The sequence below is a fragment of the Oncorhynchus clarkii genome, chromosome 2, assembly GCF_045791955.1.
Source record: "Oncorhynchus clarkii lewisi isolate Uvic-CL-2024 chromosome 2, UVic_Ocla_1.0, whole genome shotgun sequence".
In the NCBI taxonomy this organism is placed as follows: Eukaryota; Metazoa; Chordata; class Actinopteri; order Salmoniformes; family Salmonidae; genus Oncorhynchus; species Oncorhynchus clarkii.
In genome coordinates this window covers 3,765,489-3,837,577 of record NC_092148.1, presented here as the reverse complement: position 1 = coordinate 3,837,577, position 72,089 = coordinate 3,765,489, and the positions used below count along the sequence as shown (strand labels likewise).

The 72,089-nt window shown below is 47.8% G+C and overlaps 2 protein-coding genes across 2 annotated transcripts; both read right to left on the bottom strand.

Moving 5' to 3' along the window:
- Positions 1-22,686: 22,686 nt before the first annotated feature.
- LOC139418987 (single-strand DNA endonuclease ASTE1-like) lies at positions 22,687-67,296 on the bottom strand. Its single transcript, XM_071168789.1, has 6 exons — positions 66,540-67,296; positions 62,891-63,411; positions 23,777-23,996; positions 23,483-23,654; positions 23,218-23,348; positions 22,687-22,832 (listed from the first exon to the last, which is right to left on the bottom strand). Exons 1-6 carry the CDS (start codon positions 67,288-67,290, stop codon positions 22,687-22,689), a joined length of 1,941 nt encoding a protein of 646 aa, XP_071024890.1. The 5' UTR covers positions 67,291-67,296.
- Positions 24,598-28,292, bottom strand: LOC139418773 (single-strand DNA endonuclease ASTE1-like). Its single transcript, XM_071168466.1, has 2 exons — positions 27,508-28,292; positions 24,598-25,136 (listed from the first exon to the last, which is right to left on the bottom strand). Exons 1-2 carry the CDS (start codon positions 28,280-28,282, stop codon positions 24,598-24,600), a joined length of 1,314 nt encoding a protein of 437 aa, XP_071024567.1. The 5' UTR covers positions 28,283-28,292.
- Positions 67,297-72,089: the final 4,793 nt, after the last annotated feature.

Here is a 72,089-nt window from a genome sequence, read left to right as displayed (position 1 = left end):
TGTGTGTGTCTATCTTTAAATGAGCGTTGTTAGGTTCCCTTCTCATTGGTTTGATCGATGTCTTCATTTTATACTGGAATTCCTCTACATAATGGATAGCTTGTTTACATACCTCTCTCATTCTGTAGTAGGAGTGCTGGTCTAGGATCAGTTTATCCCTCTCTCACTCTGTAGTAGGAGTGCTGGTCTAGGATCAGTTTATCCCTCTCTCACTCTCCAGGGCCTGTAGTGGGAGTGCTGATCTAGGATCAGTTAATCCCTCTCTCACTCTCCAGGGCCTGTAGTGGGAGTGCTGATCTAGGATCAGTTAATCCCTCTCTCACTCTCCAGGGCCTGTAGTAGGAGTGCTGATCTAGGATCAGTTTATCCCTCTCTCACTCTCCAGTGCCTGTAGTGGGAGTGCTGATCTAGGATCAGTTAATCCCTCTCTCACTCTCCAGGGCCTGTAGTAGTAGGAGTGCTGATCAAGGATCAGTTTATCCCTCTCTCACTCTCCAGGGCCTGTAGTAGGAGTGCTGATCTAGGATCAGTTTATCCCTCTCTCACTCTGTAGTAGGAGTGCTGATCTAGGATCAGTTTATCCCTCTCTCACTCTCCAGGGCCTGTAGTGGGAGTGCTGATCTAGGATCAGTTTATCCCGCTCTCACTCTCCAGGGCCTGTAGTAGGAGTGCTGGTCTAGGATCAGTTTATCCCTCTCTCACTCTCCAGGGCCTGTAGTAGGACTGCTGGTATACAGTATTTATATCTCTCTTGAATAATATAAACTTGTAAATGCCTTATGAGTTTAGTTCAACTGTTGTTTCCCATTAGAACAAAACAAATACAAGCTTTTTGTTACGCCAATGTTTGTAAAAAATGTAAATGTTGTTGTTTTGTTTTTAAAACACTGTATAGTGTCAAAACATGGTTAAAACTGTCATGTTGATATGATGGATGGTCAGTCCTGGTCATCCAACGCTCTCTGTCTATGAATTTGAGAGTGGTTGCAACTGTCATGTTGATATGATGGATGGTCAGTCCTGGTCATCCAACGCTCTCTGTCTATGAATTTGAGAGTGGTTGCAACTGTCATGTTGATATGATGGATGGTCAGTCCTGGTCATCCAACGCTCTCTGTCTATGAATTTGAGAGTGGTTAAAACTGTCATGTTGATATGATGGATGGTCAGTCCTGGTCATCCAACGCTCTCTGTCTATGAATTTGAGAGTGGTTGCAACTGTCATGTTGATATGATGGATGGTCAGTCCTGGTCATCCAACGCTCTCTGTCTATGAATGTAGACAACAGTAGAGTAGAGTACAACAAGGAACACAGCCACAACAGTAGAGTAGAGTACAACAAGGAACACAGCCACAACAGTAGAGTACAACAAGGAACACAGCCACAACAGTAGAGTACAACAAGGAACACAGCCACAACAGTACAGTACAACAAGGAACACAGCCACAACAGTAGAGTACAACAAGGAACACAGCCACAACAGTAGAGTACAACAAGGAACACAGCCACAACAATAGAGTATAGTACAACAAGGAACACAGCCACAACAGTAGAGTACAACAAGGAACACAGCCACAACAGTAGAGTACAACAAGGAACACAGCCACAACAGTACAGTACAACAAGGAATACAGCCACAACAGTAGAGTAGAGTACAACAAGGAACACAGCCACAACAGTAGAGTACAACAAGGAATACAGCCACAACAGTAGAGTATAGTACAACAAGGAACACAGCCACAACAGTACAGTACAACAAGGAATACAGCCACAACAGTACAGTAGAGTACAACAAGGAACACAGCCACAACCCTGCCTATAAGGACATGTAAAGTGAAATGTCTTGAGTATCTTATATGATTCAAGTTACACAATGTGGTAAGTTGAGCAATCATCCCCATCTCAGTGTGTGTGTGTGTGTGTGTGAATCACCGTTTTCCTTGCCTGCTTAATGGCATTTGCTTCTCGGTAAAACACAGACAACAGGCCTCCTGTCCTATCCTGTTATGTGACAGGGCCTTATTAGCTCAGAGACAACAACAGGTAGACACAACTGCCCTGGGGCTGCAAACAATGTGAACATCAACATGGACATGCTGACGCAGATATGGACACACACACACACACACACACACACAAATAGTATAACTGCCTTAATTTTGCTGGACACCAGGAAGAGTAGCTGCTGTCTTGACAGGAACTAATGGGGATCCATAATAAACCCCAGGAAGTGTAGCTGCTGCCTTGGCAGGAACTAATGGGGATCCATAATAAACCCCAGGAAGAGTAGCTGCTGTCTTGGCAGGAACTAATGGGGATCCATAATAAACCCCAGGAAGAGTAGCTGCTGTCTTGGCAGGAACTAATGGGGATCCATAATAAACCCCAGGAAGAGTAGCTGCTGCCTTGACAGGAACTAATGGGGATCCTTAATAAACCCCAGGAAGAGTAGCTGGCAGCCTTGACAGGAACTAATGGGGATCCATAATAAACCCCAGGAAGAGTAGCTGGCAGCCTTGACAGGAACTAGTGGGGATCCATAATAAACCCCAGGAAGAGTAGCTGCTGCCTTGGCAGGAACAAATGGGGATCCATAATAAACGCCAGGAAGAGTAGCTGTTGCCTTGACAGGAACTAATGGGGATCCATAATGAACCCCAGGAAGAGTAGCTGCTGCCTTGGCAGGAACAAATGGGGATCCATAATAAACGCCAGGAAGAGTAGCTGCTGCCTTGGCAGGAACTAATGGGGATCCATAATAAACTCCAGGAAGTGTAGCTGCTGCTGGGGGATGATACTGTACACTTGTTTAATACTGTATATCAAGATGATGAGTCTTCTCCCTCGGAGTGAGAGAGAGAGGAGTTAGAGAGAGAGAGGGAGAGAGACAGTCAAAGAAATTGCGAGAGAGAGAGAGACAGACAGAGTGAGAGAGAGAGAGAGAGAGAGAGAGAGAGATTGAAACATGGTATTTATGGTATAAAGGAGATGGAGGAGACGGACACACTGGTTTCCCTCTAGGTTACAGAGAGCTGGTAGTCCCCTCCACCAAATTACCAGGTGTGAAACAGGGAATGGACTCAGAGGGTATGCTAATTTGGTGTAGAGCAGACCTAACTCACTCTATGAAATTATTCAAAACCGGAACATTTTACACCTGGATAGATATTCAAAATAAAAAATATTGCTACCTAGATCCCCCCCAGTAGATCCCCCATACTATAACGATGACAGCTTTTCCATCTTGGAGAGGGAAATCTATAATTTCCAGGTCCATAGAAATGTACCAGCCTGTGGTGACCTAAATGCCAGTACTGGACAAGAACCTGACACCCTCAGCACACAGGGGGACAAACACCTACCTGGAGGTGACAGCATCCCCCCCCACCCCCCCAACCCCAGATGATATACTGAACAAAATGATCAAATATAACAAACAAATTCAAATGGGTTATTCTTAAACTCTTCAACATTATTCTCAGCTCTGACATCTTCCCTAATATTTTGGAATCCAAGGCCTGATCATCCCAATCCACAAAAATGGAGACAAATTTGACCCCAAAAAAATATGCGTCAGCAGCCATCTCTGAAAGGTCCTCTGTCATCAACAGCTTCCTCAGTTTCCTCAGTGAAAACAAAATGACCTGAGCAAATGTCAAATTGCCTTCTTATCAAAATATCGTACGACAGACCACATATTCACCCTGCGCACCCTTATTGACAAACAAACACAAAACATCGCACGACAGACCACATATTCACCCTGCGCACCCTTATTGACAAACAAACACAAAACATCGCACGACAGACCACATATTCACCCTGCGCACCCTTATTGACAAACAAACACAAAAAACAAAAACAAAAGCAAAGTCTTGTTATGCTTTGTTGATTTAAACATTGGGATGAGGGTCTGCTATGCAAATTGATGGAAAGCAGTGTTGGGGTGGGGGGGGGGGGGGAGCATATGATTTTATAAAATCAATGTACACTAACAACAAGTGTGCAGTTAAATTTGCTTTAAACAGACAGATGCATTTCTTCAGGGCCGTGGGATGAAACAGGGATGCAGCTTGAGGACCACCCTCTTCAACATATACACTACATGATCAAAAGTATGCTCTTCAAACATCTCAATACAAAATCATGGTCATTAATATGGAGTTGGTCCCCCTTTTATGCTATAACAGCCTCCACTCTTCTAGGAAGGCTTTCCACTAGATGTTGGAACATTGCTGTGAGGACTTGCTTCCATTTAGCCACAAGAGCATTAGTGAGGTCGGGCACTGATGTTGGGCGATTAGGACTGGCTCGCAGTCGGCGTTCCAATTCATCCCAAAGGTGTTTGATGGGGTTGAGGTCAGAGCTCTGTACAGGCCAGTCAAGTTCTTCCACATCCATCTCGACAAACCATTTCTGTATGGACCTCGATTTGTGCACGGGGCATTGTCAGGATGAAACAGAAAAGGTCCTTCCCCAAATGACGTTCTCCTGGCGTCCGTCAAACCCAGATTCGTCCATCTGACTGCCAGATGGTGAAGTGTGATTCATCACTCCAGAGAACGCGTTTCCACTACTCCAGAGTCCAATGGCGGCGAGCTTTACACCACTCCAGCTGACACTTGGCATTGCGGATGGTGATGTTAGGCTTGTGTGCGGCTGCTCTGCCATGGAAACCCATTTCATGAAGCTCCCAACGAACAGTTCTTGAGCTGACGTGGCTTCCAGAGGCAGTTTGGAACTCGGTAGTGAGTGTTGCAACGAAGACAGACGATTTTTACGCACTACACGCATCAGCACTCGGCAGTCCCATTCTGTGAGCTTGTGTGGCCTACCACTTCACGTCTGAGCCGTTGTTGCTCCTAGACATTTCCACTTCAGAATAACAGCACTTACAGTTGACTGAGGGCAGCTCTAGCAGGGCAGAAATTTGACAAACTGACTTGTTGGAAAGGTGGCATCCTATGACGGTACCACGTTGAAAGTCACTGAGCTCTTCAGTAAGGCCATTCTACTGCCAATGTTTGTCTATGGAGATTGCGTGGCTCGATTTTATAAACCTGTCAGCAATGGGTGTGGCTGAAATACCCAAATCCACTCATTTGAAGGGCTGTCCACATACTTTTGTATATATAGTGTACATATATCAATGAATTGGCGAGGGCACTAGAACAGCACCCGGTCTCCCCCTACACGGCTCAGAAATCAAATGTCTACTGCTGCTTCTGTCCCCAGCTTAGGAGGGCCTACAGCAGCACCTAGATCTTCTGCACAGATTCTGCCAGACTTCGGCTCTAACGGTGAATCTCAGTAAGACCAGAATAATGGTGTTCCAAATAAGGTCCAGCCACAAAGACAACAAAAACAAATTCTATGGAGACACTGTTGCCCTGGAGACACTGTTGCCCTGGAGACACCGTTGCCCTGGAGACACCGTTGCCCTGGAGACGCTGTTGCCCTGGAGACGCCGTTGCCCTGGAGACGCCGTTGCCCTGGAGCGCACAAAGAAATACACCTACCTCGGCCTTAACATCAACACCACAGGTACAGTGCCTTGCGAAAGTATTCGGCCCCCTTGAACTTTGCGACCTTTTGCCACATTTCAGGCTTCAAACATAAAGATATAAAACTGTATTTTTTTGTGAAGAATCAACAACAAGTGGGACACAATCATGAAGTGGAACGACATTTATTGGATATTTCAAACTTTTTTAACAAATCAAAAACTGAAAAATTGGGCGTGCAAAATTATTCAGCCCCTTTACTTTCAGTGCAGCAAACTCTCTCCAGAAGTTCAGTGAGGATCTCTGAATGATCCAATGTTGACCTAAATGACTAGTGATGATAAATACAATCCACCTGTGTGTAATCAAGTCTCCGTATAAATGCACCTGCACTGTGATAGTCTCAGAGGTCCGTTAAAAGCGCAGAGAGCATCATGAAGAACAAGGAACACACCAGGCAGGTCCGAGATACTGTTGTGAAGAAGTTTAAAGCCGGATTTGGATACAAAAAGATTTCCCAAGCTTTAAACATCCCAAGGAGCACTGTGCAAGCGATAATATTGAAATGGAAGGAGAATCAGACCACTGCAAATCTACCAAGACCTGGCCGTCCCTCTAAACTTTCAGCTCATACAAGGAGAAGACTGATCAGAGATGCAGCCAAGAGGCCCATGATCACTCTGGATGAACTGCAGAGATCTACAGCTGAGGTGGGAGACTCTGTCCATAGGACAACAATCAGTCGTATATTGCACAAATCTGGCCTTTATGGAAGAGTGGCAAGAAGAAAGCCATTTCTTAAAGATATCCATAAAAAGTGTCGTTTAAAGTTTGCCACAAGCCACCTGGGAGACACACCAAACATGTGGAAGAAGGTGCTCTGGTCAGATGAAACCAAAATTGAACTTTTTGGCAACAATGCAAAACGTTATGTTTGGCGTAAAAGCAACACAGCTGAACACACCATCCCCACTGTCAAACATGGTGGTGGCAGCATCATGGTTTGGGCCTGCTTTTCTTCAGCAGGGACAGGGAAGATGGTTAAAATTGATGGGGAGATGGATGGAGCCAAATACAGGACCATTCTGGAAGAAAACCTGATGGAGTCTGCAAAAGACCTGAGACTGGGACGGAGATTTGTCTTCCAACAAGACAATGATCCAAAACATAAAGCAAAATCTACAATGGAATGGTTCAAAAATAAACATATCCAGGTGTTACAATGGCCAAGTCAAAGTCCAGACCTGAATCCAATGGAGAATCTGTGGAAAGAACTGAAAACTGCTGTTCACAAATGCTCTCCATCCAACCTCACTGAGCTCGAGCTGTTTTGCAAGGAGGAATGGGAAAAAATGTCAGTCTCTCGATGTGCAAAACTGATAGAGACATACCCCAAGCGACTTACAGCTGTAATCGCAGCAAAAGGTGGCGCTACAAAGTATTAACTTAAGGGGGCTGAATAATTTTGCACGCCCAATTTTTAAGTTTTTGATTTGTTAAAAAAGTTTGAAATATCCAATAAATGTCGTTCCACTTCATGATTGTGTCCCACTTGTTGTTGATTCGTCACAAAAAAATACAGTTTTATATCTTTATGTTTGAAGCCTGAAATGTGGCAAAAGGTCGCAAAGTTCAAGGGGGCCGAATACTTTCGCAAGGCACTGTAAATTCTATGTAGACACTCGGTCTAAACATCAACACCACAGGTAAATTCCACAATGTTGTGAACGAGCTGAGAGACAAGGCAAGAAGGGCCTTCTACGCCATCAGAAGGAACATAAAACTCAACATCCCAATTAGGATCTGGCTAAAAATTACTTCAATCAGTTATCAAACCTACTACCACCCCCGATTCACAAAATGGGACGAACACCCAATTGAAATGCAAAACACCAAGCAATGCATGCAGAGAAGAATTGGAACTAGAGCCACTAGTTATCAAAATCCAGAAAAGAGCTGTTGAATTCTACAACCACCTAAAAAGAAGCAAAGCCCACACATTCCACCACAAAGCCATCACCTACAGAGAGATGAACCTGGAGAAGAGTCCCCTAAGCAAGCTGGTCCTGGGACTCTGTTCACAAACACAAACACTCCCCACAGAGCTCCAGGACAACAACACATTTAGACACAACCAAATCATGAGAAAATTGAAAAGATAACTACATTGAACAAAAAATATAAACCCAACATGTGAAGTGTTGGTCCCATGTTTCAAGAGCAGGACAAAAGAAGATCCCAGAAATGTTCCATACGCACACAACATTTATTTATCTCAAATTTTGTGCACAAATTTGTTTACAACCCTGTTAGTGAGCATTTCTCCTTTGCCTGATCATTACACAGGTGCACCTTGTGCTGGGGGGGGGGGGGGGGCAATAAAAGGACACTCTAAAAATGTGCAGTTGTGTCTCAAAACACTATGCCACAGAGCGTGTAATTGTCATGACGACTGCAGGAAAGTCCACCAGAGCTGTAGCCAGAGTATTCAATGTTCATTTGTCTACCATTTGTATTTCCATTTAAAAAGGATCCCAGTTAGTTCCTGCCAGAAATGACTCTTCCTGGAGTCCAGCAACATTAAAGCAGTTAAATACAGTTTAAAATATTACATGACATTACATTACATAATACTTTACCCAATACATGTAGTGTGTTCCCTCAGGCCACTACTCCACTATCACGTATTTACAATGCAACATCTATGTGTGTGTAGAGTGTGTGTAGAGTGTGTGTCTTATCATGTGTATGTGTGTGTGTAGAGTGTGTGTCTTATCATGTGTATGTGTGTGAAGAGTGTGTGTCTTATCATGTGTATGTGTGTGTGTAGAGTGTGTGTCTTATCATGTGTATGTGTGTGAAGAGTGTGTGTCTTATCATGTGTATGTGTGTGTGTAGAGTGTGTGTCTTATCATGTGTATGTGTGTGAAGAGTGTGTGTCTTATCATGTGTATGTGTGTGTGTAGAGTGTGTGTCTTATCATGTGTATGTGTGTGAAGAGTGTGTGTCTTATCATGTGTATGTGTGTGTAGAGTGTGTGTCTTATCATGTGTATGTGTGTGTAGAGTGTGTGTCTTATCATGTGTATGTGTGTGTAGAGTGTGTGTCTTATCATGTGTATGTGTGTGTAGAGTGTGTGTCTTATCATGTGTATGTGTGTGTAGAGTGTGTGTCTTATCATGTGTATGTGTGTGTAGAGTGTGTGTCTTATCATGTGTATGTGTGTGAAGAGTGTGTGTCTTATCATGTGTATGTGTGTGTAGAGTGTGTGTCTTATCATGTGTATGTGTGTGTAGAGTGTGTGTCTTATCATGTGTATGTGTGTGTAGAGTGTGTGTCTTATCATGTGTATGTGTGTTTCTGTGTCTGTGTGTGTGTCTCTTCACAGTCTCCCGCTGTTCCATAAGGTGTATTTTTATCTGTTTTCTAAATCTGCTTCTACTGCTGCATCAGTTACCTGATGTGGAATAGAGTTCCATGTAGTCATGGCTCTATGTAGTACTGTGGAATAGAGTTCCATGTAGTCATGGCTCTATGTAGTACTGTGGAATAGAGTTCCATGTAGTCATGGCTCTATGTAGTACTGTGGAATAGAGTTCCATGTAGTCATGGCTCTATGTGGTACTGTGGAATAGAGTTCCATGTAGTCATGGCTCTATGTAGTACTGTGGAATAGAGTTCCATGTAGTCATGGCTCTATGTAGTACTGTGGAATAGAGTTCCATGTAGTCATGGCTCTATGCGGTACTGTGGAATAGAGTTCCATGTAGTCATGGCTCTATGTAGTACTGTGGAATAGAGTTCCATGTAGTCATGGCTCTATGTAGTACTGTGGAATAGAGTTCCATGTAGTCATGGCTCTATGTAGTACTGTGGAATAGAGTTCCATGTAGTCATGGCTCTATGCGGTACTGTGGAATAGAGTTCCATGTAGTCATGGCTCTATGTAGTACTGTGGAATAGAGTTCCATGTAGTCATGGCTCTATGTAGTACTGTGGAATAGAGTTCCATGTAGTCATGGCTCTATGTAGTACTGTGGAATAGAGTTCCATGTAGTCATGGCTCTATGTGGTACTGTGGAATAGAGTTCCATGTAGTCATGGCTCTATGTGGTACTGTGGAATAGAGTTCCATGTAGTCATGGCTCTATGTAGTACTGTGGAATAGAGTTCCATGTAGTCATGTCTCTATGTAGTACTGTGGAATAGAGTTCCATGTAGTCATGGCTCTATGTGGTACTGTGGAATAGAGTTCCATGTAGTCATGGCTCTATGTATTACTGTGGAATAGAGTTCCATGTAGTCATGGCTCTATGTAGTACTGTGGAATAGAGTTCCATGTAGTCATGGCTCTATGCGGTACTGTGGAATAGAGTTCCATGTAGTCATGGCTCTATGTGGTACTGTGGAATAGAGTTCCATGTAGTCATGGCTCTATGTAGTACTGTGGAATAGAGTTCCATGTAGTCATGTCTCTATGTAGTACTGTGGAATAGAGTTCCATGTAGTCATGGCTCTATGTGGTACTGTGGAATAGAGTTCCATGTAGTCATGGCTCTATGTAGTACTGTGGAATAGAGTTCCATGTAGTCATGGCTCTATGTAGTACTGTGGAATAGAGTTCCATGTAGTCATGGCTCTATGTAGTACTGTGAAATAGAGTTCCATGTAGTCATGGCTCTATGTAGTACTGTGGAATAGAGTTCCATGTAGTCATGGCTCTATGTAGTACTGTGGAATAGAGTTCCATGTAGTCATGGCTCTATGTGGTACTGTGGAATAGAGTTCCATGTAGTCATGGCTCTATGTAGTACTGTGGAATAGAGTTCCATGTAGTCATGGCTCTATGTAGTACTGTGGAATAGAGTTCCATGTAGTCATGGCTCTATGTGGTACTGTGGAATAGAGTTCTATGTAGTCATGGCTCTATGTAGTACTGTGGAATAGAGTTCCATGTAGTCATGGCTCTATGTAGTACTGTGGAATAGAGTTCCATGTAGTCATGGCTCTATGTAGTACTGTGGAATAGAGTTCCATGTAGTCATGGCTCTATGTAGTACTGTGGAATAGAGTTCCATGTAGTCATGGCTCTATGTAGTACTGTAGAATAGAGTTCCATGTAGTCATGGCTCTATGTAGTACTGTGGAATAGAGTTCCATGTAGTCATGGCTATATGTGGTACTGTGGAATAGAGTTCCATGTAGTCATGGCTCTATGTAGTACTGTGGAATAGAGTTCCATGTAGTCATGTCTCTATGTAGTACTGTGGAATAGAGTTCCATGTAGTCATGGCTCTATGTGGTACTGTGGAATAGAGTACCATGTAGTCATGGCTCTATGTAGTACTGTGGAATAGAGTTCCATGTAGTCATGGCTCTATGTGGTACTGTGGAATAGAGTTCCATGTAGTTAGTCATGGCTCTATGTGGTACTGTGGAATAGAGTTCCATGTAGTCATGGCTCTATGTGGTACTGTGGAATAGAGTTCCATGTAGTCATGTCTCTATGTAGTACTGTGGAATAGAGTTCCATGTAGTCATGGCTCTATGTAGTACTGTGGAATAGAGTTCCATGTAGTCATGGCTCTATGTGGTACTGTGGAATAGAGTTCCATGTAGTTAGTCATGGCTCTATGTGGTACTGTGGAATAGAGTTCCATTTAGTCATGGCTCTATGTAGTACTGTGGAATAGAGTTCCATGTAGTCATGGCTCTATGTAGTACTGTGGAATAGAGTTCCATGTAGTCATGGCTCTATGTAGTACTGTGGAATAGAGTTCCATGTAGTCATGGCTCTATGTGGTACTGTGGAATAGGGGGTGATGGGGGGTTGAGGAGTATTTCTGTCAGTAATAAAGCCCTTTAGTGGGGAATAGCTCATTCTGATTGGCTGGGCCTGGCTTCCAAGTGGGTGGGCCTATGCACTCCCAGGCCCACCCATGGCTGCACCCCTGTCCAGTCATGTGAAATCCATAGATTAGACTAATTTAAATTAAACTAATTTATTTCAATTGACTTATTTCCTTTTATGAACTGTAACTCAGTAAAAATCTTAAAAAATTGTTGCATGTTGCGTTTATATGTTTGTATTTGACACACTGGAAAGAATCAACCAGAGATAAACAGAGAGAACATAGTGGCAGAACATTTTACCACTGTGACCATAAATTAAGGAAATCCTTGACTATGTACAGACTCAGTGATTATAGCCTTGCTATTGAGAAAGGCCGCCGTAGGCAGACATGGCTCTCAAGAGAAGACAGGCTATGTGCTCGCTGCCCACAAAATGAGGTGGAAACTTAGCTGCACTTCCTAACCTCCTGCCAAATGTCTGCCCAGATTAGAGACACATATTTCCCACAGATTACACTCTGACCCACAAATAATTTAAAACTAAATCAAACAGTGATAAACTCCCACATCTGTTGTGACATCACAGCAGCACGATTTGTGGCCCGTTGCCATGAGAACGGGGCATCCAGTGGAACACAAACAACCTTGTAAATACATCCCATATTCATCTGTTAATTCATCTTCCCTTTCATACTTCAACTTCTTGCACATTGTTACAACACTGTACAGAGGCAATAATATAACATTTAAAATGTCTATATTCCTTTCATACTTCAACTTCTTGCACATTGTTACAACACTGTACAGAGGCAATAATATAACATTTAAAATGTCTATATTCCTTTCATACTTCAACTTCTTGCACATTGTTACAACACTGTACAGAGGCAATAATATGTTTAAAATGTCTTTATTCTTTTAAATATTTAGTGAATGCAACATTTACTAATGTTTCCATTTGCTTTGGCAATGTAAACATATGTTTCCCATGCCAATAAAGCCCTTTAAAATGAATTGAATTGAATTTACAGAGAGAGGGGGGGGGGGCAGAATGAGAACAAGAGTCTTGAGAGAGAGAGAGACCACTAGAGAGAGAGAGGGGGAGAGATAGAGAGACCACTAGAGAGAGAGAGAGAGAGAGAGAGGGAAAGAGAGACACAGAGACCACTAGAGAGAGAGAGACACAGAGACCACTAGAGAGAGTACTTCCGTTTGATTTCAGTGGGTACTAGTATATTCTTTCATGAATAATTATTCAGGTCACACTTAAATCATTACTTATGATATCCAGACGGATATCAATGTCTTATCCAATTGAACTAATAAGTGTAAATCTGGCAATTTATTTTTCAAACAGATCTTTTTTTTTTCCAAATTGATGAGTTTTCTAAATAAGAACTTTTTCCAAACTAAACTAGATGAAGCAACTTCTCAGGTTAATTAAAGTTTAATTCCCAAATAGCCTATACAGGTCTGATTTATCATTAAATTGATCAATAAGTAAATTTGTTTTTTGCAAAACCCATTCAGTAATCCAGTAGACAGAAGCCCCGCCCCAGCGGGAATCTCATGTGGCTTCGGCCCAAGTGGCTTCGGAGAAGTGTACCATAGTAGTGAATGTTCCCAACATTTGATCTACTGTTTACACTTATCTCCAATCAATGGAGATTGCATGGATTATCATCTCATTCAATAAGTTAAATTGTTGAACATACCTTAATGTTCTTCCAATCAAATGAGACACTTTTAAACTTCTCATATTAACCTGGATGAAGCAACCTCTTAGGTTAATTAAAGTTTGATACCCAAATAGCCTACCCAGGTATGATAATCATTGGCATTGATTAATTAATTAAATTTGCTTTGCAAATTCATTCACGCCCAACTTCCACATTACTGGTACGGTACTGATGGTTTGTCAACATCCATAAATAGATTAAACTTGTCTTTGCAGCTTCCAATGAATTCCAAACCCAAACTTTGAAAAAAAAAAATGTGGAAAATGTTTCCACTCAATTTTTCTAATAATGTGCAAGCTATCAAAGGAGGTCACTACTCCTCCGCTAATTAGTGAACCTCCACCCATAAAAGGATCTCTGACCTCAGCAGCGATACCAACCCTAACTATGACATTAGTGAAAAAACTGCCGAAATTGCAAACGCTCTCCAAAATCAACCATCAAACACAGGCTTTGTGACGGTTCTCTCCACTTTAGCACTTATGTATCGCCATCAAAGGTTGGCATCGGTCCAATACCACAGTGCACAGCTGAAGCACGTGCAAGACATGCCTAACATGAGAGGACAGGTGGAGATAACTGAGCAACTATTGACAAAAGCAGGAAATGAAAACATTCTGCTAGTCGAGGAACTGTGTTTGAAATCTGAACAATTAAAAGTAATTGCAAATACCTATGACAATGAATGAGCACAAACTCTTCGACAAAATCGTTGTCTCCAGGAACAACTCCTACCATGTAGTCCAGTCCAAACTAGATAAATTTGTAACGTTATCTACAAACAGGAGCGCGCAATTTGATAAGATGTTTTGTTGAACGTTACTCAAAGTAACACGGTTCTACTCAAAACGCTGCAGACCAAAGACGATCAGTTAATGAACACAATGACAAGGTTGGATGACAAATCAGCAGAACTCATTGAAGTCACTGACCAAATGAATGATGAGATTGAGGTGATGATGAGGTGATGATGAGACTCAGGTGATGAAGATGGAAATATTGATTTCTAAGCAAGCAGAGGAAATCTCATCACTGAATCTCTCGCTCCGTACTCAAGACCTCTATCTGCAAACCATGACAGATACGTTTGAGACCGAAAGGAGCAAATGTGACACTCACATGTTCAAAATCGGTACTCTATGTGCTCAAGTGGACTCTGCAATGCAGCAGAATACCACCCTTAGGTACCATCTGGAGGAAGTCCAGAATGGTCACGCTCTACAGCATGACTATCCATCCAAGCAACCGGAGCCCTGCACTCAAAGGAGTGAAGATGATAGGTTTCAGACATTGCCTCCATCATGTGTCCTTCAGTCTTCTCCTCTTGGCCATTCGGCACTGAGTAATATGGCGCCTCTTGGCCAACAAAGCCAAAGATTGGCTTCTCCTCTTGGCCTTTCAGCCCCACTTTCCCCACAGGTTGAAGCCAACCCGCTTGACGCGGAATACCTTGACAAACTCATCAAGAATTTCCGCATCTTTGACCCCGTTCCAGGTCAGCCAAACGATACTGAGACGTTCCTAGCTGACATAGAGGACGTGTTGGATAGCTACCCGAATGGTACGGGTTCTGACAGGGTTTACCTGTTGAAGCAAACGTCGTATAGACACGTGACAAGGTTCCTTCGTCTCAATAGCAACACGTGCTAAATTACTATGTTAAACTTGCCACAGCTTTGAAATTAGAATTCAGTGGTTCTGCAACTCGCAAACACGATAGCTCACTGGCTAACACGGTCAAACAAGCTCGGAACGAACACCTACAAGCGTACTATCATAGGCTTCGTTCAGGTTACTTTGGCCTACTCACTGAAACAGGCATTGAAGACCTGTTACCATTTAAACAAATGTTTCTGTCGAACATGTATCCCACCTTCATTACCTACTTGGGCCCTGCAGCACACGTTGGCTTGCCTATCTTACAACTCAGAGAGCTTGCAAGCACAGCTTTCGAGGAATCAAAAGCTCGCAACGCTAAGAGCCCTGACCACTCGGTGTTGAAGTTTGACCAGGAGCACTCACTCCAGTCAGAGGGTGCATTGTCAGGTATTGGAGCGTTGAGAGAGGACCCACAACAACAGTTTCTACCACGAAACCACAAATCCAATAACCACCGCGGTCAACATAACTGTAAAGTACATCGCCATCAAAACGACTACCACTACAATTGACCTGTTCACTATGTTCCTGCACCAAACCCACACAAAGTGTCAGAGCACAAGGGTAAAAAAGGGTTGAAGGATGATGAAACCGTAGACCAATGTTCTCCAGAAGTTCCACTATGTGAAGAACTAAAGCGAGAAACATTTGAGAAAAGGGTAAAAGATAAGTCACAAGGACTAGACGGGGAATTACCAAACACCAGGTCCACAGGAATTAACATCCATAGCAAGGACTAGACGGGGAATTACCGGAGACCAGGTCCACAGGAATTAACACCCATAGCAAGGACTAGACAGGGAATTACCGGACACCAGGTCCACAGGAATTAACACCCATAGCAAGGACTAGACAGGGAATTACCGGACACCAGGTCCACAGGAATTAACACCCATAGCAAGGACTAGACGGGGAATTACCAAACACCAGGTCCGCAGGAATTAACACCCATAGCAAGGACTAGACAGGGAATTACCGGAGACCAGGTCCACAGGAATTAACACCCATAGCAAGGACTAGACAGGGAATTACCGGACACCAGGTCCACAGGAATTAACACCCATAGCAAGGACTAGACGGGGAATTACCAAACACCAGGTCCACAGGAATTAACATCCATAGCAAGGACTAGACGGGGAATTACCGGACACCAGGTCCGCAGGAATTAACACCCATAGCAAGGACTAGACAGGGAATTACCGGACACCAGGTCCGCAGGAATTAACACCCATAGCAAGGACTAGACGGGGAATTACCGGACACCAGGTCCGCAGGAATTAACACCCATAGCAAGGACTAGACTGGGAATTACCGGACACCAGGTTCGCAGGAATTAACACCCATAGCAAGGACTAGATGGGGAATTACCGGACACCAGGTCCGCAGGAATTAACACCCATAGCAAGGACTAGACGGGGAATTACCGGAGACCAGGTCCACAGGAATTAACACCCATAGCAAGGACTAGACAGGGAAATACCGGACACCAGGTCCACAGGAATTAACACCCATAGCAAGGACTAGACGGGGAATTACCAAACACCAGGTCCACAGGAATTAACATCCATAGCAAGGACTAGACGGGGAATTACCGGACACCAGGTCCGCAGGAATTAACACCCATAGCAAGGACTAGACAGGGAATTACCGGACACCAGGTCCGCAGGAATTAACACCCATAGCAAGGACTAGACGGGGAATTACCGGACACCAGGTCCGCAGGAATTAACACCCATAGCAAGGACTAGACTGGGAATTACCGGACACCAGGTCCGCAGGAATTAACACCCATAGCAAGGACTAGACGGGGAATTACCGGACACCAGGTCCGCAGGAATTAAAACCCATAGCAAGGACTAGATGGGGAATTACCGGACACCAGGTCCGCAGGAATTAACACCCATAGCAAGGACTAGACGGGGAATTACCGGAGACCAGGTCCACAGGAATTAACACCCATAGCAAGGACTAGACAGGGAATTACCGGACACCAGGTCCACAGGAATTAACACCCATAGCAAGGACGTTAAAGTTCAAATTTCTCCCGCTCTCACTCGAGACCCTATCCAGGGCCCGCTTGATCAAGAAACAAGCCCACGGGCTTTGTCTATAGACTCTGATACAAAGGTTGCGAAGAAAAAGGTCAAACGCCTCTTAAAGCCAAGCCCACTCAAAATCTGAAAAGTCAATCTGCCTCCACCTTGAACAGAAATTACACATCACGTCGTTGCGAACTAAACACAACAATATGTCCACTAAACTCAAATCTAAACGACCATACCTGGAAACAGTCCTGGAGGACTGCTTAACTTGTCATGCGCTAATTGATTCGGGTGCGACATTATCACTCATCTCTCAAACATTGTTCAATGATCTCAAAAGAGCTTTGAAGCCAACTAAATGTTGTTTAAAAGTGGAACAATGCGACGCTACACTTCGAGGGGTTACTCAGACTACCTCGCCTCTCACATTGAGAGTCATGCTGAAACTACACTTCCAGGACGTATCGCTCGTCCACCCTGTGTATGTTACCAGCCTCGAAACTGTACCTCTGCTACTTGGAGCAGACTTGATGGATCGGTTACTCCCATGATAGGGTAATTTTGCCAAGACCATGGACGTAGATAGAATACAGTCCAGTTAGATGATTAAGGGGGGGCATGATCATTTTGTTTCATTTTCTTCGGCACGTAGAAAGTGACAGAGCCATAAACAACTTCCCCATACAACCATCAGTTAGTGCCACTCATTTGGGAGGAAATGTAATGATATATTTCATGAGTGTGTGTACGTTAACATCTGCCTAAGTTACTGCCCAGATCTTCCAGTCTGGACGACCAGACGACGGGTCCGGAACGGCGATCCTGTCACGCCCTGGCCTTAGTATTTTGTGTTTTCTTTATTATTTTGGTCAGGCCAGGGTGTGACATAGGTGATTTATGTGGTTTGTTTTGTCTAGGGGTTTTGTAGTTTATGGGATTGTGTTTAGTTAAGTAGTCTAGGAAAGTCTATGGTTGCCTAGAGTGGTTCTCAATCAGAAGCAGGTGTTTATCGTTGTCTCTGATTGGGAACCATATTTAGGCAGCCATATTCTTTGAGTATTTCGTGGGTGATTGTTTCCTGTCTTTGTGTTTGTTGCACCAGATAGGGCTGTTTTGGTTTTTTCACGATTCTTGTTTTGTATATTGTTCATCTTTCATTAAAGATGTATAAATATAACCACGCTGCATTTTGGTCCTCCTCTCTTTCACCAGAAGAAAACCGGAACAGATCCCAATCCGGACATCTGCTGCCCAGCCTTGGGGTGGACTTTTTAATTTGCAGACACCCTACCTGGGTCGACCACACCAGACAGGTTAATCGCAAGATTGAATCCAACATGTGGGGCCTGTCATGACGCTGTCCTGGGGGGTAGGTTTATGACAGTCATACATACATACCTCCCCCCCCCCCCCCTTTTTTCCTCTCTCTACCCTGCTGATGTGACTATTGAAAATCCCTTGGTTAACAGAGATTCTGGGAACATCAGAAGTTGGGGGGGAAATGAACCATATTATGGTAATCCAACCAGTCGGACATGTGTGGTGGTACTTAATGAATATGATGTCAGTTCGGTTGTCATCTGAGATATTCTCATCAATGATAGGATGACAAACGGTACAATGGAAAGTCTACACATTATAGTTATCAGATTCACATGGAATTATTGTGCAATTAAACTGTTTGAATATTAAATTATTGGTGACGAGGTTAAATGTAATTTTAGCTTCCAAATGAGAGATTTGGGTTTCATAAGGTTAAGGCTCTGCTCAATCAGTGGCCCGCCCCTGTGAAGAGACATGGGTTATAAAACTATGAAAACACACCCTTCTCCCTCCACCCTATAAGCCCTTGACGAAAATGTAACCTCCTGTTCCGAGGACGTGAGGACGACGGTCCATACGTTGAAAAGGACTAACATGTCAACTACAGAACTAAGCCAACCTCTGCGTGAATGGTATAAACTCTGAACTCTTACTCACTAAATAAGTGAGACAACCCAGCCATTGAGTTAGCAACAGCAGCTGCAAACGTGGGCTAGGAAAGAACAGACAGAGTATCCCGTCTACCACACAACGACGTTACTACAACGTATCCAATTTACCACCAGATACATTCTTTCGAGGACAGGAAGATCTCTGTTGGGAAAGACGACCAGCATTTACTACCAACCTACCGAAGTGCAGCTCAGAGTAAATATTTATTGCATTTTCCTTTTCCAAAGGGGCGGTAATTTAAAATTCATAAGATCTTGTATTTACGATAGAGACATCGGTTCTCCCTTTGTTCTTCAGTCTTCCCGCTCTTTCACTCAAACCCAACCCCTCCCTTTTCTTTGTGTAACCAGCTGTCATATCTGTTCCGTCTGCTAGGGACGTTTTCCTTTATGACATCATTTGTAATCAAGGTATGATTAATTATGTGTATTGGTAATTCTGTGTGATTAGTTAGATATTTAGTAAATAAACAATTAAACCCAATTTTGCATTGCTGATTCAACTTGTTAGCCAGGGTTCGTGAAGATAACCAAGAATTTACAACTTTCAGATGAGACTGAAATAAGGTGACGATTAATATTGACTGCTATTGATGTAAAATATTACTAGGTCTTTAAGAGTTTATTCGGAAGATAACAGCTCTATAAATATTATTTTGTGGTGCCACGACTTTCTAGTTAATTACATTTACATGATTAGCTCAATCAGGTAATATTAATTACAGAGAAAGGATTTTATAGAATAGCAGGTCATATCACTTAATCCGGCATAGCCAAAAACACTACAACTACTTTATCACTGACATCAACCCAGAGTCTCTCAGAGTGTTCACAGTCAGCCCACTGACACCCCTATCAGATCACAGCAAAATCACAGTCTACCTGAACAGAGCAATACTCAATCATAAGTCATCAAAGCCAAAGGAACTGAGTAATATTTATAAATGCTATAGATGGAAAGAATTTAGTGTGGAAACCTACCAAAAACAATTAGGCAACAACAAATTCAATCCCTTCTAGACAACTTAATGGACAAAACGTTCCACTGTAATAGTGAAGGTGTAAACTCCGCAGTGGAAAATCTGAACAGTATTCTTGACCTCTCAGCGTCCCTATCATATCAAAACATTTCAAACAGAAAACCAAGTAAAATTAACAGCAATTACAAATGGTTTGATGAAGAATGCAAATACCTAAGAAAGAAAATGAGAAACCTGTCCAAACAAACAGAGACCCAGAAAACCTGAGTCTACGCCTTCACTATGGTGAATCACTAAAACAATACAGAAATACACTACGGAAAAAGAAGGAGCAGCACATCAGAAATCAGCTTAATGTAATTGAAGATTCCATAGACTCTAACCACTTCTGGGGAAAAAATGGAGATGTATGGGTAAACCCCTTCTCCAATCTTTTTGTCTCTATAACAAAACTTACAGTAAAAATATATACATGATCAAATATAAATCTTAGAATCAACTATTACAGACTACCAGAACCCACTGGATTCCAGAACCCACTGGATTCCAGAACCCACTGGATTCCAGAACCCACTGGATTCTCCAATTACCTTGAATGAACTACAGGATAAAATAGAAACTACAAAAAACAAAAGGCCTGTGGTGTTGATGGTATCCTCAATGAAATGATCAAATATACAGACAACTAAATAAAATTTGCAACAAATTCCAATTGGCTATACTTAAACTTTTTAACAATATCCTTAGCTATGGCATCTTCCACAATATTTGAAAACAAGGACTGATCACCCCAATCCACAAAAGTGGAGACAAATTTGACCCCAATAACTACCGTGGGATATGCGTCAACAGTAACCTTGGGAAAATCCTCTGAATTGTCATTAACAGCAGACTCGTACATTTCCTCAATGAAAACAATGTACTGAGCAAATGTCAAATTGGCTTTTTACAAAAACACACATTTCTTTCCACAGGGCTGTGGGGTGAGACAGGGATGCAGCTTAAGCCCCACCCTCTTCAACATATATCAACGAATTGGCAGGGCACTTGAACAGTCTGCAACACCCGGCCTCACCCTGCTAGAATCTGAAGTCAAATGTCTACTGTTTGTTAAAAATACTTGAGGCAAAGTGAATATGTGGTCAGATCCCCAGGACCAGCTTGCTTAGGGGACTCTTCTCCAGGTTCATCTCTCAGTAGGTGGTAGATTTGTTATGGAAGGTTTGAGAATCTCTTCTTTTTAGATGGTTGTGGAATTTAACATCTCTTTTCTGGATTTTGATAATTAGCGGGTATCGGCCTAATTCTGTTCTGCATGCATTATTTGGTGTTTTAAGTTGTACACATAGGATATTTTTGCAGAATTCTGCATGCAGAGTCTCAATCTGGTGTTTGTCCCATTTTGTGAATTCTTGGTTGGTGAGCGGACCCCAGACCTCACAACCATAAAGGGCAATGGGTTCTATAACTGATTCAAGTATTTTTAGCCAGATCCTAATTGGTATGTCATATTTTATGTTCAGATCATTCACTTGCCTTGTCTCTCAGATCGTTCACAGCTTTGTGGAAGTTATCTGTGGCGCTGATAGGCTGAGGTTTGTATAGTTTTTTGTGTGCTCTAGGGCAACGGTGTCTAGATGGAATTTGTATTTGTGGTCCTGGCGACTGGACCTTTTTTTGGAACACCATTATTTTGGTCTTACTGAGAATTACTGTCAGGGCCCAGGTCTGGCAGAATATCTAGGTGTTGCTGTAGGCCCTCCTTGAATGGTGACAGAAGCACCAGATCATCAGCAAACAGTAGACATTTGACTTGAGATCCTAGTAGGGTGAGGCCGGGTGCTGCAGACTTTTCTAGTCTCTCTCTTGCTCACTCTGTCTGTCTCTCCCTCTCTCTCTGTGTCTGTCTTTTTTCTCTCTCTCTCTCTCTCTCTCTCATTAGCCACTTAAGGATCCACCCCTTTTTTTTTGCCTATATTAACATACCCAAATCTAACTGCCTATAGCTCATGCCCTGAAGTAAGGATATGCATATTCTTGGTACCATTTTTAGTTTGTGGAAATGTGAAAGGAATGTAGAATATAACACTAAAGATAATACAAAGAACAAAACATGTTATTTTTGTATTTCTTTTGTACCATCACCTTTGAAATGCAAGAGAAAGGCCATATCTTATTCCAGTTGCAATTTAGATTTTGGCCACTAGATGGCATTAGTGTATGTGCAAAGCTTTAGACTGATCCAATGAACTATTGCATGTCTGTAAATAATTGTATCAGGACTGCCCAAATGTGCCTAATTTGTTTATTAACAAACACAAACAGACCCCACAAAGCCCAAGGAGAAGAGTCCCCTAAGCAAGCTGGTCCTGGGGCTCTGTTCACAAACACAAACACACCCTACAGAGCCCCAGGACAACAGCACAATTAGACCAAACCAAATCATGAGAAAACAAAAAGATAATTACTTGACACATTGGAAAGAATTCACAAAAACACAGAGCAAACTAGAATGCTATTTGGCCCTAAACAGAGAGTACACAGCGGCAGAATACCTGACCACTGTGACTGACCCAAACTTAAGGAACACTTTTGACTATGTACAGACTCAGTGAGCATAGCCTTGCTATTGAGAAAGTGCCGGGAGGGCTGGGATATACCTGAGCTGGGACTCGGGGTCTAGGATATACCTGAGCTGGGACTGGGGGATTGGGATATACCTGAGCTGGGACTGAGAGCCTAGGGGACTGGGACATACCTGAGCTGGGACTGGAGTGAGTGAGTGAGTGAGTGAGTGAGTGAGCAAGGGTCTAGTTGAAAATTGGATTGCGGCTCAGTGGCTGACTCCTCCCCCAGAGTGTTTTGTCTCTTTTAATTGGATGTCTGTCTTTTGTTCCTGTAATGCTCATCTACTCAGAGAGCCTCCACATCGTTATCATTAGCAGACTTCTCAGAGGCTTGGGCCACTTTCATCATGCAGCGATGAGAGCAGATGCTGGCTGACTCTTCTTTTGCACTGTGTGTCTGGTGCATGTTGGTGTGACGGTGTGTCGGTGTGTCTGCGTGAACGTGTTAACTATACTTATGGGAACCAGAAGTCCACACAACAGAACAGTAAAAAAAAAACTCTGGACATTTTGTTAGTGGGCAAAGAGTGGGTACTTTGAAGAATCGCAAAAATAAAATATATTTTGATTTGTTTAAAAAAAAATGGGTTACTACATGATTACATATGTTATTTCATTGTTTCCATCTCTTCACTATTATGTAGAAAATATAGAAACTAGTACAAATAAAGAAAAACCCTTCGATGAGTAGGTGTGTCCAAACATTTGACTGGTAATGTACGTAGTGGTGCCTATTCCCACCCCTACCTCAACTTCCTCTTGCGGTTCCCTACTAGCGTCCAACCCTCTTCATCGGCCTCCTCCCTTCCTCCAGTACCTTCATAACAATCCTTCAGCATGGCTTTGTACAGCTTCCCAGATGAAGGGTCTTCCATCAGGAGAGAATCCGGGGTCACCCCCTGTCTCAGTTGGCCCACAAGCTGGTGCACCAGAGTTCCCTTGTACAGCCTAGACTCCAACAGGGAAACAACAGAGGGTTGAATTAGCTGTGTTGCTGCTGGGCTAGAAAACAATGTGAAGGAATACCACTGGTCTACTCTAGAGGTTAGAGGTTGGGGTTGTTTTAGGAAGGGACACCTTACCAGGCACACTGAGGCTCAGGTAGAAGGAAGCACAGCAGTTGGTTCAGGTCAAGGACATCCCTCATGCAGCACTGCCATTGGCTATAGGCGTGGGCCACACCCAGGTCTAAATCAACTCCTAAATCAGGATTCTGAATCAGCCCTCTCATCCTCTCCAACACTGGTCCCTCTGCTGTAAACCCTGATACACAAGAAGGGGAGGAGTCATTGGCTGCACTTCACACAATTCAATATTTATGAATTCTACATTGTGTGAGTCTGTTTGTGTGTTTTGGTTCATGCTCTGGGCCATACCTCCCTGGCTCCTCCTGCGGAACTCTCCGTACACCAGTCCTAGTAGCAGCGCCTTCAGGAGGGTGAGGTATTTGTCGGTTAATGGACGGGGACAGGCGTGCCTCAGCCAGTAGTGGGTAACAGCCACAGCAAATCCCAGGTGAGGTGGGAGACCCTTCAAAGTGGACTGGGACACACCAACGGTCTCCAAAAACACCTCAAGCCGCACTGAATGTGAAGCCTAAGAGACAGAACAAGAGAATGAGAATTAATTTCAGAATCAACAGCAGTAAGTTCATATTATACTGTATATTAGAAACTGGGTGGTTCGTGCAGGAAACCACGGCTAAAGGCTGTATCCAGGCACTCCGCCCTGCGTCGTGCTTATCCGTGGTATATTGGCTGTATACCACACCCACTTTGGCCTTATTTCTTAACTACACAATACTTTATCACATGTCTACATACCTGATATACTGGATACTATATCACATATATATATATATATATAACTTATATACTGTATCACATGTATATATAACTTATATACTGTATACTATATCACATGTATATATAACTTATATACTGTACACTATATCACATGTATACTTTGAATAATTTTGCACGCCCAATTTTTTCAGTTTTTGATTTGTTAAAAAAGTTTGAAATATCCAATAAATGTCGTTCCACTTCATGATTGTGTCCCACTTGTTGTTGAGTCTTCACAAAAAAATACAGTTTTATATCTTCATGTTTGAAGCCTGAAATGTGGCAAAAGGTCGCAAAGTTCAAGGGGGCCGAATACTTTCGCAAGGCACTGTATATAACTTATATACTGTATACTATATCACATGTCGACATACCTTATCCAGTGTGGCCAGCTGCAGCTGTTGTGCAGCACTGGGCAGGATGGCTGTAACCTTGCTTCTGGTCAGGTTCTTCCCTTTCCTGTCATACTCCTCCACTTCAATCCCCTCACCCAGCAGCAGCCCGTAGAATACCTGCCGTATTGGCCGAGAGGTGATGTTCCCACTGGGTAAGCTGTGATCTTCCACTTGGACACCTTGTATCACTTGCCTCCGCAGCAGACTGTATATCATGTCGGAGGGAAGTGTCCCCTTCGTCAACGGCAGCCAGGTCCACTTTGGAAGGACACTCAGATTGTTTAGGAGAAGGCTGGGATCAGGCGCATCGCCACCAATGAAGAACTTCTCCAGGCAACCGAGGGGAATCGTGTTCCATTCTATGCTCTGAGAGAGGTCCTGGAGGGCAACATCCATTTTGTCTCTGTCGTTCCCATAGATGAGGCTGGACACAGAGTCCAAGGCTTCCTGCTGTCCCTGGAAACGGGCCAGCCATTTCAGCAACCTGAATTCAAACGCTTCCCAAGCACAAACACACACACACATAATAATTGACTGAAACTTGTTACAAATGGAGTCACTCATGATTCACCAAATGATATTTTGAAAGAGGAAGAAAAATACTTTAGGCACATGTTTTCATTTCAGTCTCCTCCATCTCCACTAAACAAAGTTAATTGTAAGGATATTTTTCTAGAGACAAGACAAAAACACACATACACCCTCGTCACACTCTGACCTAACCAAAATAATAAAGAAAACAAAGATAACTAGGGTCAGGGCGTGACATTAACAGCTGTGCAGAAAGACTCATGTGAAGGCCAAATTTCAGAGGAGGAACTTCTTGATGTAGTTAAAGACTTAACGTCTGGGGAAAATCCAGATGGGATGGCATACAAGTTAAGGTATATCAAACCTTTTTTGATGTACTCAGATGTCCGTTATTAACGTGTTTTAACCACTCCTATAAAAATGTTAGACTATCAGATACTCAGAAAGATGGTGTGATTTCACTATTACTGAGACAGGAACCAGGTGATAAATATAAGTAAATTTTTTAAAAAGGGAGGCCTCCTATACTTCAGTGTTTTGATGCAAAAAGTCTAAATGCATAGAATTAAAAACGGATATTATTCATCATAATAAGGTTTTTTACATTGATGATACATTGGAGATAATATAAGAAAAGTACTGGAAACAATAGAGCACTATGAAAAATCTGGGAAACCAGGCATGCTATTCTGATTTTATGTATATATATATATATATATATATATATATATACATATACGTATATATATTCACAAAGCGAGTTCACTAAGATGTGTGTATATATATATATATATATATACATATATATATATATATACATATACGTATATATATATATATATATATACATATACGTATATATATATATAGACATCTTAGTGAACTCGCTTTGTGACTTTGGATTTGTTTACAAAACGTGCAAACAAAAGTAGCTATTTGGACATAAATGATGGACATTATCGAACAAAGCAAACATTTATTGTGGAACTGGGATTCCTGGGAGTGCATTCTGATGAAGATCATCAAAGGTAAGTGAATATGTATCATGTTACTTCTGACTTCTGTTGACTGCACAATATGGCGGATATCTTTTTGGCTGGTTTGGGCTCTGAGCACCGTTCTCAGATTATTGCATGGTTTGCTTTTTCCGTAAAGCTTTTTGGAAATCTGATACAGAGGTTGCATTAAGGAGAAGAGGATCTAAAATTCCATGTATGACACTTGTATCTTTGCTCAACGTTTATTGTGAGTATTTCTGGAAATATGTGGCTCTCTGCAAAATCACAGGATGTTTATGGAACTACTGAACATAACGCGTCAATGTATACTGAGATTTTTTATATAAACATGAACTTTACCGAACAAAACATGCATGTATTGTGTAACATGAAGTCCTTTGAGTGTCATCTGATGAATATCATTAAAGGTTAGTGATTCATTTTATCTCTATTTCTGCTTTTTGTGACTCCTCTCTTTGGCTGGAAAAATGGCTGTGTTTTTCTGTGATTTGGCGATGACCTAACATAATCGTTTGTGGTGCTTTCGCTGTAAAGCCTTTTTGAAATCGGACACTGTGGTGGGATTAACAACAAGATTACCTTTAAAATGGTATAAGATACTTGTATGTTTGAGAAATTCTAATTACGAGATTTCTGTTGTTTGAATTTGGCGCCCTGCACTTTCACTGGCTGTTGTCATATCGATCCCGTTAACGGGATTGCAGCCATAAGAAGTGTTAAGCCTGTATAAATATATTAATAAGGATATTGTACTATTTTAATCTCTGAATTAGCACTTATCTGGTGGAAGCTTCATTCTGCTTCTTTGCTTGTAGTATTTGTAGTATCTGTTTACAAAATGAAACTAAAGATGCTGTAACTGGTATTTCATCTGGTAAAGTCCACTATGTTGTGAGCTGCTGCTTGCATTTGACCAGTTGTCTCAGATAAACAGAATGTGGTCTGTTTGTCATTTCAGATATAAATACTAACTAGAGTCATGTTGTAATGTAGTAGTAATGTCATGTTTTACTGAATTACTTTTACTATGTTGAATCTTACACTAAACATGATCATATGTGAAAATAGCATCCCTCTTTTTTTCAGTCCCCAGGTGCAGAACAAATTCAAGGAAACGTACAGTAATACACACAGCCATGAGTGCATGGAAATCCCTGATAGATGCACAGACACACTACATGTATTTTTGTATATGTAAATTGTGAAGTCTTTTGTCTGTAATGTATTTGTTGTTACGTGTCAGACCCCAGAAACAGTATTATATGAGTCTGTTGTAATCATGTATACTTCAGTATACACACCATTTATTAAAACTTACTTGGATTCTGATTGGATTCCATCAGCAAGTTGTCTTCCCACTTGAAGGAAAAGCCCCTCTTACGCAAGTTGACATAGTCGTTTCCTGCGATGGCAGCGAAGACTGGGAGAAGCTCTCTGTTGATGTTGAAGTGTTCGCAGAATCTTGTTGTGGTGTACCGCTTGCAGGGAATGTAACTTTGAGAGCTCCCGGGTTGCACAGACATGTTCTGCCACTGAAAATGGGAGAAAGGCAGACATCCTTCCTGGATGTCAAAAATATAAAAGTCACTGTTATTGGACAGGACCGGACACTTCCACCTTTGAGCCAAGGAGGCTATTTCTTGTTCTGCTTTAAAGATGCAATGCGCGAATGGCACCTTCAGGCTGGAGAGGACCTGTTTGAAGACTTGTTTGACAAGGGTTGGTAGTACACCACTTTTCTCAGCCAAGGCTGCGGCATTCGCAATACTTGACTCAGCCAAGGCTTTGGCATTCGCGATCTTTGATTCAACTCGATTTTTGAGACTGCCCAAAATTTTGTCGGTGTAGTTGGAGCCTCCATATATAACCACATAAGGTTCAATGCCGCAATCTCTCAGAGCCTTAAAGAACTTGCAGACCTGGTCCTCAAATACATCATAATCCCCTCCATGCTGCTGATCCACACCTGAGGTAAAATAAAGCAAGTGGTACAGATTAGTACCATCTATGACCAGCTTGCTATTACAGAATTGATCATCTGTTAAAATCTCTCCATGATCCTCTATAAAGCTGGTTAAACCCTGGACACCCATGATGAGCTTCTTCTAGGATATGATGTCTCTCTAAGTGAAGAGTTTCAGTCACAGGACTATTTATAGGATCATTACAATGGATGAGTTTCCTTTTAGTTAAGTTTCCCTTTCAATACGTCATCTCCCTAATCTCTGTATGGTCACTTGCTGAGCAGGTCTAGACTAGTTTATGGGAAATCCTATATGAAAATAATACAGTCAGAAATGGGTTACTGAGCTGAGCAGGTCTAGACTAGTTTATGGGAAATCCTATATGAAAATAATACAGTCAGAAATGGGTTACTGAGCTGAGCAGGTCTAGACTAGTTTATGGGATCACTCTTATTGAAATCCTCTATGAAAATAATACAGTCAGAAATAAAAACGCTTGCCTCTCCAGTTGTCTAGTAACTAAGACATGACCAAAAATGAAATCTACCAATGCCAACCATCTACCAACATGAAAACAAAAACCTAACAGGCAAACGCCCTGGAGGAGGAATGTATTATGCAAACAGTGGTCATCACACATGATGACTTAGACACTGTCAGGTAACTGACTTACCTTGTCTGGTTTCTGTTCCATCTTATTTGGAAATGGAACTTCCATAACTGATAAACTGCTGCATATTTATTGTAAAAACTAGTTGGGTTGGTTGGCAAAGGCCTGTATTTAGTTTAGCTATGTGGTGGTGGTGTGGGGTACCGTGGTGATGGTGTAGTTATGGTGTGGGCAACCATGTTGTGGTGGTGTTGGTGTGGGCTACCATGGTGGTGGTGTTGAGGGGTACCATGGGTTTGTGGGCTACCATGGTGGTGGTGGTGGTGGTTGTGGTGGTGTTGCTGTGGGCTACCGTGGTGGTGGTGTTGGTGTGGGCTACCATGGTGGTGGTGTTGTGGGCTACCATGGTGGTGGTGTTGTGGGCTACCATGGTGGTGTTGTGGGCTACCATGGTGGTGTTGTGGGCTACCATGGTGGTGGTGTTGTGGGCTACCATGGTGGTGTTGTAGAACACCATGGTGGTGGTGTTGTGGGCTACCATGGTGGTGGTGTAGGCTACCATGGTGGTGGTGTAGGCTACCATGGTGGTGTTGTGGGCTACCATGGTGGTGGTGTAGAACACCATGGTGGTGGTGTAGGCTACCGTGGTGGTGGTGTAGAACACCATGGTGGTGGTGTAGGCTACCATGGTGGTGGTGTTGTGGGCTACCATGGTGGTGGTGTAGAACACCATGGTGGTGGTGTAGGCTACCATGGTGGTGTTGTGGGCTACCATGGTGGTGGTGTAGAACACAATGGTGGTGGTGGTGTGGGCTACCATGTTGGTGGTGTTGTAGGGTACCATGGTGGTGATGGATCGGGCTAACGTGGTGGTGGTGCTGGTGTGGGCTACCATGGGGGTGTTGTGGGCTACCATGGTGGTGGTGTTGTGGGCTACCATGGTGGTGGTGTTGTGGGCTACCATGGTGGTGGTGTAGAACACCATGGTGGTGGTGTTGTGGGCTACCATGGCGGTGGTGTAGGCTACCATGGTGGTGGTGTAGGCTACCATGGTGGTGTTGTGGGCTACCATGGTGGTGGTGTAGAACACCATGGTGGTGGTGTAGGCTACCGTGGTGGTGGTGTAGAACACCATGGTGGTGGTGTAGGCTACCATGGTGGTGGTGTTGTGGGCTACCATGGTGGTGGTGTTGTGGGCTACCATGGTGGTGGTGTAGAACACCATGGTGGTGGTGTTGTGGGCTACCATGGTGGTGGTGTAGGCTACCATGGTGGTGGTGTAGGCTACCATGGTGGTGTTGTGGGCTACCATGGTGGTGGTGTAGAACACCATGGTGGTGGTGTAGGCTACCGTGGTGGTGGTGTAGAACACCATGGTGGTGGTGTAGGCTACCATGGTGGTGGTGTTGTGGGCTACCATGGTGGTGGTGTAGAACACCATGGTGGTGGTGTAGGCTACCATGGTGGTGTTGTGGGCTACCATGGTGGTGGTGTAGAACACAATGGTGGTGGTGGTGTGGGCTACCATGTTGGTGGTGTTGTAGGGTACCATGGTGGTGATGGATCGGGCTAACGTGGTGGTGGTGCTGGTGTGGGCTACCATGGGGGTGTTGTGGGCTACCATGGTGGTGGTGTTGTGGGCTACCATGGTGGTGGTGTTGTGGGCTACCATGGTGGTGGTGTAGAACACCATGGTGGTGGTGTTGTGGGCTACCATGGTGGTGGTGTAGGCTACCATGGTGGTGGTGTAGGCTACCATGGTGGTGTTGTGGGCTACCATGGTGGTGGTGTAGAACACCATGGTGGTGGTGTAGGCTACCGTGGTGGTGGTGTAGAACACCATGGTGGTTGTGTAGGCTACCATGGTGGTGGTGTTGTGGGCTACCATGGTGGTGGTGTTGTGGGCTACCATGGTGGTGGTGTAGAACACCATGGTGGTGGTGTTGTGGGCTACCGTGGTGGTGTAGGCTACCATGGTGGTGGTGTAGGCTACCATGGTGGTGTTGTGGGCTACCATGGTGGTGGTGTAGAACACCATGGTGGTGGTGTAGGCTACCGTGGTGGTGGTGTAGAACACCATGGTGGTGGTGTAGGCTACCATGGTGGTGGTGTTGTGGGCTACCATGGTGGTGGTGTAGAACACCATGGTGGTGGTGTAGGCTACCATGGTGGTGTTGTGGGCTACCATGGTGGTGGTGTAGAACACCATGGTGGTGGTGTAGGCTACCTTGGTGGTGGTGTAGAACACCATGGTGGTGGTGTTGTTGGCTACCATGGTGGTGGTGTGGGCTACCATGGTGTGCAACCATGGTGATGGTGGTGTGGGCTACCATGTTGGTGGTGTTGTAGGGTACCATGGTGGTGATGGATCGGGCTAACGTGGTGGTGGTGCTGGTGTGGGCTACCATGGGGGTGGTGTTAGTGTGGGCTACCATGATGGTGGTGTTGGTGTAGGTTACCTTGGTGGTGGTGTGGGCTACAGTGGGTGTGGGCTAACATGGTGGTGGTAATGGTGTGGGCATCCATGGTGGTGATAGTGTGGGCTACCATGGTGGTGTTGGTGTTGTGGGCTACCATGGTGATGGTGGTTGTGTTGTGGGCTACCATGGTGGTGTCGGATACTGTGGTGAAGGTGTGGGTGGTGTTGGTGTGGGCTACCATGTTGTGGTAGTGTTGGTATGGGCTCCAATGGTGGTGTGGGCTACCGTGGTGTTGGTGTGGGCTACCATGGTGGTTGTGTTGGCAACTGTGGTGGGGGTGGTGTTGGTGTGGGCTACCATGGTGGTGGTGGTGGTGTTGGTGTGGGTTACCATGGTGGTGGTGGTATTGGTGGTGTGGGCTACCATGTTGGTGGTGGTGTTGTGGGCTACTATGAGCTACCATGGTGGTGTGGGCTACCATGGTGGTGGTGGTGTGTGCTAGCGTGGTTGTGGTGGTGGTGTGGACTACCATGGTGGTGGTGTTGTGGACTACTATGAGTTACGCTGGTGGTGTGGGCTGCCATGGTGGTGGTGTGTGTTAGCGTGGTGGTGGTGGTGGTGGTGGTGGTGTGTGCTAGCGTGGTTGTGGTGGTGGTGGTGGTGTTGTGGGCTACCGTGGTTGTCGTGGTAGTGATGGCTAACGTGGTGGTGGTGTGGATTAATATGGAGGTGGTGTTTTGGGCTACCATGGGTGTTGTGGTGTGGGCTACCGTGGTGGTTGTATGAGCTACTGTGGAGGTGGTGGTGTGGGCTACCATGGTGGTTGTGGTGTGGGCTACCGTGGTGGTGGTGGTGTGGGCTACCGTGGTGGTGGTGGTGTGGGCTACCATGGTGGTGGTGTTGTCGGCTACCATGGTGGTTGTGGTGTGGGCTACTGTGGTGGTGGTGGTGGTGTTGTTGGCTACCATGGAGGTGGTGGTTGTGAAGGCTACCGGGGAGGTGGTGTTGTTGGTTACCATGTTGGTGGTGGTGGTGTTGTAGGCTACCATGGTGGTGGTGCTGGTGTTGTTGGCTACCATGGTGGTGGTGTTGTAGGCTACCATGTTGGTGGTGGTGGTGTTGTTGAATACCATGGTGGTGGTGGTGGTGTGGGCTACCGTGGTGGTGGTGGTGATGTGGGCTACCATGGATGTGGTGGTGGTGGTGGTGCTATTGGAGTGGGCTACCACGGTGGTGGTGGTGTTGTAGGCTACCATGGTGGTGGTGCTGGTGTTGTTGGCTACCATGGTGGTGGTATTGTAGGCTACCATGTTGGTGGTGGTGGTGTTGTTGAATACCATGGTGGTGGTGGTGGTGTGGGCTACCGTGGTGGTGGTGGTGATGTGGGCTACCATGGATGTGGTGGTGGTGGTGGTGCTATTGGTGTGGGCTACCACGGTGGTGGTGGTGGTATTATTGGTGTGGGCTACCATGGAGGTGGTGGTGTATCACAGGAGAAGATGGTGGTAGTTGTGTTGTGGGCTATTGAGGTGATGATGGCTGTGGTTGTGTGGGCTACCATGTTGGTGGTGGTGGTGGTGGTGGTGGTGCTATTGGTGTGGGCTAACACGGCGGTGGTGGTGGTAGTGGTGTGGGCTACCATGGTGGTAGTGGTGGTAATGGTGTGGACTACCATGGTGGTAGTGGTGGTAACGGTGTGGGCTACCATGGAGGTGCTGGTGGTGTGGGCTACTGTGGTTGTAAGGGCTACGATGGTGGTGGTGGTGGTAATGGTGTGGGCTACCATGGTGGTAGTGGTGTGGACTACCATGGTGGTAGTGGTGGTAATGGTGTGGGCTACCATGGAGGTGCTGGTGGTGTGGGCTACTGTGGTTGTAAGGGCTACGATGGTGGTGGTGGTGGTAATGGTGTGGGCTACCATGGTGGTATTGGTGGTAGTGGTGTGGACTACCATGGTGGTAGTGGTGGTAATGGTGTGGACTACCATGGAGGAGGTGGTGGTGTGGGCTACTGTGGTTGTAAGGGCTACGATGGTGGTGGTGGTGGTGGTGTGGGCTACCATGGTGGTAGTGGTGTGGGCTACCATGGTGGTAGTGGTGGTAGTGGTGTGGACTACCATGGTGGTAGTGGTGGTAATGGTGTGGACTACCATGGAGGAGGTGGTGGTGTGGGCTACTGTGGTTGTAAGGGCTACGATGGTGGTGGTGGTGGTGGTGTCTGCTAGCGTGAGGGTGATGTGGGCTACTATGTTGGTGTGACAGTTAAATCACAGGAGGAGATGGAGTAACAGGTCAAAGGGTTAAAGGTTAATTAACTTAAAATAAAGGAGGACACGGAGTGAAGACGTACAGTCACATGACTATCTACAGCATCATTACAATGGATTGGTTTCTCTTTTGTTAAGTTTCCCTTTCCGAAAACCTAACAGGCAAACGCCCTGGAGGAGGAATGTATTATGCAAACAGTGGTCATCACACATGATGACTTAGACACTGTCAGGTAACTGACTTACCGTGTATAGTTTCTGTTCCATTGTATTTGGACATGAAACCTCCATAACAGATTAACTGCTGCATACTGTTTGTATAAACTGGTTGGGTGGGTTGGCAAAGGCCTGTATTTAGTTTAGGTTTCTGATGGTGGTGTTGTGGGCTACCGTGGTGGTGGAGGTATGGGCTACTGTGGTCGTGGTGTGGGCTACCGTGGTGGTGGTGGTGTGGGCTACCGTGGTGGTGGTGGTGTGGGCTACCGTGGTGGTGGTGTTGTGGGCTACTGTGGTGGTGGTGGTGCTCTGGGCTACTGTGGTGGTGGTGGTGCTGTGGGCTACCATGGTGGTGGTGGTGTGGGCTACCATGCTGGTGGAGTTGTGGGCTACCATGCTGGTGGAGTTGTGGGCTACCGTGGTGGTGGTGGTGGTGTGGGCTACCATGCTGGTCGTGGTGGTGCTGGTGATGTGGGCTACCATGCTGGTGTGCGAGAGAGGAGAGAGAGAGCATACTTAAATTCACACAGGACACCGGATAAGACAGGAGAAATACTCTAGATATAACAGACTGACCCTAGCCCCCCGACACAAACTATTGCAGCATAAATACTGCAAGCTGAGACAGGAGGGGTCAGGAGACACTGTGGCCCCATCCGACGATACCCCCAGACAGGGCCAAACAGGCAGGATATAACCCCACCCACTTTGCCAAAGCACAGCCCCCACACCACTAGAGGGATATCTTCAACCACCAACTTACTATCCTGAGACAAGGCCGAGTATAGCCTTGTCTTCCATACGACACGAACCCGAGGGGGGGGGGGGCGCCAACCCGGACAGGAAGATCACGTCAGTGACTCAACCCACTCAAGTGACCCACCCCTCCTTTGGTCGGCATGGAAGAGCACCAGTAAACCAGTGACTCAGCCCCCGTAATAGGGTTAGAGGCAGAGAATGCCAGTGGAGAGAGGGGAACCGGCCAGGCAGAGACAGCAAGGACGGTTTGTTGCTCCAGTGCCTTTCCGTTCGCCTTCACCCTCCTGGACCAGACTACACTCAATCATAGGACCTACTGATGAGATGAGTTTTCAAAAAAGACTTAAAGGTTGAGACCGAGTCTGCGTCTCTCACATGGATAAGCAGACCTTTCCATAAAAATTGAGCTCTATAGGAGAAAGCCCTGCCTCCAGCTGTTTGCTAATAAATTCTAGGGTCAGTAAGGAGGCCTGCGTCTTGTGACCGTAGCATATGTGTAGGTATGTACGGCAGGACGGAATTGGAAAGATAGGTCGGAGCCCATGTAATGCTTTGTAGTTCAGCTGTAAAACCTTGAAATCAGCCCTTGACAGGAAGCCAGTGTAGAGAGGCTAGCACTGGAGTAATATGATCACATTTTGGGGTTATAGTCAGGATTCTAGCAGCCGTGTTTAGCACTAACTGAAGTTTATTTAGTGCTTTATCCGGGTATCCAGAAAGTAGAGCATTGCAGTAGTCTAACCTAGATGTGACAAAAGCATGGATTCATAGTTCTTCATTGTTTTTTAACAGAAAGTTTCTGATTGTTGTGTGGGCTACCATGTTGGTGGTGGTGGTGTGGGCTACCATGGTGGTGGTGGTGTGGGCTACCATGGTGGTGGTGGTGTGGGCTACCATGGTGGTGGTGGTGTGGGCTACCATGTTGGTGGTGGTGGTGTGGGCTACCATGGTGGTAGTGGTGTGGGCTACCATGTTGGTGGTGGTGGTGGTGTGGGCTACTGTGGTGGAAGTGTGGGCTACCATGGTGGTGGTGGTGTCGGCTACCATGGTGGTGGAGGTGTTGTGGAGTACCGTGGTGGTGGTGTGGGCTACCATGGTGGTGGTGTGGGCTACCGTGGTGGTGGTGGTGTGGGCTACCATGGTGGTGGTGGTGTGGGCTACCATGGTGGTGGTGTTGTCGGCTACCATGGTGGTTGTGGTGTGGGCTACTGTGGTGGTGGTGGTGGTGTTGTTGGCTACCATGGAGGTGGTGGTTGTGAAGGCTACCGGGGAGGTGGTGTTGTTGGTTACCATGTTGGTGGTGGTGGTGTTGTAGGCTACCATGGTGGTGGTGCTGGTGTTGTTGGCTACCATGGTGGTGGTGTTGTAGGCTACCATGTTGGTGGTGGTGGTGTTGTTGAATACCATGGTGGTGGTGGTGGTGTGGGCTACCGTGGTGGTGGTGGTGGTGATGTGGGCTACCATGGATGTGGTGGTGGTGGTGGTGCTATTGGAGTGGGCTACCACGGTGGTGGTGGTGTTGTAGGCTACCATGGTGGTGGTGCTGGTGTTGTTGGCTACCATGGTGGTGGTATTGTAGGCTACCATGTTGGTGGTGGTGGTGTTGTTGAATACCATGGTGGTGGTGGTGGTGTGGGCTACCGTGGTGGTGGTGGTGATGTGGGCTACCATGGATGTGGTGGTGGTGGTGGTGCTATTGGTGTGGGCTACCACGGTGGTGGTGGTGGTATTGGTGTGGGCTACCATGGAGGTGGTGGTGTATCACAGGAGAAGATGGTGGTAGTGGTGTTGTGGGCTATTGAGGTGATGATGGCTGTGGTTGTGTGGGCTACCATGGTGGTGGTGGTGGTGGTGGTGCTATTGGTGTGGGCTAACACGGTGGTGGTGGTGGTAGTGGTGTGGGCTACCATGGTGGTAGTGGTGGTAATGGTGTGGACTACCATGGTGGTAGTGGTGGTAACGGTGTGGGCTACCATGGAGGTGCTGGTGGTGTGGGCTACTGTGGTTGTAAGGGCTACGACGATGGTGGTGGTGGTAATGGTGTGGGCTACCATGGTGGTAGTGGTGTGGGCTACCATGGTGGTAGTGGTGGTAATGGTGTGGGCTACCGTGGTGGTAGTGGTGGTAGTGGTGTGGACTACCATGGTGGTAGTGGTGGTAATGGTGTGGACTACCATGGTGGTAGTGGTGGAAGTGGTGTGGACTACCATGGTGGTAGTGGTGGTAATGGTGTGGACTACCATGGTGGTAGTGGTGGTAGTGGTGTGGACTACCATGGTGGTAGTGGTGGTAACGGTGTGGGCTACCATGGAGGTGCTGGTGGTGTGGGCTACTGTGGTTGTAAGGGCTACGATGGTGGTGGTGGTGGTAATGGTGTTGGCTACCATGGTGGTAGTGGTGGTAGTGGTGTGGACTACCATGGTGGTAGTGGTGGTAATGGTGTGGACTACCATGGAGGAGGTGGTGGTGTGGGCTACTGTGGTTGTAAGGGCTACGATGGTGGTGGTGGTGGTGTCTGCTAGCGTGAGGGTGATGTGGGCTACTATGTTGGTGTGACAGTTAAATCACAGGAGGAGATGGAGTAACAGGTCAAAGGGTTAAAGGTTAATTAACTTAAAATAAAGGAGGACACGGAGTGAAGACGTACAGTCACATGACTATCTACAGCATCATTACAATGGATTGGTTTCTCTTTTGTTAAGTTTCCCTTTCCGAAAACCTAACAGGCAAACGCCCTGGAGGAGGAATGTATTATGCAAACAGTGGTCATCACACATGATGACTTAGACACTGTCAGGTAACTGACTTACCTTGTATAGTTTCTGTTCCATTGTATTTGGACATGAAACCTCCATAACAGATTAACTGCTGCATACTGTTTGTATAAACTGGTTGGGTGGGTTGGCAAAGGCCTGAATTTAGTTTAGGTTTCTGATAGTGGTGTTGTGGGCTACCGTGGTGGTGGAGGTATGGGCTACTGTGGTCGTGGTGTGGGCTACCGTGGTGGTGGTGGTGTGGGCTACCGTGGTGGTGGTGTTGTGGGCTACTGTGGTGGTGGTGTTGCTGTGGGCTACCATGGTGGTGGTGGTGTGGGCTACCATGCTGGTGGAGTTGTGGGCTACCATGCTGGTGGAGTTGTGGGCTACCGTGGTGGTGGTGGTGGTGTGGGCTACCATGCTGGTCGTGGTGGTGCTGGTGATGTGGGCTACCATGCTGGTGTGCGAGAGAGGAGAGAGAGAGCATACTTAAATTCACACAGGACACCGGATAAGACAGGAGAAATACTCTAGATATAACAGACTGACCCTAGCCCCCCGACACAAACTATTGCAGCATAAATACTGCAAGCTGAGACAGGAGGGGTGAGGAGACACTGTGGCCCCATCCGACGATACCCCCAGACAGGGCCAAACAGGCAGGATATAACCCCACCCACTTTGCCAAAGCACAGCCCCCACACCACTAGAGGGATATCTTCAACCACCAACTTACTATCCTGAGACAAGGCCGAGTATAGCCTTGTCTTCCATACGACACGAACCCGAGGGGGGGGGGGCGCCAACCCGGACAGGAAGATCACGTCAGTGACTCAACCCACTCAAGTGACCCACCCCTCCTTTGGTCGGCATGGAAGAGCAGCAGTAAACCAGTGACTCAGCCCCCGTAATAGGGTTAGAGGCAGAGAATGCCAGTGGAGAGAGGGGAACCGGCCAGGCAGAGACAGCAAGGACGGTTCGTTGCTCCAGTGCCTTTCCGTTCGCCTTCACCCTCCTGGACCAGACTACACTCAATCATAGGACCTACTGATGAGATGAGTTTTCAAAAAAGACTTAAAGGTTGAGACCGAGTCTGCGTCTCTCACATGGATAAGCAGACCTTTCCATAAAAATTGAGCTCTATAGGAGAAAGCCCTGCCTCCAGCTGTTTGCTAATAAATTCTAGGGTCAGTAAGGAGGCCTGCGTCTTGTGACCGTAGCATATGTGTAGGTATGTACGGCAGGACGGAATTGGAAAGATAGGTCGGAGCCCATGTAATGCTTTGTAGTTCAGCTGTAAAACCTTGAAATCAGCCCTTGACAGGAAGCCAGTGTAGAGAGGCTAGCACTGGAGTAATATGATCACATTTTGGGGTTATAGTCAGGATTCTAGCAGCCGTGTTTAGCACTAACTGAAGTTTATTTAGTGCTTTATCCGGGTATCCAGAAAGTAGAGCATTGCAGTAGTCTAACCTAGATGTGACAAAAGCATGGATTCATAGTTCTTCATTGTTTTTTAACAGAAAGTTTCTGATTGTTGTGTGGGCTACCATGTTGGTGGTGGTGGTGTGGGCTACCATGGTGGTGGTTGTGTGGGCTACCATGGTGGTGGTGGTGTGGGCTACCATGGTGGTGGTGGTGTGGGCTACCATGTTGGTGGTGGTGGTGTGGGCTACCATGGTGGTAGTGGTGTGGGCTACCATGTTGGTGGTGGTGGTGGTAGTGTGGGCTACTGTGGTGGAGGTGTGGGCTACCATGGTGGTGGTGGTGTCGGCTACCATGGTGGTGGAGGTGTTGTGGAGTACCGTGGTGGTGGTGTGGGCTACCATGGTGGTGGTGTGGGCTACCGTGGTGGTGGTGGTGTGGGCTACCGTGGTGGTGGTGGTGTGGGCTACCATGGTGGTGGTGTTGTCGGCTACCATGGTGGTTGTGGTGTGGGCTACTGTGGTGGTGGTGGTGGTGTTGTTGGCTACCATGGTGGTGGTGGTGGTGTGGGCTACCGTGGTGGTGGTGCTGGTGTTGTTGAATACCATGGTGGTGGTGGTGGTGTGGGCTACCGTGGTGGTGGTGATGGTGATGTGGGCTACCATGGATGTGGTGGTGGTGGTGGTGCTATTGGAGTGGGCTACCACGGTGGTGGTGGTGTTGTAGGCTACCATGGTGGTGGTGCTGGTGTTGTTGGCTACCATGGTGGTGGTATTGTAGGCTACCATGTTGGTGGTGGTGGTGTTGTTGAATACCATGGTGGTGGTGGTCGTGTGGGCTACCGTGGTGGTGGTGGTGATGTGGGCTACCATGGATGTGGTGGTGGTGGTGGTGCTATTGGTGTGGGCTACCACGGTGGTGGTGGTGGTGGTATTGGTGTGGGCTACCATGGAGGTGGTGGTGTATCACAGGAGAAGATGGTGGTAGTGGTGTTGTGGGCTATTGAGGTGATGATGGCTGTGGTTGTGTGGGCTACCATGGTGGTGGTGGTGGTGGTGGTGGTGGTGCTATTGGTGTGGGCTAACACGGCGGTGGTGGTGGTAGTGGTGTGGGCTACCATGGTGGTAGTGGTGGTAATGGTGTGGACTACCATGGTGGTAGTGGTGGTAACGGTGTAGGCTACCATGGAAGTGCTGGTGGTGTGGGCTACTGTGGTTGTAAGGGCTACGATGGTGGTAGTGGTGGTAATGGTGTGGGCTACCATGGTGGTAGTGGTGTGGGCTACCATGGTGGTAGTGGTGGTAGTGGTGTGGACTACCATGGTGGTAGTGGTGGTAATGGTGTGGACTACCATGGAGGAGGTGGTGGTGTGGGCTACTGTGGTTGTAAGGGCTACGATGGTGGTGGTGGTGGTGTCTGCTAGCGTGAGGGTGATGTGGGCTACTATGTTGGTGTGACAGTTAAATCACAGGAGGAGATGGAGTAACAGGTCAAAGGGTTAAAGGTTAATTAACTTAAAATACAGGAGGACACGGAGTGAAGACGTACAGTCACATGACTATCTACAGCATCATTACAATGGATTGGTTTCTCTTTTGTTAAGTTTCCCTTTCCGAAAACCTAACAGGCAAACGCCCTGGAGGAGGAATGTATTATGCAAACAGTGGTCATCACACATGATGACTTAGACACTGTCAGGTAACTGACTTACCTTGTATAGTTTCTGTTCCATTGTATTTGGACATGAAACCTCCATAACAGATTAACTGCTGCATACTGTTTGTATAAACTGGTTGGGTGGGTTGGCAAAGGCCTGTATTTAGTTTAGGTTTCTGATGGTGGTGTTGTGGGCTACCGTGGTGGTGGAGGTATGGGCTACTGTGGTCGTGGTGTGGGCTACCGTGGTGGTGGTGGTGTGGGCTACCGTGGTGGTGGTGTTGTGGGCTACTGTGGTGGTGGTGGTGCTGTGGGCTACCATGGTGGTGGTGGTGTGGGCTACCATGCTGGTCGTGGTGGTGCTGGTGATGTGGGCTACCATGCTGGTGTGCGAGAGAGGAGAGAGAGAGCATACTTAAATTCACACAGGACACCGGATAAGACAGGAGAAATACTCTAGATATAACAGACTGACCCTAGCCCCCCGACACAAACTATTGCAGCATAAATACTGCAAGCTGAGACAGGAGGGGTCAGGAGACACTGTGGCCCCATCCGACGATACCCCCAGACAGGGCCAAACAGGCAGGATATAACCCCACCCACTTTGCCAAAGCACAGCCCCCACACCACTAGAGGGATATCTTCAACCACCAACTTACTATCCTGAGACAAGGCCGAGTATAGCCTTGTCTTCCATACGACACGAACCCGAGGGGGGGGGGGGGGGCGCCAACCCGGACAGGAAGATCACGTCAGTGACTCAACCCACTCAAGTGACCCACCCCTCCTTTGGTCGGCATGGAAGAGCACCAGTAAACCAGTGACTCAGCCCCCGTAATAGGGTTAGAGGCAGAGAATGCCAGTGGAGAGAGGGGAACCGGCCAGGCAGAGACAGCAAGGACGGTTCGTTGCTCCAGTGCCTTTCCGTTCGCCTTCACCCTCCTGGACCAGACTACACTCAATCATAGGACCTACTGATGAGATGAGTTTTCAAAAAAGACTTAAAGGTTGAGACCGAGTCTGCGTCTCTCACATGGATAAGCAGACCTTTCCATAAAAATTGAGCTCTATAGGAGAAAGCCCTGCCTCCAGCTGTTTGCTAATAAATTCTAGGGTCAGTAAGTAGGCCTGCGTCTTGTGACCGTAGCATATGTGTAGGTATGTACGGCAGGACGGAATTGGAAAGATAGGTCGGAGCCCATGTAATGCTTTGTAGTTCAGCTGTAAAACCTTGAAATCAGCCCTTGACAGGAAGCCAGTGTAGAGAGGCTAGCACTGGAGTAATATGATCACATTTTGGGGTTATAGTCAGGATTCTAGCAGCCGTGTTTAGCACTAACTGAAGTTTATTTAGTGCTTTATCCGGGTATCCAGAAAGTAGAGCATTGCAGTAGTCTAACCTAGATGTGACAAAAGCATGGATTCATAGTTCTTCATTGTTTTTTAACAGAAAGTTTCTGATTGTTGTGTGGGCTACCATGTTGGTGGTGGTGGTGTGGGCTACCATGGTGGTGGTGGTGTGGGCTACCATGGTGGTGGTGGTGTGGGCTACCATGGTGGTGGTGGTGTGGGCTACCATGGTGGTGGTGGTGTGGGCTACCATGTTGGTGGTGGTGGTGTGGGCTACCATGGTGGTAGTGGTGTGGGCTACCATGTTGGTGGTGGTGGTGGTGGTGTGGGCTACTGTGGTGGAAGTGTGGGCTACCATGGTGGTGGTGGTGTCGGCTACCATGGTGGTGGAGGTGTTGTGGAGTACCGTGGTGGTGGTGTGGGCTACCATGGTGGTGGTGTGGGCTACCGTGGTGGTGGTGGTGTGGGCTACCATGGTGGTGGTGGTGTGGGCTACCATGGTGGTGGTGTTGTCGGCTACCATGGTGGTTGTGGTGTGGGCTACTGTGGTGGTGGTGGTGGTGTTGTTGGCTACCATGGAGGTGGTGGTTGTGAAGGCTACCGGGGAGGTGGTGTTGTTGGTTACCATGTTGGTGGTGGTGGTGTTGTAGGCTACCATGGTGGTGGTGCTGGTGTTGTTGGCTACCATGGTGGTGGTATTGTAGGCTACCATGTTGGTGGTGGTGGTGTTGTTGAATACCATGGTGGTGGTGGTGGTGTGGGCTACCGTGGTGGTGGTGGTGATGTGGGCTACCATGGATGTGGTGGTGGTGGTGGTGCTATTGGTGTGGGCTACCACGGTGGTGGTGGTGGTATTGGTGTGGGCTACCATGGAGGTGGTGGTGTATCACAGGAGAAGATGGTGGTAGTGGTGTTGTGGGCTATTGAGGTGATGATGGCTGTGGTTGTGTGGGCTACATTGGTGGTGGTGGTGGTGGTGGTGCTATTGGTGTGGGCTAACACGGTGGTGGTGGTGGTAGTGGTGTGGGCTACCATGGTGGTAGTGGTGGTAATGGTGTGGACTACCATGGTGGTAGTGGTGGTAACGGTGTGGGCTACCATGGAGGTGCTGGTGGTGTGGGCTACTGTGGTTGTAAGGGCTACGACGATGGTGGTGGTGGTAATGGTGTGGGCTACCATGGTGGTAGTGGTGTGGGCTACCATGGTGGTAGTGGTGGTAATGGTGTGGGCTACCGTGGTGGTAGTGGTGGTAGTGGTGTGGACTACCATGGTGGTAGTGGTGGTAATGGTGTGGACTACCATGGTGGTAGTGGTGGAAGTGGTGTGGACTACCATGGTGGTAGTGGTGGTAATGGTGTGGACTACCATGGTGGTAGTGGTGGTAGTGGTGTGGACTACCATGGTGGTAGTGGTGGTAGCGGTGTGGGCTACCATGGAGGTGCTGGTGGTGTGGGCTACTGTGGTTGTAAGGGCTACGATGGTGGTGGTGGTGGTAATGGTGTTGGCTACCATGGTGGTAGTGGTGGTAGTGGTGTGGACTACCATGGTGGTAGTGGTGGTAATGGTGTGGACTACCATGGAGGAGGTGGTGGTGTGGGCTACTGTGGTTGTAAGGGCTACGATGGTGGTGGTGGTGGTGTCTGCTAGCGTGAGGGTGATGTGGGCTACTATGTTGGTGTGACAGTTAAATCACAGGAGGAGATGGAGTAACAGGTCAAAGGGTTAAAGGTTAATTAACTTAAAATAAAGGAGGACACGGAGTGAAGACGTACAGTCACATGACTATCTACAGCATCATTACAATGGATTGGTTTCTCTTTTGTTAAGTTTCCCTTTCCGAAAACCTAACAGGCAAACGCCCTGGAGGAGGAATGTATTATGCAAACAGTGGTCATCACACATGATGACTTAGACACTGTCAGGTAACTGACTTACCTTGTATAGTTTCTGTTCCATTGTATTTGGACATGAAACCTCCATAACAGATTAACTGCTGCATACTGTTTGTATAAACTGGTTGGGTGGGTTGGCAAAGGCCTGAATTTAGTTTAGGTTTCTGATAGTGGTGTTGTGGGCTACCGTGGTGGTGGAGGTATGGGCTACTGTGGTCGTGGTGTGGGCTACCGTGGTGGTGGTGGTGTGGGCTACCGTGGTGGTGGTGTTGTGGGCTACTGTGGTGGTGGTGTTGCTGTGGGCTACCATGGTGGTGGTGGTGTGGGCTACCATGCTGGTGGAGTTGTGGGCTACCATGCTGGTGGAGTTGTGGGCTACCGTTGTGGTGGTGGTGGTGTGGGCTACCATGCTGGTCGTGGTGGTGCTGGTGATGTGGGCTACCATGCTGGTGTGCGAGAGAGGAGAGAGAGAGCATACTTAAATTCACACAGGACACCGGATAAGACAGGAGAAATACTCTAGATATAACAGACTGACCCTAGCCCCCCGACACAAACTATTGCAGCATAAATACTGCAAGCTGAGACAGGAGGGGTGAGGAGACACTGTGGCCCCATCCGACGATACCCCCAGACAGGGCCAAACAGGCAGGATATAACCCCACCCACTTTGCCAAAGCACAGCCCCCACACCACTAGAGGGATATCTTCAACCACCAACTTACTATCCTGAGACAAGGCCGAGTATAGCCTTGTCTTCCATACGACACGAACCCGAGGGGGGGGGGGCGCCAACCCGGACAGGAAGATCACGTCAGTGACTCAACCCACTCAAGTGACCCACCCCTCCTTTGGTCGGCATGGAAGAGCAGCAGTAAACCAGTGACTCAGCCCCCGTAATAGGGTTAGAGGCAGAGAATGCCAGTGGAGAGAGGGGAACCGGCCAGGCAGAGACAGCAAGGACGGTTCGTTGCTCCAGTGCCTTTCCGTTCGCCTTCACCCTCCTGGACCAGACTACACTCAATCATAGGACCTACTGATGAGATGAGTTTTCAAAAAAGACTTAAAGGTTGAGACCGAGTCTGCGTCTCTCACATGGATAAGCAGACCTTTCCATAAAAATTGAGCTCTATAGGAGAAAGCCCTGCCTCCAGCTGTTTGCTAATAAATTCTAGGGTCAGTAAGGAGGCCTGCGTCTTGTGACCGTAGCATATGTGTAGGTATGTACGGCAGGACGGAATTGGAAAGATAGGTCGGAGCCCATGTAATGCTTTGTAGTTCAGCTGTAAAACCTTGAAATCAGCCCTTGACAGGAAGCCAGTGTAGAGAGGCTAGCACTGGAGTAATATGATCACATTTTGGGGTTATAGTCAGGATTCTAGCAGCCGTGTTTAGCACTAACTGAAGTTTATTTAGTGCTTTATCCGGGTATCCAGAAAGTAGAGCATTGCAGTAGTCTAACCTAGATGTGACAAAAGCATGGATTCATAGTTCTTCATTGTTTTTTAACAGAAAGTTTCTGATTGTTGTGTGGGCTACCATGTTGGTGGTGGTGGTGTGGGCTACCATGGTGGTGGTGGTGTGGGCTACCATGTTGGTGGTGGTGGTGGTGGTGTGGGCTACTGTGGTGGAGGTGTGGGCTACCATGGTGGTGGTGGTGTCGGCTACCATGGTGGTGGAGGTGTTGTGGAGTACCGTGGTGGTGGTGTGGGCTACCATGGTGGTGGTGTGGGCTACCGTGGTGGTGGTGGTGTGGGCTACCGAGGTGGTGGTGGTGTGGGCTACCATGGTGGTGGTGTTGTCGGCTACCATGGTGGTTGTGGTGTGGGCTACTGTGGTGGTGGTGGTGGTGTTGTTGGCTACCATGGTGGTGGTGGTGGTGTGGGCTACCGTGGTGGTGGTGCTGGTGTTGTTGAATACCATGGTGGTGGTGGTGGTGTGGGCTACCGTGGTGGTGGTGGTGGTGATGTGGGCTACCATGGATGTGGTGGTGGTGGTGGTGCTATTGGAGTGGGCTACCACGGTGGTGGTGGTGTTGTAGGCTACCATGGTGGTGGTGCTGGTGTTGTTGGCTACCATGGTGGTGGTATTGTAGGCTACCATGTTGGTGGTGGTGGTGTTGTTGAATACCATGGTGGTGGTGGTCGTGTGGGCTACCGTGGTGGTGGTGGTGATGTGGGCTACCATGGATGTGGTGGTGGTGCTATTGGTGTGGGCTACCACGGTGGTGGTGGTGGTGGTATTGGTGTGGGCTACCATGGAGGTGGTGGTGTATCACAGGAGAAGATGGTGGTAGTGGTGTTGTGGGCTATTGAGGTGATGATGGCTGTGGTTGTGTGGGCTACCATGGTGGTGGTGGTGGTGGTGGTGGTGGTGCTATTGGTGTGGGCTAACACGGCGGTGGTGGTGGTAGTGGTGTGGGCTACCATGGTGGTAGTGGTGGTAATGGTGTGGACTACCATGGTGGTAGTGGTGGTAACGGTGTAGGCTACCATGGAAGTGCTGGTGGTGTGGGCTACTGTGGTTGTAAGGGCTACGATGGTGGTAGTGGTGGTAATGGTGTGGGCTACCATGGTGGTAGTGGTGTGGGCTACCATGGTGGTAGTGGTGGTAGTGGTGTGGACTACCATGGTGGTAGTGGTGGTAATGGTGTGGACTACCATGGAGGAGGTGGTGGTGTGGGCTACTGTGGTTGTAAGGGCTACGATGGTGGTGGTGGTCGTGTCTGCTAGCGTGAGGGTGATGTGGGCTACTATGTTGGTGTGACAGTTAAATCACAGGAGGAGATGGAGTAACAGGTCAAAGGGTTAAAGGTTAATTAACTTAAAATACAGGAGGACACGGAGTGAAGACGTACAGTCACATGACTATCTACAGCATCATTACAATGGATTGGTTTCTCTTTTGTTAAGTTTCCCTTTCCGAAAACCTAACAGGCAAACGCCCTGGAGGAGGAATGTATTATGCAAACAGTGGTCATCACACATGATGACTTAGACACTGTCAGGTAACTGACTTACCTTGTATAGTTTCTGTTCCATTGTATTTGGACATGAAACCTCCATAACAGATTAACTGCTGCATACTGTTTGTATAAACTGGTTGGGTGGGTTGGCAAAGGCCTGTATTTAGTTTAGGTTTCTGATGGTGGTGTTGTGGGCTACCGTGGTGGTGGAGGTATGGGCTACTGTGGTCGTGGTGTGGGCTACCGTGGTGGTGGTGGTGTGGGCTACCGTGGTGGTGGTGTTGTGGGCTACTGTGGTGGTGGTGGTGCTGTGGGCTACCATGGTGGTGGTGGTGTGGGCTACCATGCTGGTCGTGGTGGTGCTGGTGATGTGGGCTACCATGCTGGTGTGCGAGAGAGGAGAGAGAGAGCATACTTAAATTCACACAGGACACCGGATAAGACAGGAGAAATACTCTAGATATAACAGACTGACCCTAGCCCCCCGACACAAACTATTGCAGCATAAATACTGCAAGCTGAGACAGGAGGGGTCAGGAGACACTGTGGCCCCATCCGACGATACCCCCAGACAGGGCCAAACAGGCAGGATATAACCCCACCCACTTTGCCAAAGCACAGCCCCCACACCACTAGAGGGATATCTTCAACCACCAACTTACTATCCTGAGACAAGGCCGAGTATAGCCTTGTCTTCCATACGACACGAACCCGAGGGGGGGGGGGGGGGCGCCAACCCGGACAGGAAGATCACGTCAGTGACTCAACCCACTCAAGTGACCCACCCCTCCTTTGGTCGGCATGGAAGAGCACCAGTAAACCAGTGACTCAGCCCCCGTAATAGGGTTAGAGGCAGAGAATGCCAGTGGAGAGAGGGGAACCGGCCAGGCAGAGACAGCAAGGACGGTTCGTTGCTCCAGTGCCTTTCCGTTCGCCTTCACCCTCCTGGACCAGACTACACTCAATCATAGGACCTACTGATGAGATGAGTTTTCAAAAAAGACTTAAAGGTTGAGACCGAGTCTGCGTCTCTCACATGGATAAGCAGACCTTTCCATAAAAATTGAGCTCTATAGGAGAAAGCCCTGCCTCCAGCTGTTTGCTAATAAATTCTAGGGTCAGTAAGTAGGCCTGCGTCTTGTGACCGTAGCATATGTGTAGGTATGTACGGCAGGACGGAATTGGAAAGATAGGTCGGAGCCCATGTAATGCTTTGTAGTTCAGCTGTAAAACCTTGAAATCAGCCCTTGACAGGAAGCCAGTGTAGAGAGGCTAGCACTGGAGTAATATGATCACATTTTGGGGTTATAGTCAGGATTCTAGCAGCCGTGTTTAGCACTAACTGAAGTTTATTTAGTGCTTTATCCGGGTATCCAGAAAGTAGAGCATTGCAGTAGTCTAACCTAGATGTGACAAAAGCATGGATTCATAGTTCTTCATTGTTTTTTAACAGAAAGTTTCTGATTGTTGTGTGGGCTACCATGTTGGTGGTGGTGGTGTGGGCTACCATGGTGGTGGTGGTGTGGGCTACCATGGTGGTGGTGGTGTGGGCTACCATGGTGGTGGTGGTGTGGGCTACCATGGTGGTGGTGGTGTGGGCTACCATGTTGGTGGTGGTGGTGTGGGCTACCATGGTGGTAGTGGTGTGGGCTACCATGTTGGTGGTGGTGGTGGTGGTGTGGGCTACTGTGGTGGAAGTGTGGGCTACCATGGTGGTGGTGGTGTCGGCTACCATGGTGGTGGAGGTGTTGTGGAGTACCGTGGTGGTGGTGTGGGCTACCATGGTGGTGGTGTGGGCTACCGTGGTGGTGGTGGTGTGGGCTACCATGGTGGTGGTGGTGTGGGCTACCATGGTGGTGGTGTTGTCGGCTACCATGGTGGTTGTGGTGTGGGCTACTGTGGTGGTGGTGGTGGTGTTGTTGGCTACCATGGAGGTGGTGGTTGTGAAGGCTACCGGGGAGGTGGTGTTGTTGGTTACCATGTTGGTGGTGGTGGTGTTGTAGGCTACCATGGTGGTGGTGCTGGTGTTGTTGGCTACCATGGTGGTGGTGTTGTAGGCTACCATGTTGGTGGTGGTGGTGTTGTTGAATACCATGGTGGTGGTGGTGGTGTGGGCTACCGTGGTGGTGGTGGTGGTGATGTGGGCTACCATGGATGTGGTGGTGGTGGTGGTGCTATTGGAGTGGGCTACCACGGTGGTGGTGGTGTTGTAGGCTACCATGGTGGTGGTGCTGGTGTTGTTGGCTACCATGGTGGTGGTATTGTAGGCTACCATGTTGGTGGTGGTGGTGTTGTTGAATACCATGGTGGTGGTGGTGGTGTGGGCTACCGTGGTGGTGGTGGTGGTGATGTGGGCTACCATGGATGTGGTGGTGGTGGTGGTGCTATTGGTGTGGGCTACCACGGTGGTGGTGGTGGTATTGGTGTGGGCTACCATGGAGGTGGTGGTGTATCACAGGAGAAGATGGTGGTAGTGGTGTTGTGGGCTATTGAGGTGATGATGGCTGTGGTTGTGTGGGCTACCATGGTGGTGGTGGTGGTGGTGGTGGTGGTGGTGCTATTGGTGTGGGCTAACACGGTGGTGGTGGTGGTAGTGGTGTGGGCTACCATGGTGGTAGTGGTGGTAATGGTGTGGACTACCATGGTGGTAGTGGTGGTAACGGTGTGGGCTACCATGGAGGTGCTGGTGGTGTGGGCTACTGTGGTTGTAAGGGCTACGACGATGGTGGTGGTGGTAATGGTGTGGGCTACCATGGTGGTAGTGGTGTGGGCTACCATGGTGGTAGTGGTGGTAATGGTGTGGGCTACCGTGGTGGTAGTGGTGGTAGTGGTGGTAGTGGTGTGGACTACCATGGTGGTAGTGGTGGTAATGGTGTGGACTACCATGGTGGTAGTGGTGGAAGTGGTGTGGACTACCATGGTGGTAGTGGTGGTAATGGTGTGGACTACCATGGTGGTAGTGGTGGTAGTGGTGTGGACTACCATGGTGGTAGTGGTGGTAACGGTGTGGGCTACCATGGAGGTGCTGGTGGTGTGGGCTACTGTGGTTGTAAGGGCTACGATGGTGGTGGTGGTGGTAATGGTGTTGGCTACCATGGTGGTAGTGGTGGTAGTGGTGTGGACTACCATGGTGGTAGTGGTGGTAATGGTGTGGACTACCATGGAGGAGGTGGTGGTGTGGGCTACTGTGGTTGTAAGGGCTACGATGGTGGTGGTGGTGGTGTCTGCTAGCGTGAGGGTGATGTGGGCTACTATGTTGGTGTGACAGTTAAATCACAGGAGGAGATGGAGTAACAGGTCAAAGGGTTAAAGGTTAATTAACTTAAAATAAAGGAGGACACGGAGTGAAGACGTACAGTCACATGACTATCTACAGCATCATTACAATGGATTGGTTTCTCTTTTGTTAAGTTTCCCTTTCCGAAAACCTAACAGGCAAACGCCCTGGAGGAGGAATGTATTATGCAAACAGTGGTCATCACACATGATGACTTAGACACTGTCAGGTAACTGACTTACCTTGTATAGTTTCTGTTCCATTGTATTTGGACATGAAACCTCCATAACAGATTAACTGCTGCATACTGTTTGTATAAACTGGTTGGGTGGGTTGGCAAAGGCCTGAATTTAGTTTAGGTTTCTGATAGTGGTGTTGTGGGCTACCGTGGTGGTGGAGGTATGGGCTACTGTGGTCGTGGTGTGGGCTACCGTGGTGGTGGTGGTGTGGGCTACCGTGGTGGTGGTGTTGTGGGCTACTGTGGTGGTGGTGTTGCTGTGGGCTACCATGGTGGTGGTGGTGTGGGCTACCATGCTGGTGGAGTTGTGGGCTACCATGCTGGTGGAGTTGTGGGCTACCGTGGTGGTGGTGGTGGTGTGGGCTACCATGCTGGTCGTGGTGGTGCTGGTGATGTGGGCTACCATGCTGGTGTGCGAGAGAGGAGAGAGAGAGCATACTTAAATTCACACAGGACACCGGATAAGACAGGAGAAATACTCTAGATATAACAGACTGACCCTAGCCCCCCGACACAAACTATTGCAGCATAAATACTGCAAGCTGAGACAGGAGGGGTGAGGAGACACTGTGGCCCCATCCGACGATACCCCCAGACAGGGCCAAACAGGCAGGATATAACCCCACCCACTTTGCCAAAGCACAGCCCCCACACCACTAGAGGGATATCTTCAACCACCAACTTACTATCCTGAGACAAGGCCGAGTATAGCCTTGTCTTCCATACGACACGAACCCGAGGGGGGGGGGGCGCCAACCCGGACAGGAAGATCACGTCAGTGACTCAACCCACTCAAGTGACCCACCCCTCCTTTGGTCGGCATGGAAGAGCAGCAGTAAACCAGTGACTCAGCCCCCGTAATAGGGTTAGAGGCAGAGAATGCCAGTGGAGAGAGGGGAACCGGCCAGGCAGAGACAGCAAGGACGGTTCGTTGCTCCAGTGCCTTTCCGTTCGCCTTCACCCTCCTGGACCAGACTACACTCAATCATAGGACCTACTGATGAGATGAGTTTTCAAAAAAGACTTAAAGGTTGAGACCGAGTCTGCGTCTCTCACATGGATAAGCAGACCTTTCCATAAAAATTGAGCTCTATAGGAGAAAGCCCTGCCTCCAGCTGTTTGCTAATAAATTCTAGGGTCAGTAAGGAGGCCTGCGTCTTGTGACCGTAGCATATGTGTAGGTATGTACGGCAGGACGGAATTGGAAAGATAGGTCGGAGCCCATGTAATGCTTTGTAGTTCAGCTGTAAAACCTTGAAATCAGCCCTTGACAGGAAGCCAGTGTAGAGAGGCTAGCACTGGAGTAATATGATCACATTTTGGGGTTATAGTCAGGATTCTAGCAGCCGTGTTTAGCACTAACTGAAGTTTATTTAGTGCTTTATCCGGGTATCCAGAAAGTAGAGCATTGCAGTAGTCTAACCTAGATGTGACAAAAGCATGGATTCATAGTTCTTCATTGTTTTTTAACAGAAAGTTTCTGATTGTTGTGTGGGCTACCATGTTGGTGGTGGTGGTGTGGGCTACCATGGTGGTGGTGGTGTGGGCTACCATGGTGGTGGTGGTGTGGGCTACCATGGTGGTGGTGGTGTGGGCTACCATGTTGGTGGTGGTGGTGTGGGCTACCATGGTGGTAGTGGTGTGGGCTACCATGTTGGTGGTGGTGGTGGTAGTGTGGGCTACTGTGGTGGAGGTGTGGGCTACCATGGTGGTGGTGGTGTCGGCTACCATGGTGGTGGAGGTGTTGTGGAGTACCGTGGTGGTGGTGTGGGCTACCATGGTGGTGGTGTGGGCTACCGTGGTGGTGGTGGTGTGGGCTACCGTGGTGGTGGTGGTGTGGGCTACCATGGTGGTGGTGTTGTCGGATACCATGGTGGTTGTGGTGTGGGCTACTGTGGTGGTGGTGGTGGTGTTGTTGGCTACCATGGTGGTGGTGGTGGTGTGGGCTACCGTGGTGGTGGTGCTGGTGTTGTTGAATACCATGGTGGTGGTGGTGGTGTGGGCTACCGTGGTGGTGGTGGTGGTGATGTGGGCTACCATGGATGTGGTGGTGGTGGTGGTGCTATTGGAGTGGGCTACCACGGTGGTGGTGGTGTTGTAGGCTACCATGGTGGTGGTGCTGGTGTTGTTGGCTACCATGGTGGTGGTATTGTAGGCTACCATGTTGGTGGTGGTGGTGTTGTTGAATACCATGGTGGTGGTGGTGGTGTGGGCTACCGTGGTGGTGGTGGTGATGTGGGCTACCATGGATGTGGTGGTGGTGGTGGTGCTATTGGTGTGGGCTACCACGGTGGTGGTGGTGGTGGTATTGGTGTGGGCTACCATGGAGGTGGTGGTGTATCACAGGAGAAGATGGTGGTAGTGGTGTTGTGGGCTATTGAGGTGATGATGGCTGTGGTTGTGTGGGCTACCATGGTGGTGGTGGTGGTGGTGGTGGTGGTGCTATTGGTGTGGGCTAACACGGCGGTGGTGGTGGTAGTGGTGTGGGCTACCATGGTGGTAGTGGTGGTAATGGTGTGGACTACCATGGTGGTAGTGGTGGTAACGGTGTAGGCTACCATGGAAGTGCTGGTGGTGTGGGCTACTGTGGTTGTAAGGGCTACGATGGTGGTAGTGGTGGTAATGGTGTGGGCTACCATGGTGGTAGTGGTGTGGGCTACCATGGTGGTAGTGGTGGTAGTGGTGTGGACTACCATGGTGGTAGTGGTGGTAATGGTGTGGACTACCATGGAGGAGGTGGTGGTGTGGGCTACTGTGGTTGTAAGGGCTACGATGGTGGTGGTGGTCGTGTCTGCTAGCGTGAGGGTGATGTGGGCTACTATGTTGGTGTGACAGTTAAATCACAGGAGGAGATGGAGTAACAGGTCAAAGGGTTAAAGGTTCATTAACTTAAAATACAGGAGGACACGGAGTGAAGACGTACAGTCACATGACTATCTACAGCATCATTACAATGGATTGGTTTCTCTTTTGTTAAGTTTCCCTTTCCGAAAACCTAACAGGCAAACGCCCTGGAGGAGGAATGTATTATGCAAACAGTGGTCATCACACATGATGACTTAGACACTGTCAGGTAACTGACTTACCTTGTATAGTTTCTGTTCCATTGTATTTGGACATGAAACCTCCATAACAGATTAACTGCTGCATACTGTTTGTATAAACTGGTTGGGTGGGTTGGCAAAGGCCTGTATTTAGTTTAGGTTTCTGATGGTGGTGTTGTGGGCTACCGTGGTGGTGGAGGTATGGGCTACTGTGGTCGTGGTGTGGGCTACCGTGGTGGTGGTGGTGTGGGCTACCGTGGTGGTGGTGTTGTGGGCTACTGTGGTGGTGGTGGTGCTGTGGGCTACCATGGTGGTGGTGGTGTGGGCTACCATGCTGGTCGTGGTGGTGCTGGTGATGTGGGCTACCATGCTGGTGTGCGAGAGAGGAGAGAGAGAGCATACTTAAATTCACACAGGACACCGGATAAGACAGGAGAAATACTCTAGATATAACAGACTGACCCTAGCCCCCCGACACAAACTATTGCAGCATAAATACTGCAAGCTGAGACAGGAGGGGTCAGGAGACACTGTGGCCCCATCCGACGATACCCCCAGACAGGGCCAAACAGGCAGGATATAACCCCACCCACTTTGCCAAAGCACAGCCCCCACACCACTAGAGGGATATCTTCAACCACCAACTTACTATCCTGAGACAAGGCCGAGTATAGCCTTGTCTTCCATACGACACGAACCCGAGGGGGGGGGGGGCGCCAACCCGGACAGGAAGATCACGTCAGTGACTCAACCCACTCAAGTGACCCACCCCTCCTTTGGTCGGCATGGAAGAGCACCAGTAAACCAGTGACTCAGCCCCCGTAATAGGGTTAGAGGCAGAGAATGCCAGTGGAGAGAGGGGAACCGGCCAGGCAGAGACAGCAAGGACGGTTTGTTGCTCCAGTGCCTTTCCGTTCGCCTTCACCCTCCTGGACCAGACTACACTCAATCATAGGACCTACTGATGAGATGAGTTTTCAAAAAAGACTTAAAGGTTGAGACCGAGTCTGCGTCTCTCACATGGATAAGCAGACCTTTCCATAAAAATTGAGCTCTATAGGAGAAAGCCCTGCCTCCAGCTGTTTGCTAATAAATTCTAGGGTCAGTAAGGAGGCCTGCGTCTTGTGACCGTAGCATATGTGTAGGTATGTACGGCAGGACGGAATTGGAAAGATAGGTCGGAGCCCATGTAATGCTTTGTAGTTCAGCTGTAAAACCTTGAAATCAGCCCTTGACAGGAAGCCAGTGTAGAGAGGCTAGCACTGGAGTAATATGATCACATTTTGGGGTTATAGTCAGGATTCTAGCAGCCGTGTTTAGCACTAACTGAAGTTTATTTAGTGCTTTATCCGGGTATCCAGAAAGTAGAGCATTGCAGTAGTCTAACCTAGATGTGACAAAAGCATGGATTCATAGGTCTTCATTGTTTTTTAACAGAAAGTTTCTGATTGTTGTGTGGGCTACCATGTTGGTGGTGGTGGTGTGGGCTACCATGGTGGTGGTGGTGTGGGCTACCATGGTGGTGGTGGTGTGGGCTACCATGTTGGTGGTGGTGGTGTGGGCTACCATGGTGGTAGTGGTGTGGGCTACCATGTTGGTGGTGGTGGTGGTGGTGTGGGCTACTGTGGTGGAGGTGTGGGCTACCATGGTGGTGGTGGTGTCGGCTACCATGGTGGTGGAGGTGGTGTGGAGTACCGTGGTGGTGGTGTGGGCTACCATGGTGGTGGTGTGGGCTACCATGGTGGTGGAGGTGGTGTGGGCTACAGTGGTGGTGGTGTGGGCAACCATGGTGGTGTTGTTGTGAGCTACCATGGTGGTGGAGTTGTGTGCTACCATGGTGGTGGTGGTGGGCTACCATGGTGGTGGAGTTGTGATCTTCTGGGGTGGTGGTGCTGTGAGCTACTGTGGTTGTGGTGCTGTGAGCTACTATGTTTGTGGTAGTGTGGGCTACTGTGGTGATGGCGCCGTGGACTACTGTGGTGGTGGTGTGGGCAACCGTGGTGGTGGAGTAGTGGGCTACCATGATGGTGTTGTTGTGGGCTACCATGGTGGTGTTGTTGTGGGCTACAATAGTGGTCTTGTTGTGAGCTACCATGATGGTGTTGGTGTGGGCTACCATGGTGGTAGAGTTGTGGGCTACCATGGTGGTGTAGTAGTGGGCTACCATGGTTTTGGAGTAGTGGGCTACCATGGTGGTGGAGTAGTGGACTACCATGGTGGTGGAGTAGTTGGCTAACATGGTGGTGTTGTGGGCTACCATGGTGGTGGAGTTGTGGGCTACCGTGGTGGTGGAGTTGTGGGCTACCGTGGTGATGGGTGTGGTGGTGGTGTGGGCTAACCTGTTGGTGGTGGTTGTGTGGGCTAATGTGGTGGTGATGGTGTAGGATGTTCCGTGGTGGTGTGGGATACCATGGTGGTGGTGGTGTGGGCTACTGTGGTGGAGGTGTGGGCTACCATGGTGGTGGTGGTGTCGGCTACCATGTTGGTGGTGGTGGTGGTGTTGGTGTGGGCTACCATGTTGGTGGTGGTGGTGTTGGTGTGGGCTACAATGTTGGTGGTGGTGGTGGTGGTGTTGGTGTGGGCTACCATGTTGGTTGTGGTGGTGTTGGTGTGGGCTACCATGGTGGTGGTGGTGGTGGTGGTGGTTGTGTGGGCTACCATGTTGGTGGTGGTGGTGTTGGTGTGGGCTAAAATGTTGGTGGTGGTGGTGGTGGTGTTGGTGTGGGCTACCATGTTGGATGTGGTGGTGTTGGTGTGGGCTACCATGTTGGTGGTGGTGGTGTTGGTGTGGGCTACCATTTTGGTGGTGGTGGTGTTGGTGTGGGCTACCATGTTGGTGGTGTTTGTGTTGGTGAGGGCTACCATGTTGGTGGTGGTGGTGGTGTGGGCTACCATGGTGGTGGTGGTAAGGGCTACCATGGTGGTGGTGGTGTGGGCTAACGTATTGGTGGATGTGTGGGCTACCGTGGTGGTGGTGTGAACTACCGTGGTGGTGGTGGTGTGGGATATTCCGTGGTGGTGGTGGTGTGGGCTACTGTGGTAGTGGTGTGGGCTACCATGGTGGAGGTGGTGTGGGCTACCATGGTGGTAGTGTGGGTTACCGTGGTGGTGGTGGTGGTGTGGGCTACCGTGGTGGTGGAGGTGGTGTGGGCTACCATGATGGTGGTGTGGACGACTGTGATGGTGGTTTGAACTACCGTGGTGGTGGTGGTGAGGGCTACCATGGTGATGGGTGTGGTGGTGGTGTGGGCTAACCTGTTGGTGGTGGTTGTGTGGGCTACTGTGGAGGTGATGGTGTAGGATGTTCCGTGGTGGTGTGGGATACCATGGTGGTGGTGGTGTGGGCTACTGTGGTGGAGCTGTGGGCTACCATGGTGGTGGTGGTGTCGGCTACCATGGTGGTGGAGGTGGTGTGGAGTACCGTGGTGGTGGTGGTGTGGGCTACCATGGTGGTGGTGTGGGCTACCGTGGTGGTGGAGGTGGTGTGGGCTACTGTGGTGGTGGTGTGGGCAACCATGGTGGTGGAGTTGTGGTCTACTGGGGTGGTGGTGCTGTGAGCTACTGTGGTTGTGGTGCTGTGAGCTACTATGTTTGTGGTAGTGTGGTGGTGGTGGTGGTGTGGGCTAACATGGTGGAGGTGTCGTGGTCTACTGTGGTGGTGGTGTTGGTGGTGTGGGCAACCATGGTGGTGTTGTTGTGAGCTACCATGGTGGTGGAGTTGTGTGCTACCATGGTGGTGGTGGTGGGCTACCATGGTGGTGGAGTTGTGGTCTACTGGGGTGGTGGTGCTGTGAGCTACTGTGGTTGTGGTGCTGTGAGCTACTATGTTTGTGGTAGTGTGGGCTACTGTGGTGATGGCGCCGTGGACTACTGTGGTGGTGGTGTGGGCAACCGTGGTGGTGGAGTAGTGGGCTACCATGATGGTGTTGTTGTGGGCTACAATAGTGGTCTTGTTGTGAGCTACCATGATGGTATTGGTGTGGGCTACCATGGTGGTAGAGTTGTGGGCTACCATGGTGGTGGAGTAGTGGGCTACCATGGTTTTGGAGTAGTGGGCTACCATGGTGGTGGAGTAGTGGACTACCATGGTGGTGGAGTAGTTGGCTAACATGGTGGTGTTGTGGGCTACCATGGTGGTGGAGTTGTGGGCTACCGTGGTGGTGGAGTTGTGGGCTACCGTGGTGATGGGTGTGGTGGTGGTGTGGGCTAACCTGTTGGTGGTGGTTGTGTGGGCTACTGTGGTGGTGATGGTGTAGGATGTTCCGTGGTGGTGTGGGATACCATGGTGGTGGTGGTGTGGGCTACTGTGGTGGAGGTGTGGGCTACCATGGTGGTGGTGGTGTCGGCTACCATGGTGGTGGAGGTGGTGTGGAGTACCGTGGTGGTGGTGGTGTGGGCTACCATGGTGGTGGTGTGGGCTACCGTGGTGGTGGAGGTGGTGTGGGCTACTGTGGTGGTGGTGTGGGCAACCATGGTGGTGGTGGTGTGGGCTAACATGGTGGAGGTGTCGTGGTCTACTGTGGTGGTGGTGTTGGTGGTGTGGGCAACCATGGTGGTGTTGTTGTGAGCTACCATGGTGGTGGAGTTGTGTGCTACCATGGTGGTGGTGGTGGGCTACCATGGTGGTGGAGTTGTGGTCTACTGGGGTGGTGGTGCTGTGAGCTACTGTGGTTGTGGTGCTGTGAGCTATTATGTTTGTGGTAGTGTGCGCTACTGTGGTGATGGCGCCGTGGACTACTGTGGTGGTGGTGTGGGCAACCGTGGTGGTGGAGTAGTGGGCTACCATGATGGTTGAGTAGTGGGCTACCATGGTTTTGGAGTAGTGGGCTAACATGGTGGTGGAGTAGTGGACTACCATGGTGGTGTTGTTGTGGGCTACAATAGTGGTCTTGTTGTGAGCTACCATGATGGTATTGGTGTGGGCTACCATGGTGGTAGAGTTGTGGGCTACCATGGTGGTGGAGTAGTGGGCTACCATGGTTTTGGAGTAGTGGGCTACCATGGTGGTGGAGTAGTGGACTACCATGGTGGTGGAGTAGTTGGCTAACATGGTGGTGTTGTGGGCTACCATGGTGGTGGTGGTGTGGGCTACCATGTTGGTGGTGGTGGTGTGGGCTACCATGGTGGTAGTGGTGTGGGCTACCATGTTGGTGGTGGTGGTGTTGGTGTGGGCTACCATGTTGGTGGAGGTGGTGGTGGTGGTGGTGTGGGCTACAATGTTGGTGGTGGTGGTGTTGGTGTGGGCTACCATGTTGGTGGTGGTGGCGGTGTGGGCTACCATGGTGGTGGTGGTGTCGGCTACCATGGTGGTGGAGGTGGTGTGGAGTACCGTGGTGGTGGTGGTGTGGGCTACCATGATGGTGGTGTGGGCTACCGTGGTGGTGGATGTGGTGTGGGCTACAGTGGTGGTGGTGTGGGCAACCATGGTGGTGGTGGTGTGGGCTACATGGTGGAGGTGTCGTGGTCTACTGTGGTGGTGGTGTTGGTGGTGTGGGCAACCATGGTGGTGTTGTTGTGAGCTACCATGGTGGTGGAGTTGTGTGCTACCATGGTGGTGGTGGTGGGCTACCATGGTGGTGGAGTAGTGGACTACCATGGTTTTGGAGTAGTGGGCTACCATGATGGTGGAGTAGTGGGCTACCATGGTTTTGGAGTAGTAGGCTAACATGGTGGTGGAGTAGTGGACTACCATGGTGGTGTTGTTGTGGGCTACAATAGTGGTCTTGTTGTGAGCTACCATGATGGTATTGGTGTGGGCTACCATGGTGGTAGAGTTGTGGGCTACCATGGTGGTGGAGTAGTGGGCTACCATGGTTTTGGAGTAGTGGGCTACCATGGTGGTGGAGTAGTGGACTACCATGGTGGTGGAGTAGTTGGCTAACATGGTGGTGTTGTGGGCTACCATGGTGGTGGTGGTGTGGGCTACCATGTTGGTGGTGGTGGTGTGGGCTACCATGTTGGTGGTGGTGGTGTGGGCTACCATGGTGGTAGTGGTGTGGGCTACCATGTTGGTGGTGGTGGTGTTGGTGTGGGCTACCATGTTGGTGGCGATGTGGGCTACCATGGTGGTGTTGGTAAGGGCTACCATGGTGGTGGTAAGGGCTACCATGTTGGTGTGGGCTACCATGGTCGTGGTGGTGGTGGTGGTGTGGGCTACCATGTTGGTGTGGGCTACCATGGTGGTGGTGGTTGTGGTGGTGGAGTAGGCTACCATGTTGGTGGTGGTGTTGATGTGTGCTACCATGATGGTGGTGGTGGTAAGGGCTACCATGTTAGTGTGGGCTACCATGGTGGTGGTGGTGGTGGTGGTGGTGTGGGTGACCATGTTGGTTGTGGTGGTGTTGGTAGTGATGTGGGCTACCATGGTGGTGGTGGTGGTGTGGGCTACCATGTTGGTGGTGGTGGTGGTGTTGGTGTGGGCTACCATGTTGGTGGTGGTGGTGTTGGTGTGGGCTACAATGTTGGTGGTGGTGGTGGTGGTGGTGTTGGTGTGGGCTACCATGTTGGTTGTGGTGGTGTTGGTGTGGGCTACCATGTTGGTGGTGGTGGTGTTGGTGTGGGCTACCATTTTGATGGTGGTGGTGTTGGTGTGGGCTACCATGTTGGTGGTGTTTGTGTTGGTGTGGGCTACCATGTTGGTGGTGGTGGTGGTGTGGGCTACCATGTTGGTGGTGGTGGTGTTGGTGTTGGCTACCATGGTGGTGGTGGTGTTGGTATGGGCTACCATGTTGGTGGTGGTGGTGGTGGTGGTGGTGTGGACTACCATGTTATTGGTGTTGTTGTTGGTGTGGGCTACCATGTTGGTGGTTGTGTGGGCTAACATGTTGGTGGTGGTGGTGGTGGTGTGGGCTACCATGGTGGTGGACTTGTTGGCTACCATGATGGTGGTGTGGGCTAACATGGTGGTGGTTGTGTGGGCTACCATGGTGGTGGTGTGGGCTACCGTGGTGGTGGTGGTGTGGGCTACCGTGGTGGTGGTGGTGTGGGCTAACATGGTGGTGGTGTGGGCTAACATGGTGGTGGTGGTGTGGGCTACCATGGTGGTGTTTCAACCTCAGCACACTGAATGGGCTGCCTCCCCTGGGTTGGCTTAGTCCAGACACGCCCCTCTTATAACTCCTACCAATGCACTCAGTACCTATAGTTGGGTCTCAGGCTCCTTTATACCAGCAACTCAGGTTCCCGATAGACTAACTAACCAGATGCTAAAATTACGCCCCCCCCCCCCCCCCCCCTTGGGGCCACAGTGTCTCCTGACTCCTCCTGTCTCAGCCTCCAGTATTTATGCTGCAGTAGTTTATGTGTCGGGGGGCTGGGGTCAGTTTGTTATATCTGGAGTACTTCTCCTGTCCTATCCGGTGTCCTGTGTGAATTTAAGTATGCTCTCTCTAATTCTCTCTTTCTCTCTTTCTTTCTCTCTCTCGGGGGACCTGAGCTCTAGGACCATGCCTCAGGACTACCTGGCATGATGACTCCTTGCTGTCCCCAGTCCACCTGGTCGTGCTGCTGCTCCAGTTTCAACTGTTTTGCCTGTGATTATTATTATTTGACCATGCTGGTCATTTATGAACATTTGAACATCTTGGCCATGTTCTGTTATAATCTCCACCCGGCACAGCCAGAAGTGGACTGGCCACCCCACATAGCCTGGTTCCTCTCTAGGTTTCTTCCTAGGTTTTGGCCTTTCTAGGGAGTTTTTCCTAGCCACCGTGCTTCTACACCTGCATTGCTTGCTGTTTGGGGGGTTTAGGCTGGGTTTCTGTACAGCACTTTGAGATATCAGCTGATGTACGAAGGGCTATATAAATACATTTGATTTGATTTGATCAAGTCTATTTCAGAAACCTAGAGAAAAACACTGGTATAACTCATTGATGACACAGGGTTTCAGAACAATAAAGCAAGTTTATTCAAAGTTCCAGAAACAGCCATAAAAAAATCCCAGATCAATCAACCAATCACAAATCAATATCACAAATCAACCAATCACAAATCAATATCACAAATCAACAAATCACAAATCAATATCACAAATCAACCAATCACAAATCAATATCACAAATCAACCAATCACAAATCAATATCACAAATCAACCAATCACAAATCAATATCACAAATTAACCAATCACAAATCAATATCACAAATCAACCAATCACAAATCAATATCACAAATCAATGATAAGATCAAATCAACCATGAATTAACTTTATAGATGCCTCCAGCGCCCTTTAACTAAACCATTAGTGGGATGTGCCAATAAAATGTTATTTGTCGATCACAATTTTATCAGAAGGACAATATTTAATGACAATAATAACAAGAAAAACCTTCTACAATTTATAAACGGCTCTTTGTCTCCCCCTCAAGATGATCAGTCCCTCAGTTGGTGTCTAAAAAAACTCTGTAACAGCTACATTAACACACTTCTGTCAATGAGGTCACCTTAACGATTCCTCCGAAAATGTTACTTTAAACCAAGTAGAATAAAAACCTAAAAATATCTCAAGCTAAAAAGCGAAAGCAAAAATCTTGTCCCAGCAGTCGACAGGTTCTCCCAGCTCAAAGAGAGTCCTTTCTACCTACCATCAGTCTTCCTGTCTGCTAACTCATTGTGGCTAACTCCTGCTCCAATGATGCATTAACACCTAATGCGGCATTTTCAGCACCAACTAACCCCCCACCTCCTGCCTGGCTGTTCTGTCCTGTGGATTTACAATTCAAGCTAGAAACCTACATTACTGCACTACTTTAATCCTCCTTTTATATTTCACAATGTTTTCAACTTTCAACATTTAACATATTTAACCTTTAATGATCATTACAATAAACTTCAGTCCCAATTCATTTCTTCTCTTTTTTTCTTATTTTATTTAAATAAATGTAAATTCTCTTATCTATGTTCATTCTTCTTTTTTCTCTGTGTGTGAATGAAAGTGAAACTCCTTCATGAGTTTGTGTGTGTGTGTGTGTGTGTGTGTGTGTGTGTGTGTGTGTGTGTGTGTGTGTGTGTGTGTGTATGCAAGTGGGGCCTTCGTATCCAGGCCCTCTGTCACTAAAATGTCACAGAAAACTGGGTCCCTAGTGGTCCCTATATAGTGGTCCCTATATTGTGGTCCCTATATAGTGGTTCCTATATAGTGGTCCCTATATAGTGGTCCCTATATAGTGGTCCCTATATAGTGATCCCTATATAGTCGTTCCCCATAGTGGTCCCTATATAGTGGTCCTATATAGTGGTCCCTATATAGTGGTTCCTATATAGTGGTCCCTATATAGTGGTCCCTATATAGTGGTCCCTATATAGTGGTCTGTATATAGTGGTCTGTATATAGTGGTCTGTATATAGTGGTCTGTATATAGTGGTCTGTATATAGTGGTCTGTATATAGTGGTCCCTATATAGTGGTCTGTATATAGTGGTCTGTATATAGTGGTCTGTATATAGTGGTCTGTATATAGTGGTCTGTATATGGTGGTCTGTATATAGTGGTCTGTATATAGTGGTCTGTATATAGTGGTCCCGATATTTACAACTTGACAGAGCTTTGTTAAATATTTCCTTCCTCTTGCAGTGTATTTCTGTATACTATATCACATGTCTACATACCTGATATACTGTATACTACATCACATGTATACATACCTGATATACTGTATACTATATCACATGTCTACATACCTGATATACTGTATACTACATCACACGTCTACATACCTGATATACTGTATACTATATCACATGTCTACATACCTGATATACTGTATACTATATCACATGTCTACATACCTGATATACTGTATACTACATCACACGTCTACATACCTGATATACTGTATACTATATCACATGTCGACATACCTGATCCAGTGTGTCCAGCTGCAGCTGTTGTGCAGCACTGGGCAGGATGGCTGTAACCATGCTGCTGGTCAGGTTTGTTTCTTCCCTGTCATACTCCTCCACTTCCCTCCCCTCACCCAGCAGCAGCCCGTAGAATGCCTGCCGTATGGGCCGAGAGGTGATGTTCCCACTGGGTAAGCTGTGATCTTCCACTTGGATACCCTGTATCACTGGCCTATGCTGCAGAATGTATATCATGTAGGGGGGAAGTGTCCCCTTCGTCAACGGCAGCAGAGTCCAGTCTGGAAGGACACTCAGATGGTCTGGGAGAAGGCCGGCATCAGGAGCCTCGCCATCATTGAAGAAACGCTCCAGGCAACCGGGTTGAATCTGGTATGTTTCTATGCCCCGAGAGAGGGCCTGGAGGGCAGCATCCATGTTGTTTTCCCCATGACAAATGAGGAGGTGCACATTGTCCAAGGCCTCCTGCTTCTCCTGGAAACTGGCCAGCCATTTCAGCAACTTGTTGAAAAAGACAACCCCTTCCCAAGCACAAAAAAACAACACACATATATATATATATATATATATAAAATATTGCAGGCATTGAATATACCTTTGAGCATCAATTACACCAGTTATTAATTACACTTTGGATGGTGTATCAATACACCCAGTTACTACAAAGATACGGGTATCCTTCCTAACTCAGTTGCCAGAGAGGAAGGAAACTGCTCAGGGATTTCACCTTGAGGTCAATGGTGACGTTAATGGCTGAGATAGGAGAAAACTGAGGATCAACAACATTGTAGTTATTCCACAATACTAACCTAATTGACAGAGTGAAAAGAAGGAAGCCTGTACAGCAGAGATCTCCAACCTTTTCTAGCATGACAGCTACATAAAGAAAAATGAATTTCACGAGCTACTCATTTTTTTAATAGCTTTCAAATCGTCAAATTCTTCTCCTCTCCTCAACCCTGCAACTCTTCCCCTGTTCCTTATACAAGATATGTGTTTTCTGGCAATATATAATAGTCAAATAACAACTCTAAGGGGGCCCTATAAAATGTTATTTTGAATTATTCCAAATTCTGTTTTTTACTCTCAATATTACAATTATTCAGAGAGAAAAACACGGAAATTGATGTTCTGAGTCCATGTCAATGCTTAAATCACATCAACAGAAAAATGTAGAGGTCTGAAAAAAAAATGCTAACAAATGTAAAAAAAATCTGTAATTCCCCTTTAATTGTACATCTAGCAGGAGAGGAATGTATTAGTTTAGCAATGTTTCTGCTGTTAGGCCTACTGCTGCAGCACACCATGGCAGAGACTGCTAAACAATGGCCTCCTAATTTATGCAAATAATCATGATATCCAAAACCGTTCAACAGTTTGGGGTCACTTAGAAATGTCCTTGTTTTTGAAAGAAAAACATCAAATTGATCAGAAATACAGTGTAGAAATTGTTAATGTTGTAAATGACTATTGGAGCTGGAAACGGTTGATTTGTTATGGAATATCTACATAGGCTACAGAGGCCCATTATCAGCAACCATCACTCCTGTGTTCCAGTGGCACGTTGTGTTAGCTAATTCAAGTTCATCATTTTAAAAGGCTAATTGATCATTAGAAAACCCTTTCGCCATTATGTTAGAAGAGTTGAAAACTGTTGTACTGATTAAAGAAATAATAAAACTGTCTTTCTTTAGACTAGTTGAGTATCTGGAGCATCAGCATTTGTGGGTTCGATTACAGGCTCAAAATGGCCAGAAACTTGTCAGCCTATTCTTGTTCTGAGAAATGAAGACTATTCCATGCGAGAAATTGCCAAGAAACTGAAGATCTCGTACAACGCTGTGTACTACTCCCTTCACAGAACAGCGCAAACTGGCTCTAACCAGAATAGAAATGTTTAAATTCATGGTCAGACAACACAAAGAGAGAATGGTACATAAAAAAGGAATTACGTTCCATTGACGTGCGCTTAACTTGGGTCTTAATCGGCCCTCATTAGGAGGAATGTATTATATAAAACGTTTTCTATTCCATCTGACTTGGAAATGAAACAGACAAGCTGCTGCACATAATTTGTAAAAACTGTCTGGGTTGTTTGTTCTCTGGATCTGGAACCCAAACTGGTTGGGTTGTTTGTTCTCTGGATCTGGAACCCAAACTGGTTGGGTTGTTTGTTCTCTGGATCTGGAACCCAAACTGTCTGGGTTGGTTGTTCTCTGGATCTGGAACCCAAACTGGTTGGGTTGTTTGTTCTCTGGATCTGGAACCCAAACTGGTTGGGTTGTTTGTTCTCTGGATCTGGAACCCAAACTGTCTGGGTTGGTTGTTCTCTGGATCTGGAACCCAAACTGGTTGGGTTGTTTGTTCTCTGGATCTGGATCCCAAACTGTCTGGGTTGGTTGTTCTCTGGATCTGGAACCCAAACTGGTTGGGTTGTTTGTTCTCTGGATCTGGATCCCAAACTGTCTGGGTTGTTTGTTCTCTGGATCTGGAACCCAAACTGGTTGGGTTGTTTGTTCTCTGGATCTGGATCCCAAACTGTCTGGGTTGGTTGTTCTCTGGATCTGGAACCCAAACTGGTTGGGTTGTTTGTTCTCTGGATCTGGATCCCAAACTGTCTGGGTTGGTTGTTCTCTGGATCTGGAACCCAAACTGGTTGGGTTGTTTGTTCTCTGGATCTGGATCCCAAACTGTCTGGGTTGTTTGTTCTCTGGATCTGGAACCCAAACTGGTTGGGTTGTTTGTTCTCTGGATCTGGATCCCAAACTGGCTGGGTTGTTTGTTCTCTGGATCTGGATCCCAAACTGCCTGGGTTGGTTGGTGTCTGGATCTGGATCTGGATCCCAAACTGGCTGGGTTGGTTGGTGTCTGGATCTGGATCTGGATCCCAAACTGGCTGGGTTGGTTGGTGTCTGGATCTGGAACCAAAACTAGTTGGGTTGGTTGGTATGGGCAGGTATAAGCTACGGACAATGAACACAATCGAATTTTATCAATGGAAATTTGAATGCACAGAAATACCGTCACAAGATTCCGAGGCCCAATGTCGTGCCATTCATCTGCCCCCATCACCTCATGTTACTGGTTGGTAGGTGATCAAATACTTATGTCATGCAATAAAATGCAAATTAATTACTTAAAAATCATACAGAGTGATTTTCTGGATTTTTGTTTTAGATTCCGTCTCTCACAGTTGAAGTGTACCTACGATAAAAAATTACAGACCTCTACATGCTTTGTAAGTAGGAAAACCTGCAACATCGGCAGTGTTTCAAATAGTTGTTCTCCCCACTGTATATATATCAATATTTGTTAACTAGGCAGGTCAGTTCAGAACTAATTCCTATTTACAATGACGGCCTAGGAACAGTGGGTTAACTGTGTTGTTAAGGGGCAGAACGACAGATTTTTTTCACCTTGTCAGCTCGGGAATTCGATCTAGCAAGCTTTTGGTTACTGACCCAACGCTCTAACCACTAGGCTACCTGCCGTCCCTACACTCTAACCACTAGACGACCTGCCGCCCCTACACTCTAACCACTAGGCTACCTGCCGTCCCTACACTCTAACCACTAGACGACCTGCCGCCCCAAATGCATCTGTAGTAGTTATGTTTACTTCGGTATACGCGTAAAATGTTCAAACTTACCGCGCTTCCAATTGGGTTCCATCGACAAGCTGTCTTCAAACTTGATGGGAAAGCCCATCTTATCCAAGTTGACATAGTCGTTTCCTGTGATGGCACCAAAGACTGGGAGAAGCTGTCTGTTGATGTTGACTTGTCTGCAGAAGCTTGTTGTGGTGTACCGCTTGCAGGGGATGTAATTTTGAGGACTCCAGCGTTGCACTGACGCGTTCTGCCACTGAAAATGGGACATGGGAAGAAATCCTGCCTGGATGTCAAAAATATAAAAGTCACTGTCATTGGACAGGACCGGACACTTCCACTTTTGAGCCAGTGAGGCTATTTCTTGGTCTGCCTCAGAAAGGGCCTGTGCGAACGGCACATTCAAGCTGGAGAGAACCTGTTTAAAGACTTGTCTGGCAAGGGTTGGTATTAACCAGGCCCCTCGAAGCCCCTTGGACCACTTGTTGGCTGTGTCGATCTTTGATTCAGCTCGTTTTCTGACAGTTTCAAACTTTTTGTCGGTGTGGTCGGAGCCTCCGTCTATAATCACATACGGTTCAATGCTACAATCTCTCAGCGCCTTAAAGAACTTGCAGACCTGGTCCTCAAATACATCATAATCCCCTCCATGCTGCTGATCCACACATGAGGTCAAATAAAGAGAGTGGTAGATATTACAACCATCTATGACTACCTTGCTGTTTCTGAAATGATCATTTGTTAAAATCTCTCCATGATCACCTATAAATTTGGCCAAACCCTTGATACCCATGATGAGATCCTTCTAGGATATGATGTCTCTCGAAGTGAAGAGGTTCAGTCACAGGACTATTTATAGGATCATTACAAAGGAAGGGTTTACATTTCGTTAAGTTTCCCTTTCAATACGTCATCTCCCTAATCTCTGTATGGACACTTGCTGAGCAGGTCTAGACTAGTTTATGGGAAATCCTATATGAAAATAATACAGTCAGAAATGGGTTACAACTGTGGTGGTGGTGTGGGCTACCATGGTGGTGGTGTGGGCTACCATGGTGGTGGTGTGGGCTACCATGGTAGTGGTGTGGGCTACCGTGGTGGTGGTGGTGTGGGCTACCGTGGTGGTGGTGTGGGCTACCATGGTGGTGGTGGTGTGGGCTACCGTGGTGTTGGTGTGGACTACCATGGCGGTGGTGGTGTGGGCTACCATGGTGGTGGTGGTGTGGGCTACCATGGTGGTGGTGGTGTGGGCTACCATGGTGGTGGTGGTGTGGGCTACTGTGGTGGTGGTGTGGGCTACTGTGGTGGTGGTGTGGGCTAACATGGTGGTGGTGGTGTGGGCTACCATGGTGGTGGTGGTGTGGGCTACCATGGTGGTGGTGGTGTGGGCTACCATGGTGGTGGTGGTGTGGGCTACCATGGTGGTGGTGGTGTGGGCTACCATGGTGGTGGTTGTGTGGGCTACCGTCGTGGTGGTGTGGACTACCATGGTGGTGGTGTGGACTACCATTATGGTGGTGGTGTGGGCTACTGTGGTGGTGGTGTGGACTACCATGGCGGTGGTGGTGTGGGCTACCTTGGTGGTGGTGGTGTGGGCTACCATGGTGGTGGTGGTGGTGTGGGCTACCATGGTGGTGGTGTGGGCTACCATGGTGGTGGTAGTGTGGGCTAACATGGTGGTGGTGTGGGCTACCGTGGTGGTGATGTGGGCTACCATGGTGGTGTGGGCTACCATGGTGGTGGTGTGGGCTACCGTGGTGGTGATGTGGGCTACCATGGTGGTGGTGATGTGGGCTACCATGGTGGTGATGTGGGCTACCATGGTGGTGGTGTGGGCTACCATGGTGGTGATGTGGGCTACCATGGTTGTGATGTGGGCTACCATGGTGGTGATGTGGGCTACCATGGTGGTGATGTGGGCTACCATGGTGGTGATGTGGGCTACCATGATGGTGGTGTGGGCTACCATGGTGGTGATGTGGGCTACCATGGTGGTTGTGTGAGCTACCGTGGTGGTGATGTGGGCTACCATGGTGGTGGTGATGTGGGCTACCATGGTGGTGGTGTGGGCTCCCATGGTGGTGGTGATGTGGGCTACCATGGTGGTGATGTGGGCTACCATGGTGGTGGTGTGGGCTACCGTGGTGGTGATGTGGGCTACCATGGTGGTGATGTGGGCTACCATGGTGGTGATGTGGGCTACCATGGTGGTGATGTGGGCTACCATGATGGTGGTGTGGGCTACCATGATGGTGGTGTGGGCTACCATGGTGGTGATGTGGGCTACCATGGTGGTGGTGTGGGCTACCATGGTGGTGATGTGGGCTACTAGTTAAATTGCAGGAAGACATGGAGTAACAGGTCTAAGGTTTAAACGTGTATTCAGTTCAAATACAAGAGGGGAGTTCCGGTTTAGCAGGTGAATGGAGAAGAAGCTCGTGGACGAAGCTCCTACGTATTAGTTAATTTTGCCAAATATGAACTTTGCAGTTACATTTGGGCACGCTTTTCATCCAAAATTTGAGGTGGGTGGACTGAGGTAGGGCGGAGAGGTAGGGAAGGGACTAGGGGGGATTGGGTGGGTGTGTTGAATGGAGGGGGGGATATGGTCAAATCCTTAATGTACATTATGTAAAACTTTTATAAAAATATGTGGACATGGAGTGAAGAGTTTCAGTCACATGACTATCTACATCATCATCATTACAATGGATAGTTTTCTCTTTTGTTAAGTTTCCTTTTCCCGAAAACCTAACAGGCAAACGCACTGGATGAGGGATGTAAAATGCAAACAGTGGTCATCAAACATGATCACTTAGACACTGTCAGGTAACTGACTTACCTGGTCTAGTTTTCTGTTCTATTGTATTTGGACATGAAACCTCCATGACAGATTAACTGCTGCATACTGTTTGTATAAACTGGTTGGGTGGGTTGGCAAAGGCTTGTATTTAGTTTAGATTAACGGTGGTGGTGTGGGCTACCGTGGTGGTGGTGGTGAGGGCTACCGTGGTGGTGGTGGTGAGGGCTACCGTGGTGGTGGTGGTGAGGGCTACCGTGGTGGTGGTGGTGAGGGCTACCATGGTGGTGGTGGTGAGGGCTACCATGGTGGTGGTGGTGAGGGCTACCATGGTGGTGGTGGTGTTGGTGGAAGCGGTGTGGGATACCATGGTGGTATAGGCTACCATGGTGGTTGTGGTGGTGTGGCGTAGTGGTGGTGGTGGTGTGGAATACCATGGTGGTGGTGGTGTTTGCTACCATGGTGGTGGTGGTGGTGGTGTGGGCTACCATGGTTGTGTGGGCTACCATGGTGGTGGTGTTGGTGGTGGTGGAAGTGGTGTGGGCTACCGTGGTGGTATGGGCTACCATGGTGGTGGTCGTGGTGGTACAGGCTACCGTAGTGGTGGTTTTGGTTGTGTAGGCTACTATGGTTGTGGTGGTGGTGTGGGCTACCATGGTGGTGGTGGTGGGGTGGGCATCCATGGTGGCGGTGGTGGTGGTGTTGGTGTGGGCTACCATGGTGGTGGTGGTGTTGTTGTGGGCTACCATGGTGGAGGTGGTGGTGGTGTTGGTGTGGGCTACCATGGTGGTATTGGTGGTGTGGGCTACCATGGTGGTGATGTGGGCTACCATGGTGGTGGTGTGGGCTACCATGGTGGTGGTGAGGGCTACCATGGTGGTGGTGAGGGCTACCATGGTGGTGGTGTGGGCTACCATGGTGGTGGTGAGGGCTACCATGGTGGTGGTGTGGGCTACCATGGTGGTGGTGGTGTGGGCTACTATGGTGGTGGTGGTGAGGGCTACCATGGTGGTGGTGGTGAGGGCTACTATGGTGGTGGTGAGGGCTACCATGGTGGTGGTGGTGAGGGCTACCATGGTGGTGGTGGTGAGGGCTACTATGGTGGTGGTGGTGAGGGCTACCATGGTGGTGGTGGTGTGGGCTACCTTGATGGTGGTGGTGTGGGCTACCATGGTGGAGGTGGTGTGGGCTACTATGGTGGTGGTGGTGAGGGCTACCATGGTGGTGGTGGTGAGGGCTACTATGGTGGTGGTGAGGGCTACCATGGTGGTGGTGGTGTGGGCTACCGTGGTGGTGGTGGTGTGGCGTAGTGGTGGTGGTGGTGTTTGCGGTAGTCCTTTAGGCGTGTTTCCTCCATGTTCTTGGGCACAGGAACGATGTTGTCTGCTTGAAACATGTTGGTATTACAGACTCGGTCAGGGACAGGTTAAAAATGTCAGTGAAGACACTTGCCAGTTGGTCTGCACATGCTCTGAGTACACGTCCATCCTGGTAATCCCCACAGCCTTGTGAATGTTGACCTGTTTAAAGGCTACGGAGGGCATGCACTTTCAATGCAATATACCAAAACAAAATAAACTATGCATGAGATTTTATTGTATTCAGAGGACATTGCAGTAGGATTCTATTGTATTGACAGGCACAGACAGTTGCACAATAACCAATACGAGCTGTAGCATCACTATACGCAAATAGACCATTGCTATATATGGACCGGGGCCATTGACTTTGAACTGGACTGCGTTTACAGCATGAGTTGTTGTGAGTAAATGCTCTTGTTTTGAGATCAAAGTGAGAGCTGCACGTGGCCACGTGTGCACATTTGTACCTATTTTTTGCTAGTAAATGAGTTATTAGCCCAGTTATAACTCTTTTCTAGTCAGCAATAGGGGAGTGGTTGCTTCCTACAAGAACACAAAACGTGTGCATTTCGTGTGCAAGTTAATAAGTAAGACGCTTTTTTTCTGTCTTAAAAGGAACATGTTGTATATTAAGACAGGCTTGAATGAGCTAAGTGACCAATAGACAGAGAGTATCATAATGTGCCTGATTCTCTGTAATAAATGTACAAGGAATAATAATACATTTTATTTTGTAAAGTGGTTTTCTTGCATCAAACAACAACATTTTCAGTCACCTCCTTGTCTGTAGGACAAGTGGACAAACAGGTTCATCTCAACTCAACATTATTGATCAACGAGCCACAGTACTTGGCCACTGTTTTAACTTTAACTTAAAACTACTTCAGGATCGGTGTCCCTTCCACGGGACAGTTGAGCTAACGTAGGCTAATGCGATTAGCATGAGGTTGTAAGTAACAAGAACAGGACATAGACATATCTGATATTGGCAGAAAGCTTACATTCTTGTTAATCTAACTGCACTGTCCAATGTACAGTACTTTTTACAGTGAACTAATACCATGCTATTGTTTGAGGAGAGTGCACAGTTTTGAACATGAAAGTTATTAATAAACAAATTGGGCACATTTGGGCAGTCTTGACACAACACTTTGAACAGAAATGCAATGGTTCATTGGATAAGTCTAAAACTTTGCACGTACACTGATGCCATCTACTGGCCAAAATCTAAATTGCAGCTGGGATGGAATAATACATTATGGCCTTTCTCTTGCATTTCAAAGGTGATGGTACAAAAGAAATACAAAAATAACATTTGTTTTTTTCTTTGTATTATCTTGTACCAGATCTAATGTGTTATATTCTCCTACATTCATTTCACATTTCCACAAACATCAAAGTGTTTCCTTTCAAATGGTACCAAGAATATCT

Bases quoted from the DNA above. Each gene is read 5' to 3' on its own strand.
- LOC139418773 (XM_071168466.1), bottom strand. From the start codon at position 28,282: ATGGGTGTCCAGGGTTTAACCAGCTTTATAGAGGATCATGGAGAGATT. The intron at 25,137-27,507 runs GTAAGTTTTAAT...GTGCTTGGGAAG, and splicing joins GGAATCCAATCAGAATCCAA to CGTTTGAATTCAGGTTGCTG.
- LOC139418987 (XM_071168789.1), bottom strand. From the start codon at position 67,290: ATGGGTATCAAGGGTTTGGCCAAATTTATAGGTGATCATGGAGAGATT. The intron at 23,997-62,890 runs GTATGTCGACAT...TCTGTCTCTTAG, and splicing joins AGCTGGACACACTGGATCAG to GCTTCACATTCAGTGCGGCT. The intron at 22,833-23,217 runs GTACTGGAGGAA...ACGTTCACGCAG, and splicing joins GCTGAAGGATTGTTATGAAG to ACACACCGACACACCGTCAC.